Consider the following 55160-nt stretch of genomic DNA (forward strand, 5'->3'; position numbering starts at 1 on the left):
ATCATCTATCATCTGTCTATCTATCTATCTATCTATCTATCTATCTATCTATCTATCTGTCCATCTATCTGTCCATCTATCTATCTATCTATCGGCTGCGTTTACACTTGGCATTAACATGTGATCACCATGATATGATCAAGCAGATCGGATCATCAGTCAATCAGAACTGTTTACACTTGGCAACATCAACTGATTTTCTATCTGGATAACCGATCGGATCTGTCTTTCCCGCGCAATATTTAAATATGTCTGCAGAGAATGGCCCGGTGCAAAGTCAACCTGAAGTGGTGGGTTTTCTTTTGAAAAGCATTTTCAGTCGCGGGACATTTTACAAATCAAAGATAAGTGTAGGAGTCTCACTAGCGCTCCACACAGGTGTTCTCCGCCTTTCTTCTGACCGTTCGGGAGAGAGGGGGCGGGGTTTTACGTGAATATTATAACAATGACTATATTATAAAAATATAATAGTTACATATAATTACAAAAATTATATACACTATAAACACTTTAAAGGAGACAGACATGTAGATGTTTGTGAAAGATGTTTTCTCTGTTTTGGAGGGATGATTATTTTTAAACCATACCCTATGTATTGCATCAGAATTTGCTAAAGGGCTCATATGATGCTGCTAAAAATAACATTATTTTGTGTATTTGGTGTAATGAAATGTGTTTATGCGGTTTAAAAGTCCTCCATAAAATGTACTGCACACAAATGAATATTTTGGTTGAACTGTTATGGAACAGTGCTGTAAATACAACCTAACCACTGATTTCTAGTCGAGTCCTCGTTTGGAAGACCAAACAAAGTAGTTTCGCTTTCACAACGAAGCACACATCGTGAGCTGAGGCCGGGCTAGAGTGAGCAGAGGCGGCAGGCTTTAGAACGGCACTGCCGGCAGATTCGACGAAGGAGCGGCAACCACATGTGACGACCCTGGACTGGACCCTTTAATACTTTACTATATTTAGTGGATAATTTTATCAGTTGTTTATTGCAACAATACATAACTACAATAACTTTGTCTAGTGCTCTTATGAAAGTTTATAGCATGATTTGTGAAAATTTAACTATACTGAATGACAGAAAATAGACTTCTTCATGGCTAGTTTTTGCATATTTCATTTCATTCTGTAACCTACTTGTTCTACAGATCTGTGTGTACTGGTGTTAAATGCTACTGTTTTTGACAGCGTTGATAACGTTTATGATAGATAATATTATGATAATTTTTGCGTTTCCCTTACCGAATGTCGTATCCTGTCAGCAAAAACCTGTCCATAGGCTTTTTTGATTGCTTTCAGTTTAAGTGCCGGCTATGAAGTGTTGCCATATATTGATACTAAAACAAACAAAAAACTAAAAATAAATAAAATTAAACCGAAATTATTTCCAATCTTTTGCAAAGAAGATAAGATAAAGATATTGCTGACTCTAAACTGCAACTTCCTACTTTATTAACTTTCTAAAGTGTTAAATTAAGTGATAAAAGGCAAGTCCAAAAACGTTTATAATAGCTGGATCTGGCCACATGAGGCTGCGCCTGCGCCCGCGCCCTCATTCACAACTCTCTCAAGCCTCGTTCACTCCGCCAGCATCTCGCAGCGATCATTTTCATACCAGGGACGCTAAACATTCTTGCAAACTGTCTAAACTGAATTATACATGTCATGCAGGCATTCATATGAGGAGTTTAACAGCAAATTAGTCATTCAAAGAACAAATTTTATTTTTGAACATGAAAAATTTACCGAGGTCCGGACATCGTTGACCTCATAGCTGGTTACAAGCCTGCCTGCAAGTGCTGCCCTCAGAGGAGGCAGACCTAGCCCTAGCTCTGCTCTGTCCCGTTCGCGCTTTACGCATATATGTGGACCGTACGCAGAGCTTTAGGACCTCTGAGCAGCTCTTCATCTGTTACGGAGGCCTGCAGAAGGGAAAGGTTGTCTTCAAGCAGAGGTTGGCCCACTGGATAGTGGATGCCATCGTCTTAGCGTATCAAACCTAAGGCGTGCCTTGCCTCCTCGGGTTGAGAGCACACTCAACAGGGAGTGTTGCTTCTTCCTGTGCGTTGGCGAAAGGCGCCTCACTGACAGATATATGTAAAGCTGCGGGCTGGGTACACCAAACACGTTTGCTAGGTTTTATAGCCTTCGTGTAGAGCCAGTGTCCTCTCATGTTCTCTCCTCGAGTAGCCAGTAAAACCAGAGGAACTGCTCGGTGTCTCGCTTGCTGTGCCATTCCCCTCTACGGACCGGATACGTGCGCTTATTCTGCTCTTCAGTTCAGTTCAGTTCCCCACATGGCGAACCCTGTGGAGTTCCTCCATCACCCTCGGCAACAGGACGTGGCGGAGCGTGCGGCGCAAGGCCTAACACTTGTAAGTACGTCTGTTGGTTGACCCCTGTGCTAGGGTAGGTGTCCATATGTTGTGATCCCCACGGTGATCCCATGTGTGTATTCTTCCACGGTACGGTTCCCCTCTTGGTGAGCCCATGTCTTTCCCTTGGCAGACTCCGCTCTGCCGTCCCTGCCAGTGTTGCCTCCCTCCTAACTGGGCCGGAGCCACCTCAGTGACATTCCATATGTTGTACTGCCCTTAATGCCCAGTCCATATGTGTTATCTCCACATGATACCTCCCTGCGGGCAGGATGTGGATTCCGCAGCGTCACTGGAAAGGGTATGCTTTCCCAGTGTTATCCAATAAGTCTTACTGTATTGGTCTAGTGGAACAACAGTAATAGACTCTCTCCACGTAAGCCCTGTCCTATCTTCCGCCCCAGTTGCCACGGGGGGACCAGGTGGCTTACTAGGGGCACTGGAAGGGGCAGCAATAGTAACGCTTTCTTAGGGATCCCAATTCGTTGGTCACCGACGTGACTCGGAGTGACCGACTGAAAGGGAACGTCTCGGTTGTGTATGTAACCCTCGTTCCCTGAAGGAGGGAACAGAGACGTCACGTCCCGTTGCCACAGTTGCTGTACCACCGCGGGCCGCCAGGTCACTGGCTCAGCTCCTCAGCGAAAACCTGAATATGCGTTGCACCTGCTGCCTACTTATGCTCGTGTCGTGACGAGCAGCAGCTGGATGCAATTATCGCATGCATAACAAACATGCATTGGCTCGTTTAGTCTACACTCGAAAATGATAGGGCTCTCAGGCGAGATCCCAATTCATCAGTCACCGATGTGACGTCTCCATTCCCTCCTTCAGGGAACGAGCGTTACATACGTAACCGAGACGTTTCCCATTTTTTTTTTTTATATTTACTGTGTTTAATCCCATTTAAATGCCTACATTTGCACTTCAGAGATGTCTGTTTGGAATAAGTATGTTAGATTCTATATCTCATAAAAAGCATTTTTTCCTTAAATATTAGAGGAACTAATGATAAAAGTAAAAAAGGAAGGTCCACCAATCCTTGAGCTGTTACTGACTTACCAAAAAAAAAAAAATCCCAGAGGATTTCAACATTTAAACATTCAACATGTTTTATGTTGTATGAATTGCACATGATGGAAGACATAAGCACACAAAAATCTTTCATGGCATTATACTGTAAAACTAAAATGATTGAAAAAATTTACTAGGACCCCTTTAAAGAATGCTGTATGTGTAATAGCAAATTGAAGATGTAATAAAATAAAGGGGACATTTAGAGCACTGAGCACAATGCAGTGAAGAGCTCTTTGATGTGAACACACACACCCACTCTTGGAATGGAAAAGATCTCTTTCTCTCTGCACTAATGTCTCTGTCAACAGTCAGAGAAGAGAGCAGTTAAAAGCAAATGAATTATATGGATTCACATCGACCAGTTGCATAATGAACAAACAAGAAGAACAAGGGATTTTGTTCATATGTTCCGTACTGGCAATGACTAGCAGCATTCAAAGGCCGAAACTGAACGTGGGAGGGTTCATGAGCGGGGGAGAGACTTAGTGTGTGCACTGGGATGAGAGACAGCAGAACAATAATACAAACTGTGTTCATCTGCTCTATCCACCCTAACCAGAAACTAAACGTCTGACAGAACATCCGTGCAAAAATGTACAGCAGTTACACAACAATTAGGCATATATACTGATATATTATTACTATATTTTACAGTTTAGATAAGTCATCAAAATTATGAAGTGCTACAAATGGAAGTACAGGAATTATGCATAACTAAAAAATGTTCAGAACATCAATATCAGATCATACACTCTAGATTAAAAGTAGCCCTTTTTCTAAATTATAACTTCCCGTATTCTCTAAACCAACTTCCGTTTTTAATAATTATTTATTTGTTTATTCAAAAATATTATTATGTTTCTGTAGAGTTGCACTACATGACATTTGAAATTTTACAACCTGAACTAACCTTATCTGATATTTTAAGAGACTTATTGACCATGACTTTAATTTGGCAGAGAAACGTTTTTCACATATTAATAAATAGTGAAGCAGTCATATTTTCCCACACTATTAAATACCTTTTTTTTTTTCTTTTTTTCTTTAATCTGATAATTGTTAATTCAAACTAGTTTTAAAACTAAAATACTGCATCACTTACAGGTGCATCTCAATAAATTAGAATGTCGTGGAAAAGTTCATTTATTTCAGTAATTCAACTCAAATTGTGAAACTCGTGTATTAAATAAATTCAATGCACACAGACTGAAGTAGTTTAAGTCTTTGGTTCTTTTAATTGTGATGATTTAGGCTCACATTTAACAAAAACCCACCAATTCACTATCTCAACAAATTAGAATACTTCATAAGTGAATTGTTGGCCTTCTGGAAAGTATGTTCATTTACTGTACATGTACTCAATACTTGGTAGGGGCTCCTTTTGCTTTAATTACTGCCTCAATTCGGCATGGCATGGAGAATTTATTTTCACAATTTGAGTTGAATTACTGAAATAAATGAACTTTTCCACGACATTCTATTTTATTGAGATGCACCTGTAAATAAAGTGATTATAAAATAAATGTCAACTGAAATGTATGATTATAAAATAAATATAAACTGAGATAACTGAGATAAAATATAACAATCTTAAACTTATTTTATTTCAGCTAGTTGCCAATGCATTATTTCATATTTTACTTTAGCTTAACTTGAAGTACTAAAATAATTGGAATTTAATAGCAAAAGACTAAAAAACTTACAGTAAAACCATTTTTATGCATTACTGTGAAAAACTGTTGATCAATCTAATGTATAGTTTTTGGAAGTAAAAGTTGTTGGATTTACTCTTTTATTTTTGTTTTTTCCTTTGTACACTTTGTAAACTGTAAGATTTACAGGTTTTTCTGTAAATGTGTAAATTTTTACTGTATTTTGTACAGTATTCTGGCCTTCACAGCTGTCCATTTTAGTTTGTATTTTTTTTTTTTACCAGTGTACATATAGAATTTGTTATTAATAGTTGTAGATCTTTTCGACCTCACACATCTTTTATTCATTCTAGCAGGTTTATTAACCACCTCTCTAAACATAAACACCTTCTCCAAACCGTCACTTTTCCCTAACGAAGTCTTTATGTTTAAAGCAGACATGCTGTCTGGACAGTGTCTCTGTCCAAGGGCCTCCAACCATGCTACCGGTGAGGGCACATCCTGTCCCGGAGCAGGGGGAGCTCTGGTTGTGGGAGGTGAGGCAGGCAGGTTAAAGGTTAGCGCCCCTCTCTCTTAAGTTTTAAAAGGCTAGGACACTGGTTATAGACCTGGGTCACTAGCCACTGGCTTCTAGTGAGACTGCTGAGCCTCAAGCAGACAGCACTAATGGCTTCCGCAGCTATAAAAGGCTGAAAGTGGAAATGATTAGCGGGCTCATTTGAGGGGCGATGCATGCTACCGCAACAACATGTTGGGCAGCATCATGGCGGAGACATTATATACACACAGAAGCACAATTGGACTTAACAGCCATGGATTGATTTCCTCATCAATCACCACCACAGTTCACTTAGCATTTGACCTATATGAGCAAACAAGGACTCTGTGTGAGCTCACTACATACCTGAGCGGCTGGCTATGGCCAGTACAGAGGGACAAGCCCATCAGCATCAAAAGAGGGATGTACAAGGAAGAAGCTTTGTGTTTCATTTGTAGCCTCATGCATTAGATCATCATATTGTGAAATAGGAAGCTGCAATATTAAAGCTATTTTCAAATTCAAACAAAATCTGTGAATGGAAAACATCAGATCTTTGCAAGCAGATTGTGCTTTTTCCTAATTATTGAGACAAACACATTCTGAAGCAGAAAAGATAATGTGCAACATGGTGAAGTGCTTGTGCTAGTATTGTATAAAATTAGTATGTGAATACATGAATTAATGAACAAACAAATAATTGAATTAATAATTGAACAAATGAACGACTGAATTAATGAAGGAATGAACTAATGAGGGAAGAACTGAATGAATGAATAGACATATACAGTAGATGTGTGCATTAACCAACAGCTTTTTTTTTTTTTTTTTACATTTTTTAATTTATTTTTAAATGCAATTTTCATCAGAATATCAACCAATGTTCCTGTCCCTATTCATTAAAAATGACATTTTAATAGGTTTTTATTAATTATACTATATGTATGACTATATTTATATACCTCTTTGTTATATTTATACCTCTGTTTTGCTTTTATTTTAATTTAAATATAATGTTTTCACTGTATACATATACATATACATGTACATATATATATATTTAAATGCTAAGTTTTGTGAAAAGCATTTAAATTTTTTTTCTTTCAGTCTCATTATTTTATGGGCTCTGTATACCTTAGGGAATGATCTCAATCAAGTTTTTTTTTTTTTGCAGTATTTGTCAGTTTTTAAATTATGTTTGTAATTATATGGACCTCAAACTATAACTCTGTTATAGGAAAACACGTTACAGTGATCAGTGATACAAAATTTTCCCCTACATATAGTGTAGCTTATACTCTAAATATAGCGTAGCTTGGTGCAATAATATTTTCTAGTTTTTGTCGCTGTTACCCATTTTGGCACAAAAAAAGCCTTGACACATTAGGCCTTAAATCAGATAATATGATTTCTTGAAAATAATTAATTTTTATAATTAATAATTTTTTTTATGAAATATAGAATATTAGGCACCAGTGTTGGGTAAATTACTCAAAAAAAGTAATCCACTACAAATTACTAATTACTTCTTTCAAATTGTAATTTGATTACATTACTGCATTTAAAAAGTAATCAGATTACTAATTACTTTACTTTCAGGTTATTTTCAAGTTTACTTTACTTTCCAAGTTATCAAACCTATATCTTATATCTTCCTGAAACGAGTCACTAAAATGAACGAAGATGACATGAGAAAAATATCTAAAGAAAGCTTGAAGTGTCTATTTTCAAATGAAGTAAGGCATGTCAAAAACAAATATTCTCTGATAAAATAATCCGTATGAAACCAACGCGAGGTACAGTCTTTCCAGTCTGAGCTCATCTATAATGTGATCATGTCCACACTCATTGCGCTCTATAAGGTAATCGTCCACGTGAAACCAAGCTTGAGATGAGCTACTCGGCCAATTTTCGTTTTTGGAAGAAGACGCGCTGTGAGGAATAAGCCTTGAATTTACCTCAGAAGAAGAATGCGATGCGACGCGGCTTAATCCAGTGGAGGATCTCGTTCTGATGAGTCATTTATTTTTACTTATGTGTTACTGTGACATAAACTTGTACACATTCACTTGTTGAACTTTTCCCAATCTATAATGCCAGACTAAAATATGTTAAATCGAGTGCAACATTTAAGTATGATAGGCAACCTGTCATTGCATCTAAATGTTGTAGGACTCATCTGCATTTTAGCTCGCAATCTCCGGTGATTTATGAAAGGGCATACTGACGTGCAAAACATGATTTTTACTTCATATTTTTAACACTGCATTTGCAACTTAAGTAACGCAATTTGATTGACATTAGTAACTGTAATCAAGTTACATAAATTTATAATGTAACGCATTACATTACTGCGTTACCAGGAAAAGTAATTCGATTACAGTTTACTGTGTAACGCATTATACCCAACTCTGTTCAGAATATTTTATTCATAAATAATAAGGACTTCACTAAGGAACTCCTTAGGTTGCAAGTTTGTACTTGTTGCCGGTACCAACCGTTTGTTTTATCTGCGTCTTGTTGCGATGTGAAGAGTGAAGTCAAGCAGTTCTACATGTGTTATCTCACAAACAGATAAATCCCAGTTACTGAGAACGGCATGAAGAGCTGCACATAGGGAGATGTCCACGCTTACGTAACAAAAAGCCCACTCCGGTCTGAACATGTCATAAACCATCCTGCTGGGTTCTGATCCAGAACAGCTAATCCTGCGTTTAAGTGGGTTATTCAGCGCCAAGGACACAGAGTTCCTCCCCCACTCGCAATGATGGTATTTGTCTCACAGTACCCAAAACATCTAGCATGGGACCTCTTACTTTAATTTCTGGAAGAACCCCATTAAGAAATAAGAAAGTGTAGTTTTAATGGTTATAATTACGACCAGGCCATTTTTTCAATGAAGTGTAGAGCTTTACCCATTCAAACCTGGCAGATCCCCAGTGATTCACTGAAACCGCAAGATCCCGAGTAACTCTTTCATCAGCATGGCCTATATCTTTTGTGAATGAACCAGCACATGACAGCACACTTCGGGTGAAAGGGGTGATGATAAGGAATTGACTTGCGGCTGGTCAATGTTTAGCTTGCGTGTTTCAGAATACACCAACACATGATCAATGGTTTGGTTTGTGCAACAAAGGCAGTCCTTTAGCTTGATTCACAAACAGAGGAGAATGTCTCGAGGGCATCGGGAACTTTGCAGGAGCTGAGGTGCTATCAGTCATCATGTGTGAGATCAAAGAGCAGCCTAGAGACCGTCAACAATGGACGAAAACCAACAAACTGAATGAGGGAGGAATGGAGAGAGGGAGAGAGAGAACAGAATGACGCAAGGAGAAATAAAATCAGTAGGTCATTGAATATTAACTAAACCATGTTTCCATTGAGCCAGTCAGAAGAATAAGGCTTTGATGAATGTTATCTAAAAGGGGGGGAAATTAAATCACTTTAATATCGATATCTAGTATCTTTAATATTTGCTTTTTCCAAACACAAATTAGATGTTTCTACCAAGAAAAATAAGGCTGAAAATTTCACATGCATCTTCTCTGGAGTTTCAGAAGAAAGAAACTGTACTCAGAGTCTCAGTCAAAAGTTGGACTTCTCAAGATGAACTCAAACATTTCTCAATTAACTGTTCCAAAAGCAAGTTATGTGAGCTATGCTATCCACATCCATTTTACAGCTTTGTGCTCTTATTGTATGCCAGCAATTGTCTCATTTGTGTCTGTTTTTACTTCTCACAATTTTTATTGTGAGATATAAATAAATAAAATTATTATATTATATTATATTATATTATATTATATTATATATATTATATTATATATTATCTTTGGACTTGGGCCAGTATAGCAACTGCCTAAAACACTGAAGTAACAACACAGCAATGCTCTGGAAACCACCCAAGCACTGTGGTGACAAGTTTTGTACCAGCAAACTACACTCATATTTTCTTCTGAAACAAAAAGGTCATTTATATACAGTATATAGTATATCTGTATAGTACAGAATGATTTTTTAAAAAAGAAATAAATTCTTGCAGAGAAACATCATTGAGGTTTCCTCGCAGTGGCATTGACCATTTGACTATATGCAAGTTAAACGTGTCACTCCCTCCAGCCATGTTGACAAAAGACAGGGAAACACAGCCTGATGTGAGACCCAAACACATTGTGCCTGCATGTGTGAGTCTGTGTGCCAAAGACTGATGGGTTTTTATGGCCTCTTGTATATGGCAGGAATTCAAAACTCCTGCCAATGAAACTATGAAGCAATTTATCAGGGGTTATCAAACAATCATATCAACATTAAGTCACTACAAAAACTGTCACTACAAAAAAAGTCTGTCTCCGTTTCAAAAACCATCTCAAACATGATGATAGATTTAAATAACTAGATTTGTGAAGAAAATGTGAGCGAATGTGTTTTTTTAATTTTTAATTTTTTTTTGAAAACATTGTGAAAATTAATGGGGTCCAAAATAGTTTGGACTGTAAGACCTTCTCTTGTGCTCTGTAAAAGAAAAAATCAGGTTTGGAATAAAATGGAATAACATTGTGTGTAAACAATGACAGAATTTTCTTTTTTGGGTGAACTATCCCTTTACTGACTGTAAGTACTTATTTATTCTTCACTATTTAAGATGCTATTTTTCATTTGTGTGATTTGAGCATATATATTTAAATGTTGCACATTTCACACACAAAAAAACGAATGACATTTGATGTCATAAAGCACATTTTTTGCATTCCACATTTCAAATTTTGCTGCACTTGTGTCTTTTGCAGTGTCTCACACATGCCATTGCATTGTAAAAATGCAGCTCTCGAGTTAAAAGAAGTTGGACTTAAAAAAAAAAAAACATTCCAGTGCCCCGCGTCTTACATTTTTGCATTTCACTGCACTATATTTCCATTGTTTTTCTATGTAACATGCAATGGACAGAAGCATTTGACCATTGTATGTACATCTAGTGTCTTCTACAGTGTCTTGTGTTGCTGAAAGTAGTTGACCTTATTAAAAAGTACATATCCAGATGGGTTTTCATGCCACTGCCCTGTGTATCATGGTTTTAAATGCAAAAATGACCACCTGCTGATGATTTTTGCATTGCCCTGCTCGCTAGATGGACATATTTCACCATTGTTGATCGTTGACACTGCGCTCTAAAAATGCTGTGCTTAAGAGAAGTCAAGCAATTCAACTTTAAAAACCATTTAAACCCTTTGAAGGTTGAAAGTCTTGGTCACCATTTATTTTCATTTAATGAAAATAGCAGTTATAAAACTCTAATTTCACCCTCCACTGCAGAAAATTACACAGGTTTGGAGCGACATCAAAGTCAAGTAAATAATGACAGAAATGTATTAAATTTTATTCCATTTTGTTCTAAATATGAGTGATTCTAATAATGATGCTTGCCTTGTAAACACCACTAATTATGACAGGAAATGGGTTGGCCTTTAGAAAACCATCACTATGTGTGTAATGAGATTTAATTTATCTTAAGCAATGTTCCCTCAAGCTTCCAGACATACATTAAAAGCAGTTTTGTGTCAGTACCAGTGCTTCAAATGAGACCACACTGCCGCTAAAGGGGCCCTACATATTGCGTCACACACACATTACAAGAGACTTTAGGCTGTGCACAATTACACACACATTCCAGAACAAATCACATCAACAGGCAGAAAGGATTTGCGCCAATTTGCTGTTAAACTCCTGCACATCTCTGGAACCGTATATTATTGCCATTGTGACCACAGTGACAGATTCTAACCATGACGTCAAGTCGTCATAACTCACCACCAAAGTCCATTTCAGGATATGTCAAAGTTCAAGCATTTCAGTTACCTAAATGTTCCCAGAAATTACATAAGATGTGTGAAAGACGATTGACCAAGCATTGGTCACACCAAGGTCACATGATCTGCGTTCGGGTCTGCTATTGTTCATTTTAAGACCCTTGCGAAAGTTGTCGTTTAAAATCTCCGTGTTCGGATGATTTCAACCACAACATGACCTTTTTTTCAGTCAGAAATGATTATGAAATGTGTTGTTTCTTTCTGACCAAACTCCATTTAGACATCTTAGACAGTCCTTAAGGGACGTTTATTGAAAATCCTCTTTTTTCTTTTAGGATGTGTGGAATGTGCTAACTGTGATATCTTCTTTCAACCACAAGACCGTCTGAGCACTACCATATCAAACTGTCTATCTTGCGTTGTAAAAGTACACATTATGGTTTGAGAGGAACTGTTGTTTATTCCTGAGTGGAATGCTAGTTATGCTAAATTAGGTACAGACTGCATTCACTGAAACTGTTGTCTGTGCAGTTGGCTTTTCTGTGTGACAAAACAAAGCCTCTTAATGATGGGTTACAGTGAGAGTGTTTCAGACATAATCAGAATTGTATCCGTGCAAGTACTCTTATTCTCATGTGGCCCAGTGACCTGCGCTAGTAAAGTCTTCCAGCTCAAATAATCCTGTTATGCATAACATTTTAAATCAAACCAACGCCAAAAACCAAAGATACTAACTCTAAAATAATCAATATTCAACCAGCTAATTTTAATAATAAAATAATAGTATAAACACTGGAATTAGCATAAGCTGCAACCATTAAAACTTTTTACAATCCAATAATTCATTTTAAATTTTCTCTGAATAGTGCAATTTACCCAAATACTTGACAGTGTTAATGCACTTTTTAGAAACTGTCTATTAACTTTACCTACCTATACTGCTTAGCTAGCTAAGATTTCTTACAAATTTATTACAAAACAAAACCTACATTTATTTTTGCATAGAACATTTAACGTTCCACACAGAACATTCCAATAGCACAAAAACTTATATTCTTCATGTGTTTTTTTTCCCATGTTCTCTGGCTGTCAACAGCTAGCTAGTCACTTTGTGAAAAATGTGAACAAATGTAGGCTTCAGGGTTTAGACTGGTCCAGTCAAGAATGTGCTATAAGCAGGTTTAGCGAGTTACTTTGTGTTGTTTAGTTATTTGGCGTGTAATTTGGTTGGATAGCATGAGAGTTACTAATCTGATAACATCTTGCAAGTGCAATCAGTGTTTTTGATTTTCACTGGGAATAGCTAATGTGCTAATTATTAAAATGTTCCCTTTTAGTATAACATTTTTTCCTCAACACTTGTGAATCCATTCTTTTATGATGTTTGTGCACAAAGTTGATTTCAAATGATTTCTAATGGTCTCTTTGCAACAAACATGCGCTTGCCAGATATAGTTTATGATAACAAAGCTATCACTGAGGTATTGCATGTTAAAGTCAGCATGAAAGCAAAACTGACCCAGTATGTACTACAATATGCTCCCAGTCATAAATGGTGCTGTTGTAGGTGATTTAATTGAATGCTAACTGTAATGCAAGACACATTCAGGTTTTAATTGATGTCACATTTATTTTCCATGGAAAACATGGATAGCAGTCAGCAACCAAAACACTCATATACGCAGTACCATAAACAGGAGTGTTTATAGAGTAAGATAAAATTAAATGCAATCATAAAATGTACAAATCTAAAAGTAGATTACCCTGATAGTGTTATAGTGGCGGCAATAAAGTACATAAAAACAGAAGCCGCTTCCTGATGTATAGATGTACAGAGCACAACAGTGACCAACTGCTTAAGGCCTTGGTTCTGGAAGTCTCTTCCCTATTCATTTTCCCACTTAAAAAAATAAAATAAAAATACAAACATTGCAATAAAGAATAATGAAAAAGAATTGAACCAAATATTCCATCTTAAAGAAAAAGGTGAGCAAAAATGGAGCAATTCCAAGAGGGCCCTTGCACCATGGTATGGTGCGTATGGAATGAACTTATTGCTGATTTGACGATATAAAATGGATCAGCTTAAAAAAAAATAAAAAATACAAATTTGCTGTTTCACTGGCCATTCCATTTAGACATCTTAGACAGTCCTTAAGGGACGTTTATTGAAAATCCTCTTTTTTCTTTTAGGATGTGTGGAATGTGCTAACTGTGATATCTTCTTTCAACCACAAGACCGTCTGAGCACTACCATATCAAACTGTCTATCTTGCGTTGTAAAAGTACACATTATGGTTTGAGAGGAACTGTTGTTTATTCCTGAGTGGAATGCTAGTTATGCTAAATTAGGTACAGACTGCATTCACTGAAACTGTTGTCTGTGCAGTTGGCTTTTCTGTGTGACAAAACAAAGCCTCTTAATGATGGGTTACAGTGAGAGTGTTTCAGACATAATCAGAATTGTATCCGTGCAAGTACTCTTATTCTCATGTGGCCCAGTGACCTGCGCTAGTAAAGTCTTCCAGCTCAAATAATCCTGTTATGCATAACATTTTAAATCAAACCAACGCCAAAAACCAAAGATACTAACTCTAAAATAATCAATATTCAACCAGCTAATTTTAATAATAAAATAATAGTATAAACACTGGAATTAGCATAAGCTGCAACCATTAAAACTTTTTACAATCCAATAATTCATTTTAAATTTTCTCTGAATAGTGCAATTTACCCAAATACTTGACAGTGTTAATGCACTTTTTAGAAACTGTCTATTAACTTTACCTACCTATACTGCTTAGCTAGCTAAGATTTCTTACAAATTTATTACAAAACAAAACCTACATTTATTTTTGCATAGAACATTTAACGTTCCACACAGAACATTCCAATAGCACAAAAACTTATATTCTTCATGTGTTTTTTTTCCCATGTTCTCTGGCTGTCAACAGCTAGCTAGTCACTTTGTGAAAAATGTGAACAAATGTAGGCTTCAGGGTTTAGACTGGTCCAGTCAAGAATGTGCTATAAGCAGGTTTAGCGAGTTACTTTGTGTTGTTTAGTTATTTGGCGTGTAATTTGGTTGGATAGCATGAGAGTTACTAATCTGATAACATCTTGCAAGTGCAATCAGTGTTTTTGATTTTCACTGGGAATAGCTAATGTGCTAATTATTAAAATGTTCCCTTTTAGTATAACATTTTTTCCTCAACACTTGTGAATCCATTCTTTTATGATGTTTGTGCACAAAGTTGATTTCAAATGATTTCTAATGGTCTCTTTGCAACAAACATGCGCTTGCCAGATATAGTTTATGATAACAAAGCTATCACTGAGGTATTGCATGTTAAAGTCAGCATGAAAGCAAAACTGACCCAGTATGTACTACAATATGCTCCCAGTCATAAATGGTGCTGTTGTAGGTGATTTAATTGAATGCTAACTGTAATGCAAGACACATTCAGGTTTTAATTGATGTCACATTTATTTTCCATGGAAAACATGGATAGCAGTCAGCAACCAAAACACTCATATACGCAGTACCATAAACAGGAGTGTTTATAGAGTAAGATAAAATTAAATGCAATCATAAAATGTACAAATCTAAAAGTAGATTACCCTGATAGTGTTATAGTGGCGGCAATAAAGTACATAAAAACAGAAGCCGCTTCCTGATGTATAGATGTACAGAGCACAACAGTGACCAACTGCTTAAGGCCTTGGTTCTGGAAGTCTCTTCCCTATTCATTTTCCCACTTAAAAAAATAAAATAAAAATACAAACATTGCAATAAAGAATAATGAAAAATAATTGAACCAAATATTCCATCTTAAAGAAAAAGGTGAGCAAAAATGGAGCAATTCCAAGAGGGCCCTTGCACCATGGTATGGTGCGTATGGAATGAACTTATTGCTGATTTGACGATATAAAATGGATCAGCTTAAAAAAAAATAAAAAATACAAATTTGCTGTTTCACTGGCCATTTGATAGTTAATATTGAAATCTTCACTGTACAAAAGAATCTTAATTTTGATTTGAGACAAAGGGGAAAGTTGATTGGGATTTTTACTTCCTGAACCCTACTGTTGCGCTCTGTCGTTTGTGGCGGATCTCTGACTGAATGACTCTGATTGGGCTTCTGAATAATGAGAAGCAAATTCAACATCTCATTGGCTGATCATCTCCATCACTGCTGGTTAAACAGGAGGCCACATAGCCAAAGAACTTTGTACTAGAGTTTTTACAACATGGCACGTCAGTGTTAATCAGGTCAAATATAAGCACTGCAATAGGGGTTAACAAGAGATCACAAGTGCAATGCACTGTATGGCATACAAAGGTGATGTGTTATGGATAACAGGTCCACCTTTCTGTGACTAACAGTAAACAAGAGTTCACTGAACACCATCCATTTCACGGTTGTGTTAACCAGGAACTAAAGACTTGCAGTTACACTCCAAATGATCATAAGGTGGACTACAGTTACAAGTAGGTTCAGTTACAGACTGAACACTTCAGCATGATGGGATAGAAGAACCACTTAGAGTGGGCATAAACGGCCACAGGACTGCCTTTGTGACGTCAGCAAGGGGGCTTAGTCACCAGTGTTAGCATGCTAGCATCATTAACATGTGGCTGCATAACGTTCATACATGCATTTCTCAGGTAGAAGACATGGGTAAATAAATAGAAACTGCACCACTGTATTTGGTTAAAAAAATAAAAGCAGTAAATGATTTTTAAATTCATAATCATAATTCATAAAGGTTTTGGCTGTGGAAGAGGTCAACAGTGTTCTTCACTATCCAGTTGAGCCATTTAGAGCGCTCATACTGTACAGTCAGCATTGTTTATCGGAGCACAACTGGGAATGTCATCCCAGGCTTTGTGATGAAGAGTCTCAGTAGCTATGTTTGCATTCAAACTTGCGAATTAGACTGGAATATTGCATAAAACATTTGCGAATAAAGTACCATTTCCATTTCATGTGTTCCAGAGAACAAAATAGTCAATTCCTGGTAAAACTGGCGTAAAGAAAAACACTTTTTTTCCCCCTACATAATATATGATTTCAATGGTATGCAATGAAATCGGTCACCCAGTCACATGTTGAGGCACTTGAGTTTTGTTGCGCAACCAGGCATTAATTCGCAAATGTGTTTCCATTGTAGCTTATATGCATGTTTTCTTATTGAATAAAAAGACATATTAACCTAAATTGATCTAGTGTGCAACTTTTATGTAATTTCCATTTCGTGTTTATGCAATATCCCAAATTTGCATGAAAATACATGGATGGAAACATAGCAGATAAGGTCCTCTACATCTACTCAATGGCCCCAGAGAAGAAAATCTTTACCCTGAGCCCTGTGACTTTTAGCAACAGCCCTGCATAGGTTATTGGGAAGCTAGTTGCACCTTTTGCAACCATTCACATCATCCTTACAGTAGCAACACTGTCCTTTGTTGATTCGTTATCAACTGACCATCATCCGCTTGAGGAGCATGACGCTAAACAAGAGTCTATCACATTGTTCATGCCTCAGAAGATGGGTTTGATCTTCGCTACTGTATGCAGATATATTTCTTCCACCACGACTTTGAGAGCATTTTCATTTTATCAGCAGTACTGTGGACCTTCCGCTCTCGTCTGGATCTTCGATCGGATTGTCGGAGCCCGACGGAGATGGCGGCGTCAAACACCTCCTTAAGGTTTTTCTGTGTGAGAGAGGAGCATTCTATGTAGGCTACCGCTCCTATTTTGTCCGCCAGGGCTCGGGCGTCTTCTTCCGGGACGGGTCGCTCTCGGCGCCGTGCCAGTTCGATGAGGACCTTGACGTCCTGCCGTAGGTCGCACTGGGTGCCCACCAGCAGCACAGGTGTGAGCGGACAACGCCGTCGGATCTCCGGCACCCATTTTTCACCGATGTTCTGGAAGGAAGCGGGGCTGACGACGCTGAAGCACAGGAGGAGGACGTCAGTCCGCGTGTAGCAGAAGTGACGCAACTTATCGAATTCATCCTGAGGTAGAGAGAGAAAGAGGAAAGTGTATCATTACTGATGTTTAGAGGGTTTCGTAACACAAGGACTCTCTCAAAAATCATTTGCGGGATTCCAAATTGTTATTTTAAATAATAAAATCCTTTAACTAGCTCTTGGGGTGTTTTATAATTCCCTGAAACAATTAAGTGAAATTATAGGTTGGCGCTCGCAAAGAACATTGCATGTGGAACATGCAGTGCACGCTTTAATCTTTTAAACTCGGCCAAAGTTTTCAACTCTGGCACACCCTGTCCCATTTATGCTGTACAAATGAATTGAAAGTATAAATCTGCTGAGCTTTTGGAGAGCAGGGCCTCTCAAAACTTTGAAAACACCAATTAAGCTTGACAGATAAGAAGCCAAACCTTTTCAATGTCTACGCTCCATCTACTTCTCATTATGAAATGCTAAGATTTAGATAACATTTGAAACATGAAAACAAAGAAGGTAAACCTATACTGCTAATAAAAATATGCTGTAATAATGCTGTAAATAAATAAATAGCTACTGAAATGGTATTATTTCATATATTTTGGTAAATTTACTTTTACCTATTTAACTATTAAGTAACCACGCATCACACATTAAACTTACTGAATGCACATGAATTTGTGTTTTAATCTATTTTTAATTTATGTTCTTTAGTGTAACCAATATGATTTTAATGCACGTAAGAATGATAAAATGTATGTATGTAAAAGATTTTACCACAAATATTTTCATATGAAATTTTTTAATGAATGTGTAATGAATGGTATATGGTAATTACAGCAATTCATTTACTGTATAGAATAAGTAAAGCTAGATATACTGTATCATTTCAGTTTTTACAGTAATATGCTCTAGCCACCAATTAGAGTAATCTATAAATAACTGTTAAACAGCCACTGCAGTAGTTTTTACAGTAACTAGCTAGAAATGATTACTATTATTATTATTAATTAAATGTAATAATAATAATAATTATTATTGTTGTTGTTTCTGCTTGGTGTTGGATTTTTATATTTTGGATTCATATATTAACCCCTTAACGGTCACCCCCCATTTTTTTAAATAAGCATGCAGGTGCACTATCCCAGCTTAAATTATTGTAATATATGAACACTTTGGAATACAGACATAAGGTTGGTCTCTTTTTAAAGAAGGAGTGGAATTTTTTAAAAGAATTAAAGTATCAAAAAGTTATGCTAGTTTAAATTTACTGTAAAGAAAATGCACCATATTAATTTTATTTTATTTAATAGATAATAAATATTTTACATAACAGGTTTTACTCTAAAATTGGTATAAAATTAAAGCCTTATGTCTAAATAAGTTATGTTCCAAATTTGAAGTTGATATGAAAATAATTGAGGTTCCTGTGAGATTTTATTTAGGGCGTTATACCACAAACAGCCACCGGGTGCCATAAAATTTTTTAATGCATTTTTCTGTCACAAATGTCTAGATTTCTCTGTCAATATTAATTCTATCTCAAAATAACATATATGGAATCCTGAGACTCAGACCTTTCCAATGATATGTTTTTTGTCAAGATTATAAAAAGTTTTGATTGTAAAAGAGCGTAATGCATTTTGTAATATGACACTTGAGACCGCCCACTAAGGGGGAGGAGACCGCCAAAAGATTTTAAAGTACCATTTCCATGGTAAGGCGATGTCCGATTTCAAAATGGTTTTCACAGGATGAATCTTGGGCTTCTAAGCTTTCAAATGATATATGATATTATGTTGATTACTAAAGGATTTGATAGAGAAAAAGGACAACAACAAAAAAGAGTGCCAAGCGTCCCACAGGTGGGACGGTGACAGTTAAGGGTTAAGAAAGATGAACTGTGGTATACACAGGTGACTATGTCAGTTTTATACAGTCATATTACCCAGCCCTCCAATTATCACTCAAATAAAAAAAGCACTTAAAAGTACATAGACGTCAACTTACTGACGCACAGACATCGCCTGATTGACTTTACTATCAAACAACGACTGCTTTCTTTTGTTGACATGGACACCTGCACAACATAATGGAAGTACATCCAAACTGAAAGTAATAGACTTTTGTCATACTAGCCTTTGTTTCTCCGTATTGGGCAAAGTGCATTTGTTCTTTCCCTTTGAAATCTATATGAAAGCCTGTCGTACTATAACTGGGAAACTGAATTCTTATCTTCCCGTGTTTGCCTGAGCTTGCCTCTGCATTGAGTAAAGGGATTAATAGGTTATGTACTAAGAGGGCAGAGTCATTTATTTGTTAACTCATGTAATGCATGACAAAGGAGTGTCAGTTTCTGAGGTTCAAAGCCTTGCACAAAACCCTTCAACAAAACAATATAATATTCCAATGTGGAAAGCGGAATGAATGTACAGCCAGGGGCCTTTTCAAATGATTTTCAGTCATATGTGAAGGTAGTTACACAACTGCAGATTGAAAATAATCAGTGCTGAAAAAGATTTGGCATCACAAACATCAGTTGGAAGGCAAAACGGCTGGTTACATGATACCCTGTCCAAGCCTGCATGGCTCAGAAACGGAGAGGGAGATCCAATAACTGAAGTGCCAGTAGCTTGAGGATTGTTCTTTTTGCTCTCTTTACGATTTCCTCACAGTATAGCGTCCTCGACCGAGCTCTTATAATTGCTAAGATTTTGTCGTGCAATCACTTTGTCATCCAATTTCCAAATCGTGGTTCCAGAGAGTGACAGAAATGCCAGCCCCAAACAAAAAGATCTAGTTATTTGATGTTCCTCTTTGGGGTGCATGATGCATCGGATAGTTGAGGTACGAGACTAGGATGCAGGTGGTGCAGTGGAATTCTTACCTGTCCTGCAGTGTCACAAAGCTGCAGTCTCACTGGTTGTCCATCCACCTGTACGACCGCTGGAGAAAAAAAAAAAAAAAGAGGGAAAGGATGAGTCATTTTACTACCAAAACACGCACCTGTTTCCATTTAGTCACCTGACACTGTGAACAAACACACCTGCACCACTTTAAGACTTTACCATTTTAAGGTTTTTAAAGAAAAGAGTATATATAACTATATATATATATATATATATGTAAACACACACACACACATATATACATGCATCTATATATCTAATATCGATATATTATATATATATCTCTTTATATTACGTTCATAACTAAATTTTATATAGATTTTTATCAATAATAAATGTTTAAAATATCAGTTTGTTATAAAATAAACATCATTCCCTAATAATAATAATAATAATAATAATAAATAACAACAACAGCATTATTCTTAATTTTAAATATATTTTTGTAATAAAATCTTAATATAAGACTTAATAATAATAATAATAAAAATTATGTTGCTTATTATTTTGATTTTCAGGATCAATGTGTATTTTTTCATATTGGAGTGCAAAATAATCTCAACAAGGTCTCTAATAATAATAATATAACTATTATATAAATAAACATTATTAGTATTATTATTATTTTCAAATAACAGTCTGTAATGTAATAATCTTAATATAACATGCCCTTTAATAATAATAATAATAATAATAATAATAATATAAAAATTATTCTCAATATCCTTATTCTATAATAATAATACCAATAATTCCTATTCTTTATTATTATTATTATTATTATTATATTTTATACACCCTCATGTACATATTATAGATCAACAGCCCAGATATCATTTGGGTTTCTGCAGCTCATAAACAGCTCAGCATCTCACACTTTGCATGTTTTGAAGGACTGTACATGCTGTTAAATCCTATGAGAATGTTTTTTTTCCAACATGCAAAGTGATCTCATGAAACACAGTAACACTGAGGCCCTGCTGATGGTTTGTCACATCAAAGTGTTGTGCTCGTCAAGCGCCTATTGTGGAATTGTCTCCAAATCCCCGTCATATGATCTGCCTTTAATTCAGCCCTAGCTCTTCCCCCTCAAAGTGCCACCTGTTGAATTGCGTAACTGCTCTCAAATCAGTTCCAGGAGAGTGAGAGTGACATCATCACAGGCTCCAGCAAACAATATCTGCTCACACATTCAAACAAGCGGACCCAACTTTAGGGGCCAGCTTTTCAGGTCAGGCATTATTGTGCAAGGGCTTTCTAATTACAAAGACATGCTTGTGGGATCTGACCACTGAATGGCTCTTGTTTGAGGTCCATTCACAAATTATGAAACCCTTCTTTGATGGAAAATTATGTTATAGTACTACAAAAGTACTGCTTTGGGATCTGTTAAAATGTAAGGAACTATAACTGACTAATATCAGGAAACATACAAAAGATTGTGCAATTGGCACCAAAAATCAACTTTCAAGAAACCTCTCTCCTGTTTCACAACTGCTTTCACAACGTTTTGGCAACACAATCAGATATTTATGAAAACTAATAAAATCAGTAATCAAATTTTGCACTTGCACTTGGTTGTCAAATGTTTCTTGCTTCCATATTATATATGTTATGAGCTCAACATTATACATGTTACAGCTTATCGATTTTGGTTACTGTTCAACATACACCGCAAAAAGTGTGTGTATGTATGTATGTATGTATATATATATATATATATATATATGTATATATATGTATATATATATATATGTATGTATATGTACACTTGTGTTATCTTTTACTAATATTTAAATTTGTTTGATGATCTGAAACATTAAAGTGTGACAAACATGCAAAAAAATAAGATATCAGGAAGGGGGCCAACACTTTTTCACACCACTGTATGTATGTATATATATATATATATATATGTATGTATTTATGTATTTATGTATGTATATATACATACATAACACATACATAATAGTTACATAATAACAACAATAATATAACAACTTCATAAATCCATTGAAAAGAACTTAAAAATAAGCAAAAAGCGAAAACGTCTCCAGTTTTAGGTAAAGAACTAATGGTCACTGACAGAATTGCTGGAAGAGTGAAGCTATTTCTATGAAAAGCTCGTGCATTTGTTTGCAACTGATGCGCTACAACGCACAATTACGTGTCCAAAGACTCACCTGAGAAATCGTCAAACGCTGTCGGTACGTATTTTGTTGGATAACCGTTGGTCGTGTAGCTGACAATCAGGCTGGTTTTTCCCACAGCTCCGTCCCCGAGAAACACGCACTTCAACAGGCGCCCCTGGCAGTGCGCAGGCCGGGGGGATCTGGGTTTGTGTGGCGGCACCGGAGGCGCCATCAGGTTACTGTAATCCATGACGCGCTGCTCGACAGGTGGACCGCACACTCCTAAAGGAGTGACCCAGGAAAAAAACATCAATAAGAGCCCTCTCAAAACGACTGTGCACTATGAGCACTGCGTAAATGCGCTTGATCCGGTGCAGTGCAATTTCATACGTTCCAAATACTCAATAGCTCGACAGAAAACTACAGCCTTGCAGACTCTACAACAGCTGGGTGAGGAGTGAGAGAGGCAGCTTTTATAGTCAGCCTTCATTTGACTAGCTCCTCCCTTTTGCATATTCATGACGCTTGTCCCACTAGAAACAACGGCAAGTGTGTGCGTTAATAGATCTAAAAGGCTATTGTTTCTGTATCTTCAGAGAGCTTCTCCAACTTTAACACTGTTCAATATGACATATCCTTCATTTTGCTATAATGTCCTACATTTTAAGCCTATGTCTTATTTATTGCAAGCATAAACATTCATAACGGAAAGGCAGCTTTGTAGCTTTTTAAGTGTGGTGGAAGGTAATGTATATTTTTGTTTAATGCATCTTTTTATTTTCACAAAACTTATTTTGAGATAAAACATCGTCAGGTCCTCTTGAGGTCAGAGAACACCTGTTCTACTTTAAGGGGTTTGCAAACATAGATTCATCAAATAATATTTTAAACATTAATCTAAGAGGAAAGTGTGCAACTTAGGGGCTCGCACATTTATGTTTATGATTGTTAAATGTGACCAAAAAACATAAAAACGTTGACTAAAAATCACTAAAACGTTGCATTTATAAAATATAACAATGCCTTTAGGAAAACTGTATAATTCATATTTACAGCACAGTATAATGATAATTTGTATTAAACTTTAGTATCAGAATTGAATAATGTGCCGTTATTTACATCTGATTGATGCCTTTCACCTTCTCCTTTTGGCGACTAGGAATTAAATTGAGCTTTTCTGCCACCTAGTGGTCAATATTTACAACTGAGCTATTTAATATTTATTTTGAGAAATTAATCTATAATATGTATACATATTATGAAACAAAGGGATGCCGAGTAACTGACATACAGTATGATTTAAGTACTTTTCACTCTTAGTATGAGTCTATAGTTTTATGTTAGTATATATGTAAGATGATGGCTAATGTAGAATGTTTCAGGGAAACTGATTATTTGTCCAGTTAAGGCTTCATATCTACTGTAATTGGTCTCATCACTTTAAAGCATATAATCAGGTGATAAACTCTGAAAATGATTTTATGGTCAGATCTGAAAGGCAAGGGTCATAGGAAAGTTGCACTTAAAGACAGCACATTTCTGGCCAAAGTACAGCAGTCAGCTGTGACCTCATCTGAACAAACTCCATAAGCATAAGTGATTACAATATTCTAATCTCATTCTGACTGGTTCAGGTTAAGTGATGAAGGGAAACAGTGTCTGTATATAGGCTATGCGTTGAATTTGAATTAAACTGACTGTATGGGACCAGATCTACATTCATTAAAAGGACATAGTTTGTCATTAAATTGTATGAGAAAGAAAGTTAATGTCTGTGTAAATAAATGCTAAACTAATTATATGTTTCTGAAATTATATATTTGTCTCTTAATGTCTGATGAGGACATTATAATTATGAAAGCATGTTTTCCTGCAGCAAAGACAATATTGGTATCAGTTCAATGAAATGTCTATGGTGTTTTTTTTTTAAATAAATACATAAAAAAAGTTTGAAAAATTCTCTATATTACAAAACCAAGCAAAAAATTGAAAAGTGAAACTACAACATACAGTATGTGTTAAAGTGTTATTATCAGCATCCACTCAGGCCTGTGACTAAACCTTTTAAGGCTTAAAGGCTTCCTGATGTTATTAGGAAGAGTGCAGAGGGAGGAAGGGAATTATAGTCTTGCTGACCCTCCATTGCTTAATGGCCATGGAAACCTTTTTAAAAAGTGCCGTTTGTGATAATGTCAAATGAAAGGTTTTACTAGTACATTTTAAATCTTATGTTTTAATAATCTTTTGTTGTGCTTTACAGAAGTACATGTATTTTGACATATTGACTAACATATTAAAGCACATGTAAACGTTTGATTATAACTTTAACAGTAGTGTTATTTGATATTACATGTAAGGTTAATATATTTTACAAATGTGTAATTACAACCCTATTTTTAAAGAATGACATACAAGTTTGAATAGAAATCACATTCAAGTATATTTGAGTTTACCATAGCTAAATATTTGTCAGTACATTTGGCAATCAACTTTACAGCATACTTGAAGTATCTTTTTTTTTGTAATAAGTACTCTTTTTAAAAGTATGCTAGAGTGTACTACTTTTCACAAGGGTTCTGGTCCGTAAAATATGGCTTATATGGAAGCATATCACCTACTTAACCATCTGTACTGTTCTCTCTGGAGCACCATAAAAGTGGTCCATACATCTCATCCATATATTCCATGTCTTCTGAAGTCATACATTATTTTTGTGTGCCAAAAGAACTACTGTTGATTTAAGCCATTATAGCCCCCTACATTTGAAATGCCATCTAGTAGGGATGTTGTGATTCAAAAGACATTTGACTGATTCATTCTGCCACGTGAGGTCAAACGTTCACCTGACCTCAGTGATAAGCCACGTGGTGATTCTTCTGAAGTGTTTTTGTACAAAGGTCAGCTGTCAAGTATGTGGTGCAGCCAATGAATAGAAATCACATTCAAGTATATCTGAGTTTACCATAGCTAAATATTTGTCAGTACATTTGGCAATCAACTTTACAGCATACTTGAAGTATCTTTTTTTTGTAATAAGTACTCTTTTTAAAAGTATGCTAGAGTGTACTACTTTTCACAAGGGTTCTGGTCCCTAAAATATGGCTTATATGGAAGCATATCACCTACTTAACCATCTGTACTGTTCTCTCTGGAGCACCATAAAAGTGGTCCATACATCTCATCCATATATTCCATGTCTTCTGAAGTCATACATTATTTTTGTGTGCCAAAAGAACTACTGTTGATTTAAGCCATTATAGCCCCCTACATTTGAAATGCCATCTAGTAGGGATGTTGTGATTCAAAAGACATTCATCTAGTAGGGATGTTGTGATTCAAAAGACATTTGACTGATTCATTCTGCCACGTGAGGTCAAACGTTCACCTGACCTCAGTGATAAGCCACGTGGTGATTCTTCTGAAGTGTTTTTGTACAAAGGTCAGCTGTCAAGTATGTGGTGCAGCCAAGTTTTGGTATTACTGTAGGGTGGCGAGAGTGATTCACTTTGATTGGAAATCAAACGTACATTGAAATAATACCAAGGAAACAAAACATTGGAAAAGAAAATAACATTGTGGTTTTAATAGCTCTTAGGTACTTTAACAGGCTTAAGCTGGCCACGCATACACACACACACACACACACACACACCGACACAACGAGATATTTCGAGACTGTCATAAGTAAAAACCCCATTTGGAAACTGGTCCTGCATTATTTTTCTGGTAGGTGAACTGCAGTCAGTCTGGATTCAGAAAGCCGTCACTGCTTTTACTTCACTGAAGTCATCCATGTTTATTCAGATAACTCTCAAGGGGCTGTTATTGTACAGGTGGTTCAAGTATCCTAGTGGTCTGTGTTTCATTCATACACTCATACTGATACTGAAATGTGGAAATGAAAACGTGTCTTTAACTTCACAGAATTCCAAAGCCTTTGATTTTCATCCAAGATTGTTCTTTGCATGGTCCTCCCTTAAATCCGTATCTCCTCCTATATAAGGCCCTGTGTCATTAGCCCCTCCCCCACTGCTGCAGAGGCTGGACTCTGAGCACAAACTGCTAATTAAGACATTTTTGAGTGACAGCTTGTAGCTCCTCCTCCTCTGTGAGGTGTCTCAATTGGCTTTGGGTTTAGCTCCACCTGGAGTGGGGTCCGGGGGTGGTCCGCCACCCTGGGTCAGCCGATGAAGGCTGTTCAACAGACAAAAAAAACAATTACATGTTTATTATCAGAACTGTCAGATAAACTTTTTTGATCAAAAACATCATGAGTCATCTTGACTTGAAGCACTGATATGATAGGAAGATCACTTCTTGCAGAAGATGGCGCTATACTCACAAGTCCTTTATGTTGTCAATGTGGGCTTGCACTGCTATAAAGCAGCTGTCCACTTTGTCCTGTAAAAGAAGAGAGCATGAGCAGCAATATGTGTTAACCTTAGTATTAAAAGTAATTTTCAAAGTTAATATTATTTTTAGTATGTTTCTTTATACTTCAGAATTTCATGTTTAATTCTTTGTGTTACTTGCTTTTTTTTTTTTTTGCTTTATTGATTAAAAAAAATATTTTTCATTATTTGCTGAGTAAATCCAATTAAAATTAATTTTCAAAGTTAATATTTCTTTATACTTCAGAATTTCATGTTTAATTCTTTGTTACTTGCTTTTTTTTTTTGTTGCTTTATTGATTAAAAAAATTATTTTTCATTATTTGCTGAGTAAATCCACTATATTAATAAAAAATTATAAATAGTGTCTTTAGAAATCTAATATTATTCCATACCACTGCACATAAACCATAATTCCTTCATGTATAAAGTAATCATTGGATTGTTGGACAATTAATTATAAAAATAACAATGACAAATGTATACAATTAATCAGCAAGACTTTCTCCTCTGTCAATCAAAAACTAACATTAAAATTACAAATTAAATTAAATTAAAAAGCATTTTCAGTTATGCTGTGAGAAGATATGATACACCAGATTTAGCATCAGCAATGCCAAAACACATTGTAACTAATCACACAGAGCCGATTTGAATATCAGAAAGTGCAGAATAAATATGATATATGAAGATATGGGAAGATACAGTAATCTGTGAAAAACAACTACTTGTATTGTACTGCATTATTATTATTATAAGCATTATACAATATATTTTTCAAGAAACAGAGATTCAAACTACCTGGTCTCATGGCAAAAACGTACCTGGGGCACTTTTTCGCGAGACGCTAAATACGTACCAATAAGTACATATCACTGCAGTTTACAAAAGAAATTAACACTAGAGGCAGTAAAATTCAGACACCTTTATTCCTTTTCACACAAATTTACAGAGTTTCGATTAATAAAGCGTAATTTTAGCACAATTACTTGAAGAATATTATGACTTCAAAACAATTTTAATATGCTGGGAGATTTGAAAACTGATGCTTTTGAATGTTAGAATCGCTCATATCCAGCTTCATATATCTATGGGTTTTCATAGACGGTCGGTGTGTTCGGTAGCTCACGGAGTACGGAGACGTAGCCTACTTGAGAGACGAGGAGCTCCGGTTCGAATCCCGTGTAACTACGGGTCGACAAAACAGTTCAAATCTGCATAGAAGGAAGTTCAAATGGCACGGTTGCATCAACAAATGCGTTTTTATATCAGTTTTGCATTTGTTAACACTATCGGGTAGGTTTAGGGTTGGTTTCCAACACGATAGAGCATTACATTTTAGCGACAGTCCCCGGATATTTGAATTCTGAACCGCCGCAATACGTACCTGACGCAATGAAATAAAAACAGAGCAATAAGTACCTAGCCTATGTCAACGTAATAAAAACGTGCCAGGGTCACGTATTGAACCCGTTTTAGCGCCACTCAGTGGACATTTCTCTTTGAAACTGTGGCGAAACGTGCAGTAGCTAAGGTAGGCTTACGTAAAAACGGTGTTGCAGAAAAGTACCCAGCGGTAGGCTACAGTATTTGTATGAGACCAGGTTGGATTCAAAATAACATAATAATAAAAGTATGAGGTGGTAGAATTACAAATGATCCAGATACAAATGAATCCCTAGTTAATCACATGTCTGATGTCACCAACAACATGTGGGTATTAGCATATGTAAACAGTGTTTCTTATTATATCCAGTACTTAGGCTTATTTGAATATAAAATATGTCTGGCTAAAATACACAGAGAAATACATAGGGAATATGGATGAGATGAGATGCCACTGTCGTTAAAGCCCACAGAGACTGTGTTACCTGGTGCCTTGTGTAAAACAGAGGGACAGAGAAGACAGCAATCACACCTGAAGAGCACATGATGACAAGAAGGACTAGTTAAAAAAAGCGTTTGGCATTAACTGATCATAAAGCATCATAATATATGTCAATCCTTCATAGAAAATGTAATGTAATTGAAAAAAAATGGCCAACATATCTCTGAGGCCTTTGTATATGTGTAGATTTGCAAGTTATAGATTAACCACCGAATGCAAGTTACAAAGCATAACTAAAGGAACAACAAAAAAAAGTTGTTGGACATCATACCGATGATGAGCAAGGTAAGGGCATTGCAGAGGTTTCCCAGGAACGTGACCAGATACATCAGCAACAAGAACTGGGAATAACAAACAAACTTTTAATTACTCGATTCCTAAATGTTTGTGTGTGCAAACCAGTGTACAGAAAACACAAATCTGATTCCTCAAGCCACTTCAGCATTCTGTCAAACCCAACATCCACAGCATGATGTGATTTTCTGGGATTATTATCTAAAACAGTGTGTCTGGCCCAGAGAAAACGCTTCCTCTTATATCTCCTCAGTGTGAAGTTTCTAGTCACCAAGTCTGAAACTAGAAACCGCACTCAGGACAAGACCCTCTTGTATCCTCCCGTCTCATAAGACCACATGTGTCCCATGTCACATTCCACACAGGTCACCGTGTGACTCTGTCACACCCCGAAACATGAGGACTATTAAGAGTTTCAGCTGAAGACTTTGCAGTGCTTGGCTGGATTTAGATGTGTTTGAAAGACAAAGTTAGGTCACTTTTAAATAACTGCTCCTCAAGTATACTAAATCATCACTGTATTTATGAATATTTCGTAATCAAAGACATAAAAACATGTTGAGAGCTAGACTTATCAGGATTTTATTCATAGTGAGAATAAAAATGCATTCACAAAGTCAGAAAACTTTGACAATACAAAAGAAATCACTAAAGAGATCTCTTTAATATCTCGGATGTTTCTCCTAGACATCATTTCTGGACAACTCTCAGATAGCTTACACATTTTTTAAATTTTTTTATTTGATAAAAATGCTATTTTACAAAGCATATTAAGTAGATATAGACAAGTGGAGCTAGGGAGGAGGAGGGTGATTGCTGTATCACCAGTGCCAATGGGCTGTAATTGAAGATGAAGTGGTGAATGCCAGTATTTATTTAAATGTTAAAAAGAGAAAGAAAAAAAAGTAGTGGCTTAATTGGATAGGAGGGGTGAGAAAGGAACCTCAGAGATCTAAATATGAAACATTTCTCATCAAGTTCTTCTCACACTAAAATACAATAATTATGTCATCTTTATTTATTTATTTATTTATTTATTATTATTATTATTATTATTTTACTTTAGTGTATTGTATTTATTTATTTATTTTTGCTGTAGAAAATTTATGGCATTTTAAAATGCTGTCATAAAATTTTGCCTAAAAACACAATAGGAATTTAGAAACCTTACTTTTCTCTCAAAATGCAGAATATTATCATAGATTCTGTAATTCTGTGCCATAATGTGTGGGAGATAATCTATGTCAAGTCTCATATAGACCACACGTGCCTGAAAATACACCCCAAAACACTGTCAGAAGTATTTCGTGTGGTAAGCCTTGAGTGTAATTAGAGTGACAGCTGTGAGCGACATTATTTTAAGTGCACAGCTGAGAGGCCTGAAATAACGAAAATAATTTTTGTCCTTTGTAGAGGACCTTTTTAATTACCACAGTGGTTATGCAAACATCCTTGGATTTATTAACGTCATGGAAAGAGAAACAGTTAGGTATATTATTTTGCAATTATCTTTAGCATTTGATGTATAATTAGTCTTTTTTCATTGCTTTTTTCAAAAGCAAGAATAAATTAGTTGGTTTCTTTCTGTTGGGGAGACACTACACATCAATTGAATAAAATATTCTTATGAAATATGAGAACTTGCTATGAAACATTATAAGGGTGTTTCTCATTACAATGTGTTTCTAAGGTTTTTCTCAAGATGTTATATATATATATATAAAAAACTTTTTGCTGGGTCTCAAGAGGATGATGAACAAACGCAAAAGCCACAAATGCCACATTCAAGTACTGAAAATGAAAAGAGACCAAAAAAGATAAGATGAGAATTTAATAAATAGAAGCGGACAGAAAAAAAGAGAAATGAAAAGAATATCTTTGACAGGCACTACAGAGCACAAAACTAGAAACATGAATGTGTGCTAGCAATGTGATACATTCAGAAAGAGAGATGTTTTTTTCACAGAGAGAGAAATAAAAATATTAAATTAAACATTCTATGAGAGTGATCCTTTTTCATCAATGTGGAATATATTTCATTGATCTAGCAGACAGATTCAGATGAATGAATTTTATACAGCATCGTCAGTTCTCAGGCCTCACCTTGAGTGAGTTGAACAGGTTGCCCACAAAGATGAGGTTCCTTATTGTGTCTACGGCAGAACAGGACAGCACAATGGCCTTCTGCATGTAGTGCTGCGCCTCTTCCCCACTTAAACTGATGTCCAACTCTAGATTTGACCTGCAGCACATCAATACATACAGACACAGCCTTACACACTGACATTAAACGTAAATTTGTTTTTCAAGATGACACATTTATCCAAAGCAGAGCCCATAATTGTTTATTTAACAGTTGCACAGTTGCTTTTTTGGCCCTATGAAAAAAAAAAAAAACTTTCACACTCTCACTAGTTTATTTAATATGGAAGTCCGTTTCCGCCACTGAATAAAAAAATAAAAAAGGTAATTGCGACTTTTTATCTCACAATTCTGACTTTTTTTCTCATAATTGCGTGATATAAACTCGCAATTGCGAGTTAAAAAGTCATAATTGTGAGATATAAACTCTTTTAATTGTGAGATATAAATTCTGAGAAATAAAGTCAGAATTGCGTGATATAAACTTGCAATTCTGAGAACATATCAGTCTTTAAAAAAAGTCTGAATTGTGAGTTTATATCTTGAAATTGTGACTTCATATCTCGCAATTCTGACTTTATAACTCGCAACTGTGAGTTTATATCTCACAATTCTGTGAAAAAAAGTCCAAATTGTGAGATACAAAGTCGCAATAACCATTTTTTATTTTTTATTCAGTGGCGGAAACGGGCTTCCATCATTTAATCCATCTTCTAATAATGGCCAAAAATACATTTTCTACACTTTTTGCAAAATCTGACAAAATTACATCTTGGGCACAAGTGACATGCAATACACTAGACTTTTGAAGAACTTCATAAGCGGCAAAAATGTTGGCCATGTTGAAAATGGGCTATTTGTTATTGTAAGCATGTAAAATTATTAAAAATCCCTTGAACACTGCAGTAAATGTAAATTGGTATACCTTATGAAGTAGAGAAGAATCTAACAGTTACCATAATTTTGTATAGCCAAAATATTAGTATTAACCTATTTCTAATAAGCACCTTGTAGTCTCTTGATGTTTAAACACAAGGCTTGTGATGTCAAATGAATGTAAAAAACTGTCAACCCTGTTAATTTTCTGAAAGAATAGTTTAAATATAGTTTAATCGTAATGTTAATATATTTATTGTTTTAGCTTATTTGCACATTACAATTAATTTCACTTATATACAGTCTTTCTTTGATATTATTTAAAATTATTAAGAAATTTGCTTTAAAAATCTTGAAAAAATAGATTGTTGTATAGAAGACCCCCACATAATGTTGCTCTGCTCAATGAGTATTTTGGTCTATTTGTACTAAGGTGAGGATATGTTGAGAAAATATCTGGAATCAGATAAAAACTGAAGAAGACTGGAGAAGAGGTCAGAGACTCACTGGAAAGGGTGAACTCCATCTCCCAGCTGGAGCACATGCAGCAGTTTGTAGTAGATTCTGACAGAGATGGTGAAGCACATGATGGCCAGGGAGAGCGTGGACACCACAGAGATGATGCTCAGCTGGAACAGGGACAGCAGCCCCACCACCAGCCCTGTGAGCACCATCCCCGTCCGCTCCATGTCCTTCCAGTAGATCAGGTCCATCACTGCATGGATCGAGAAAAAGAAAATGGCTTGGGTTTAAAACCACAGATGGTTTCTTAAGAACTGTGGTGGACAACTGTGGGTGATTTCCAGGGTGTTGCTTTGTGGTTGCTTAAATATTTAAAGTCTCTGACATCATTTTACTCCTTCAGTGTTCTCAAAATACTCCAATGTACTCCTACAATGTCACTTAGATTCACAGTGGCATGTTTCTCCTCAACAAGCCACTTGATTTAAGATATTATTCATGTCTATATTACAAACGTGTGGGATTCATGTCAAAGTTTAATACTTCGGATTGGGGTTTTGAGAGCACCTCTAATAGAATGGATGGGAAGCTTAATGGGATTTGCTCAAGTAGGACATGTTCTTGGACCAACAACCTTGTTGGACCTGAAACAACATTCAGATCAACCAATCAGATCTTAAGGTTAGGCTTAACTCTGGGGTTGTATCTCGAACAACATCCTTATCAACTTGTGCCATTAAGGTGAAGGATAATGAAGAGCAATGAGTGGTTGATACAAACCAGAAACATGTCTTAGTTTAACAAATTATGTGGCACTATATTTAATCTTTGTCCACTGTTTCAGCGGCATTGGTTCCAGAAGTATTTCCCCCATTCCTTTTTTAAAAAGTCCCTTTTTGCTAAACAGTTATAAGCCATGAACCAAATAAAATTTGATTTGAAGCAAAAACATATTGGAAATCTGACAAAAAGGTGTGTAACACTGGAAATGGAAACAATTTAACAATGAACTACAAGATCTACAATACAATGAAGCACTGCAAATAACACAATCAAAATAAAAATAGGGAGACTCACTCTATTATGTCATTCACAGTGCTTCATGGAAGTGGGCGGCCACTGAAGTGTTGTTTTGGCATGATTTGTTTAATTCAATTCTCTGATTGGTGGAGATTTGTCTGCAGAATTATGGGTAATGTAGTTTTTGACCAGTAACTCCACTGTTATACACGATTTAAAAAAAAAAAGTTGAAATTATGCAGGGTAATGACTTTAACGGATGCATATACCATCACTTAATAACCTTGTAGCTTACCGTCGGTCTGTCTTTAAGGGTTTAGAAGTTATCGTTAAAAATCAATTCCCATATGGGGAAAATGAATTAAATGTTTACTTTTTGAACCAGACTGTTATAGAGATTATCTATAAGAGATTTTAGACAAACCTTTGAACAGAATCTTAAACCTTAAAGGGTTAGTTCACCCAAAAATGAAAATTAGGCTGCGTTTTACTCACCCCCGAGGCATCCTAGGTAAGGAAGCAAAGTTTCCTTACTTTAGCAAAGGAAAACCAGTCTCCTCTTGGCTTATATCGAAATCCTCTGACATTCTTCTTTACAAATCCTCGTTTTGTACTTCTAATTCTTGACGGTTGTTTTGTTTTGATCTCTCCCCTGCATTTCCGCATGCGCAAAGCCGACCTCATACGTCATTCCCCCGGAACTGCTTCTGTTTACAACAGTGAGCGCAAGCTAGATTCAAGTGATTATTACGTTTTGAATATGGATATGTTTCTTACAAAAACGCATCGATTCGCTACAGAAAGCCTTTGTTCACCCACCGGAGCCGTGTGAGACACTTTTTTTTATGGATGGGCGATTTTTATTTAAGTTCCGCTGAGTGGCATTAAACCGCTTGAAAGATCAAAGACAATTTTTAATATAACTCTGACTGGATTCGTCTGAAAGAAGAAAGTCATATACACCTAGGATGCCTAACGCAGTGAGTAAAATGCAGCCTAATTTTCATTTTTGGGTGAACGAACCCTTTAAAGTATAAAGGTCACAGAAAAATAAAAAGCATTTGATAATCATGTAAAAAATAATGAATGAACAGATATAAGGCAGCAGATGAGGTGACAAGTGAGATAATCAGCTGTTTATTCTTGCATAACGATTGGCAAGATTAGATTAACTAGCTCCTCCCAAACCTTTGATTAGAACTCTATTTTTTTAACAAACACTGAAACAGAATGTTACAATGAGGAATACTAATGCAGTGATGCTTTGAAAGCATCAATGTAGATAAATGTAAAACAAAACTTCTAAGGAACGACAGAAACATTGAGGCTACAGTAAATGAGTCGGTGGATATAGGCTTAAGTTATCGATGACAGGGAGACAAACTGCAAGCAGTCTTTTGGGCTGACCTCAGCTATTCTTAGGCCGTGTAAGAAGGAAGAGAAACTAAGAATTTAAAGTGGTCCCTTAAAGCACCTGCTGACAGCACTCAACCTGTATCCCATTGCCTAGCAATAGTCTCAGGGCTTCTGCACATAACTTAGACTCTCAGTAATGAGAACAGCTTTACTTCTCAAACACAAGCACTTCTTTTTATTTGTATTCACTAGGAAAACATTCTGTAGCCTGTCTAAAGGGACTCGTATAAGCAAAGCAATAGCTTACAGGCTAATACTGTGGCTAATCCATTCAGAATTACCTCAGCGCTAATGTCATTCATGTCTGTTGTGCGACTCTGAATGGTGGACCTAGCAGCAGGTGGATGGACTATTTATAACCTAAACGTAATGTATAGCAAGCCTCTAGCTTTAGACAAATCTGTCTATTGTTACGCCAGGTGGTTCAGCAGACGTATTTGACGCAGTTAGCTTTAACAAGCTTGCTCAGCTCAGGCAATATAAACAAACGCAAAGCTAATGACATTCTAAACTAGTTTCTAAAAGAAACAAATTGTGTACTTTCAGATTGAATGAGAGTTACAGAATTTTCAGTAGTTTTTCAGTAATGCTAGCAACAAAAGCATGATTATTTGTTGAATAATATAGTCAGTCGGTCATTATCACTAAATAGCAACCTAGACAAAGAGATCAGAATCATCCTGAAGGGTTTTATTTTGCGGTAATGACTGACTACAGACTTATTCACCAAATAAATAAACTTGAAGAAAGATACCAGAGATACATGAAGATATAAGAGATCTATGAAAGTACCACAGTTATGTAGGGTCTATAATTTAATATTTGACGAGCAAATGCTGCAATTAACCAATAAAGTAAATACAAACTGAGAATAACATCTACTTTAGATGTGTATTATGAAGTTAAACTTCTACATGAACATAAAAATGTTCAGTTTTCATTCATTCTCCATCTCCCGCACAAAAACACATTGCCTCATTTTATGAGATGCCACACACATCTCTCGCTTACGTAATCAAAAATAGTAAAAACAATAGACTGAACTCAAATGACAGCATAGGATTAAACTCTCAACTCTTTGCTATGTGGTTCAGACAGAAATAAAAGTTCACCTAACCCATGTCTCTTAGTGCTCTCAGCTCAGATAATTATATTCTCAAAGTCCCAGTTTGTGTATTTCCTGCTCCCTCACCTTTACTGGTCATTTTGGAGTCTTCATGGGCCGATCCCTCTCTCGGCTGTGTCTATGTCCCTGATCTTCTCTGAAAACCCCTCAAGCTGTTTTTGGCTGGGTCTGCTCTGTCAGCAGCCCCCCAGCCCAACAACCCAAAAATAAATCTGCACAATTGTGCCCGCCCCATTAAAGAAGACAGAGGCAGTTATACTGACAAATACACTCACTCACAAATACACTGTACAAACTGTACATCTACATGTGATCAGTTCAGACAAATTAATGATGTAATACCACTTTAAATCTAATATCTACACTTGATTTTAGTATAATATATATATACTAGATTTGACTCATCCTACAACTACTGTTATAAAGAAGACAAATCATACTAAAGCATACTAAAAATGTTCAAACACTGTTTAATCATTAAAATAATCATACTCATGCACCACCCTATACTCTGTTCAATATAATTCTTTACAGAATATTGCAGTTCTATTCTCACTTTCCTTTCTTCTTTTCAAATTGCACATTTTCATTGGCTTACTGGTTAAGTAACATCTACAACAGGAAGCTTCTCGGGTTATGGATTTCACAAGGCGTGTCTGTTTAAGGTGGTTCTAAAGTTTATTCTAAATTTGGAAAAAAAATGTTATGCACAAAACAGTTGGACACAGGTTTTACATGCAAATATGTTTACACTGCAAAAAGTCAAATTAAAAATCTAATGTAAAGGGATAGTTCATCCAAAAACGAGAACTCCAAAGCAGTATGAAGCCCATTTGAAACACCATTGACTTTCATTGTATGGAAAAAGAGGTCACACTTTATTTTAAGGTTCAATTCTCGCTATTAACAAACCATTAACTATGACTTTTGCCTCAATAAACTCCTAATTTGCTGCTTATTAATAGTTAGTAAGGTAGTTGTTAAAGCTGCAGTCAGTACGTTTTGCCTCTTTGTCACCATCTCTGTTTGAAAACCTGCAATTGCAGCTGTGAGCGGAATTATCTTCCTTGCGTGGGTTGTGCTCGGCTCCAGCGTGGATGAATCTAATGTCCTGAGGAGTATGTGTGGCAGTCAGTCACCGCACAGGTGTGGATATTTACTGTACTTCGTAATCACTGATTCTAGCCTACGTCTTGGAATATGACCCAAATAAGAATTTTCACCGTATATTGCCATCTGAGCAAGTAAGTAACAAGTCTGCCACTTTTGTTCTGACCAACTGAGGAAAAATGCATTACCATAAATCTCGCTACCAATGGTGATTCAATCTAAAGATCGGTTAGCTCATATCACATCAAACCGTTCAAATTATTATTATTGTTATACTTTATTCTCAGATGATTAATGTTGACAACATCAGCACTGGTGACTATGAGTATAGTGTGTATTAGCGTGTAGATTTCACATTAACTATGACTTTTGCCTCAATAAACTCCTAATTTGCTGCTTATTAATAGTTAGTAAGGTAGTTGTTAAAGCTGCAGTCAGTACGTTTTGCCTCTTTGTCACCATCTCTGTTTGAAAACCTGCAATTGCAGCTGCGAGCGGAATTATCTTCCTTGCGTGGGTTGTGCTCGGCTCCAGCGTGGAAGAATCTAATGTCCTGAGGAGTATGTGTGGCAGTCAGTCACCGCACAGGTGTGGATATTTACTGTACTTCGTAATCACTGATTCTAGCCTACGTCTTGGAATATGACCCAAATAAGAATTTTCACCGTATATTGCCATCTGAGCAAGTAAGTAACAAGTCTGCCACTTCGGGTCATTTTTAACCAAAAAAAGTTGCGGACTGCAGCTTTAAATTAAAAAGTATTAACTTGGAAGGTTTTGGAAGAAGATTTGGAATGTGGAAAGATAACAGCATTTTCACTTTTGGGTGAAATATCCTTTTAAGAAATGTTTTTTGATATGCTTTCCAGTAAAGATACCTAAAAATCCTTGATACATTTAACTGAAAAGTATAATTTTTGTTTTCACGTACTGTATCTTGAATACAAGTATTTTTTGTGTCTTAAAGTTTTTTGTATTATCTATTTACTAATAAATTAATTATATTTTATTATTATTATTATTGTTATTATTATTTTCCCTTCCACCCATCGCTCCATGGTGTGTGCTTTCTGTGGAGAACAATGTATTTTAGATTTTTTTTAGCAAAAAATAAATAAATCAATAAACAATATTTTTGTCAGTGTACATGTAAGTGGTTTGTGAATGTACTTTGAGAATCACTGAATAAATAGATCTATTGTGCAGTGTTAGTGTGTTATATGTTCTTAAAGTGCATCTGTTTCTGCTACAGATTACTATGATGCGTAATTGACTGTGAACATCTGTTGTTCTGGATGATGACAATTTCTGTATTGTGTTTACGTTACGTTTTGGACACAGAAGGCTCTTTACAGTCAATATTCTTCAGTGCACATGAGAATGCATTTTGCCACCGCCCTTCTAACCTCCACGCTGGAAGCACATGCCAACCATAATGACTCTGAGCCGTATGGCACATACAGGGAGCATGACTCTACTTTTAGAAGAAGACAGACCGGCCAGGAATCCACTCAGTGGCATCAGCCCATTACAGTTCAGCCCCTGGAGTGTGTTACCATGGCGATGGAAACTGTATTCTCCAATAAAACACCAGCATTTATCTTCACATGTGGGAAGCCTGTGCTTCTCATGAACAAGAGAAACCATATCCCTGGGATCTGTTTTACATATTGACATATTGACTGATTAAGTGCTGTCAGAAACGACCAGGCTTTAAAGAATATGGCATTTATAGCGGTCTTGGCGAAACAGGGAGCAGATAATTGACTATAAAGATGGGAAGCGATGTCTAACCTGCTATCTGGATGCAAACTGTTGGCCCCTCTGTTAAGTTGACAGTGGAGTAGCACTGCTTACAGAGCTGTTCTTCCTGAGTGTTTCGTCCATTGGCAGGAGGCGTTGTGTGTGACTGCTCCACCATCTGCAGGGTGGCGGTGGTTTCCGTGGCAACAGAAGGGTTTGACCCATGAAGCTGTGGTACTGCAGACATAATTCACAATTAATCACCATGATACTATCTGGATGACACTGATTCTATGGTGAATGAACATTTTTTTCAGTATATATATTTGCTTATACTATTGTAAATAATTTATGAATGATTTTATTTATAATTATTTTCATTATTTAACGTGATTATATTAATCATTATTTTTAACAAATTATCCATAATGGTATCAAATTTTTTTTTTTATAAAAAATGAAATACATATCTTCACACACACATGTAATTTTTTTAAATTATGTAAAAATATTTTAATGAATAAATAATATTTGATTTTTATTATAAAAATATATAATTCTAAATTTGATTCAATTAAATTTTAAAAAGTATTGAAAAGTAAAATACTTATATACACATTCTTTTGTAATTTGTAATTTTTATTTTAAAATAAAATACCATTTTATTAGTAATTATTTATTAATTAAAACAAAAAAATGTACATTTACAGTTTGTGATTTATTTATATTTAAAATTGGAATTTACCAATTACAATGAAATTTATGTGTGCATATTGACACATAAACACACATAATTTAAAGATGCAATTTTATTAATTATGTAAAAATTTTATTAATAAATAATTAACAATAGCATTTTATTTTTATTTTATAAAATAAAATACTAATGTATTTTATATAACCTTTCTGTATATACAATCAATAGATTAATAATCAATATTTAAAAAAAAATATGTATACTTGCCAGAACAGAAAGCCTGCTTTAGATTCCATCATTCAGGTTGCTGTTAGTAGTTACTACAGACTTCCTATGTGGCTGTTCAGGTATTTTAGTGCATTGCTATGCTTTTCATTTGGGTTTTCTGGGTGGTTTCTTACTGGCCTAAAGACTAAAGACCCCACCTTCAAAGTCTCTATGATTTTCTGGCCAGATCCGGTCCCTTTAATTCAAGTCAGTGTCTGCTTTGAACCTAGCTATTTTAAAATGCATCATGCACACATGCGAACACACACATTTGTTTACATTTTGTATGCATAAGCACCTGTTATTTGCTCATCTTGATGACTGCATGTTAAGTTGTATGTTTGGATGCCTGAGATCTCCTCCGTTGCTTCCCATGTCCTTGTGTCTTTATCCTGAAACTCCTCCACCCTGTGAGTCTGTGGCTCTAGAGTCCACTGCAGGCTCTCCTCCTCGGCGTCTCCCTCCCCTTCTACAGTCAAGAAGGCATGAGGGTCCCAATCCACAGCAGGGGAGTCCGGAGGTCCCTGGGTCTCCAGAGTGTCCATGCGGAGCAGTGAACCGCGGCCGCCCCTCCCGCCAGTCCTGCGGCGCCCCGAGTCTCTCCGCGATGAGCCGTCGCTCTCGGAGAAGGCAATGTAGGAGAAGGTGAGCTCAAAGGAGTTCTGACGTGGTGTGCCCCACACGGAAGAGCTGCTGAGACATGCGTCATCATCCTCCAGGCCTTCATCGTCGTCAGACCATTCCCTGGCCGTCTGCAGTTCTGGGAAGTCGGACTCCTCATTTCCACCTAAGGAAAAATCTTTCATGATTAGGGCTATGCAGATGATGGCTTTTAAAGGGACGGTTCACCCATAAATGAAAATTACCCCATGATTTACTCACCCTCAAGCCATCATCCTAGGCAGGGCCGTTTCTAGGCATAGGCGAGCTAGGCGGTCGCCTAGGGCGCCACCAGCTGAAGGGAATATATACATATACTGTATATACACACATATATATATTGGGGGGGGCAATAGGGATTTCGCCTAGGGCGTCAAATTGGCTAGAAACGGCCCTGATCCTAGGTGTACATGACTTTAATCTTTCAGATGAATACAATCTGAGTTATTTTTAAAAATGTCCTGGCTCTTCCAAGCTTTATAATGGCAGTGAATGGGTGTTGAGATTTTGAAATCCAAAGAAGTGCATCCATCCATCATAAAAAGTGCAATTTGTAAAGAAAAATGTCAGAGGATTTTGATATAAGCCAAGAGGAGACTGGTTTTCCTTTGCTTGTAAACAAAACTTAGTTCTCACGTGACTAGCATATTCTCACCGGAGCTTACGCTACGCCTACGTCATCCGCTGGAACGCCACTCTCTCGTGAACACTTGTACGGCAGTTAGCGGAAGCTAGAGATTGCGGTTTATAAGGCTGGAAATATGGTTATTTTCCTTGCACAAATGCATCGATTCGCTTCAGGTGGCCTTTATTTACCCCCCAGAGCCATGTGGAGCACTTTTTATGATGTATGGACGCACTTTATTGGACTTCAAATTATCAACACCCATTCACTGCCATTATAAAGCTTGGAAGAGCATGGGCATTTTTTTAAATAACTATGATTATATTCATCTGAAAAAATAAAGTCATATACACATAGGTTGGCTTGAGGGTGAGTAAATCATGGGGTAATTTTCATTTTGGGTGAACTATCCCTTTAAGGGGCTATAATAGATGTGGATATCAGGAACACATGCAAATATAACTGAAGCACTCATATATTTGAATGTGTGTAAATATACTGTATATGAAAATATTACCATCTGAGCAGGGAGGCGTGGAGTCAGGTGTTGAGCTCACTGTTCCGAATTCCTCTGAAATGAGAGAGCAATATATGATCCTCAATTTAAGGGAATCACTTTAAATTTTATTGTCCTAGTGTTTATTATTATTATTATTCCTAATATATTTCCATTAACTGGTCAGCAAAGAACACAGCAAGAATTCTGCAGCAATTTTAAGTAAAATGTGGAAATTGTCCAGCGATGTGACTATTTTCATCATGAACTGTTCAATGCAGATGTGTATAAAAATTCAGCTTGTAAAGTTTATATGAAACTAATTCTACACAGCATAAAATAAGTTAAAGGAATAGTTCACAAAAATAATACAAAATTGCTGAAAATTGACTAACTCTCAGGTCATCCAAGATGTAGATGATTTGTTGTTTCTTCATCAGAACAGATTTGGAGAAATGTAGCATTACATCACTTGCTCATCAACAGATCCACTGCAGTGAATGGGTGCCGTCAGAATGAGAGGCCAAACAGCTGATAAAAACATCACAATAATCCACAAGTTATCGACATAACTTTAATCCATCCATTAACATCTTGTGAAGTGAAAAGATGCATGTTTGTAAGAAATTATGACGGCACCCATTCACTGCCATTCACTGTGTATATTATACTAGTTGCACTGGTGAGCAAGTGATGTAATGTTACATTTCTCCAAATCTGTTCTGATGAAGAAACAAACTCATCTCTATCTTCGATATCCTGAGGGTGAGTAAATTTTCATCTTAGTATAGTTTTAATAGCAGGACAGAAATTATTACCATGTCCTCCACTGTGATATTTGTGAAAGCTGCCCTTAACACTACATGTTTGTTTTTTCAAATAGTTGCTGTTGGTCATACAGACCTTTCCTTTAAGTGGGCAGTTCCTGCCAAGAATCAACTGCAAAGTGAAGCAGGCTTAGCCAGCTCATGTCTATTTGAATGTTATGGGCATCCATAAAAGAGACCTGTGATAAAAGCCTCTGAGCCTCCATTTCATGTTTTGCTCAATGGGATGAGTGAAACAAACTGAGGAACAAAGCTTTGTTCAGATCTTTAAGTCAGAGGTTTCCTTTTCAGCTCTCTGTCACTGTACAAAAACGAGCATTGCATTTCATGTCTGGTCTACAAAACATGCATTTAGTGCCTTAATATATTAAATTTACATACTTGCATACAATCTTAAAAATAAAGGTTCCAAAAGGGGGTTTCATAGTAATGTAATAGAACATGAAATAGCTGTAATAGAAGTACTTTTAGAACTCGACTGAGGGCTGTTAGACAAAAGAAAATGTTGCATTATATCCAACTTTATTATTAAAATGTATACGTTTTTTTTTTATAATGGAACAACATATATTTTTTTTTCTTCAGATTTTTAAATCAAATTCAGTTATAATATTTTTTACATGTCAATGCAAAAATAAGCAAATTTATCAAATAATTATTGTGATTTGATTTTAATATGCTAAGCTTCAATGGCATGTTTTTCCCCCTTTTCCCCTTCTCCTGTCATATGGCATGGCGGGCCAAATCAAAGGTCATCATGGGCCCTTCAGACATTTTGGGTTCTCAAAAGATTTTTCTTTCAGTGAGCTTTTTAAAAGAACCATTTTTTCCCATCTCAAATATATTTTAATAATCTGAAGAACTTTTTTCGATTATGAAGGGCCTTTTGTTATGTCAAAGGTTCTTCATGGAACCATCAAATAACTTTTATTTTAAAGAGTGTATTGCAAAGCCATTAAAATAATCATTATTGAGTCATGTAGTACACTGTAAATGTACTTAAAACTAGTGCTGTCAAACGATTAATCGCATCCAAAATAAAAGTTTTTGTTTGCATAATATATGTGTGTACTGTGTATATTTATTATGTATATATAATACACACACATGCATGTATATATTTCAGAAAAATATGTTAAGTTTATATATGAAATATATTTATTTATAATATAAATTATATGAATATAAATATAGACGTAAATACATGTAAATATTTCAAAATATATACTGTATGCATGTGTATTTATATATATACATAATAAATATACACAGAACACACACATATATTATGCAAACAAAAACTTTTATTTTGGATGCGATTAATCGCGATTAATCGTTTGACAGCACTGCTTAAAACATTTTTAATTTGTGTTTAGTTTACCTTCTTGGCTTGGAAGTTCACCATAATATTGTATTTTTGTTTTACAAATACTTTGTTTCCCTCTCGGAAACTAATTCAAACAATACAGCACAGCCACAGACCCTTGATTTAAAGGATAGAACCAATTCAATTCACCTTCAAACATCCCCATCACAAAGAATAGATACTAGAATCAATTAATAACAATAAAAATGCATTGTTTTTCTGTGTAAACTAGAATATAATTTGTATTATATTCAGTATTCAATGTTTACACTCACAATCTATAGGACAAATTATACAAAAACAAATCAATTGTAGCAATTGTTACACCAAATCATGCCAGATTATTACTAATGACAACAATTTTCCATTTTTTTCCACATTGCCCTTCCCTCAAATACATTTGTAAACAGCACAAGTCTTATATCGATGCTGCATTCATAGGTACAGAGCTAGTACGCACTGCAACATCAGCAGAATCCAGCAAAACAGATGGGTGAATGAGCGCTGGAGCCAACAAGCAGCCGAGATGATGCATCAGACACAAAGCAAGAGAATAAAAACACATCAGCGGCATACAGAGACAAATACAGAGACAAAGGAGAGACTCACTGCAGTGGGAAAACCCTAAAACCTGACCCATGCTCCATCAAGGCACCGCTGGGCCCATCCAGTCTGGAGTCCCCCTGTCCTCCGCGCTGTGGCACTCCTCAGCTGGATCGCTCCCTCTCTTTTCAGCTCTTCATGCACCCCTCCCTCGCTCTCTCCTTTAGTGTACTGCTGTTTCTCTTTCTCTCACCCTCCCCTCTCTTCATCAGACGGCCCCTCCCAGGTTCACTCGCTCTCTCATTCTCTGCTGCAGCCAATGGACTCAGAATGCCACTGTGTGTGTGTGTGTGTGTGTGTCAGTATGAGTGTGTGTGTATATAAAATGTCTGTCTCTCTATAAGGCTTAATTTAAAAGTCTAATGAGGCTTTTGTTTGTGTTCTGCCTTCAGCAGAGCCAAAGCCTCATGGGTTGTGAGGTACTCTAGCAAATGAGAAATGCTCACATGGTCTATCAGCTACTCTACATCACGATGTAGAACGAGTACAGCAGCCCACACAGGTTCACATACAGACAAATTAATACAAATCAAATTACAATTAAAGAAATATATATTTTGATATAATGTGTATCGCTATAGTTTTTTTTTATATATATTTTTTTCAATAATTTCAATGTTATTTAGTATTACGTAATAACGATATTATTTAAAAAAAAATGTTATTTAAATACTTATTTAAAAAGAATTATTTATTTTAAAACAGCAATAATTCATTTTTATAGCTGTGGAGACTAGGGCTAGTTGTCACATGGTCCAGTTACACAACTGTGCACTGTAAAAAATGACCGTGAATTTAACGGTAAAAGACTGTAAAAATGCTACAGTAAAAACCTGTTAAATGGTTAACGGTAAATTCCCCTACTATATACGGTGAAAAACTGTATTGGACATAAATTTTACAGTAGTATACCATTTTTGGAAGTGAAAAATACCGTATAATTTACAGTGAATAACCGTAAATTGACATTCCCAGAATTCCCTGCGTTACATTTCAAATTTGATGTTTATATCAGTTAATGAAATTACGGTATTTAACTGTAAATTTAAGTTAAAACTGTAAAACCTAAAACGTTGCTACCGTATTTTTTACGGTAAAATTCCGGCAACCACAGCTGCCGGTTTTTTACCGTAAATTTTACGGAATTTGTTTTACAGTGTGTCTTTTCTTTAGTAGTGGCTTTGTATGTTGATTTCAAGCCCCAAAACTTAAATAGTTTTTGAATTTTATCAAAAAGTGAACACAATAAAAAAAATCATAAAACACACTGACATAGGTTACATCAGGCAAACTTTTTTGTTGTTTCATGAATTGTTTTGTATGTCTTAATTGTTTTACGGTTTAAATTTAGCTGAAAATGTAATTGAAGTTACCCTGTATAGTGCAACAATTTGCCTTTCTCATACAATGTGTGCTCGGTGTGTCTTTTTCTGGGCAATAATGATTTAATAGCTTTCAATGTAGTCAAGCCTTTCAAATATGTCTTGACAATAAAGCAAAAATAGCTGAGTAATTCATTGTAAATGTGAATTCATTGCTTAGCCAGAGTCAAAAAATCATTTGACATTATTTTAAATGTAAAAAAATAGAGTATGTGATTAGGCTCTTTATCTCTTCGGTAAGCATTAGTCCAGCAATAGCGGTGTATACTCTCAGAAAAAAAAAAAAAAAGATTAAAAAAAGCTTTTTTCAAAAGGTACACTTTTGCACATTTACACTTTAGATAAGGTACCAATATAGAGTCTTTACAGGTACAAAGGTTTACCTTTTGAAAAGGTACTGCCCCAGTGACAGATTTTGTAACTTTTTTTTAATACTTTATTCATGTAATTGTGAAATCGTAGCTTACAGTCAAGTAAACATTATTATATAAAAAGTGTAAGGGTAACAGCCTACAAACACAAAAAAAGGGAATCTCTGAACAAGTCAGTGTGTCTGTTATGTAATCGTAGTTACACTGGTTTGAATGTCAGGGTCGTGAAATGCCCTCGCTAACTTTAATCACCCATTGTGTATAAATGGCTCAAATCCAAACGTCACACACCTACGCTGCTTAAATACAGGTAATCTGCAAGCCTTCCAAGAACTGGGCCTTCCTAAGGAGGACAATTCCTACTATTCATAAAGACAGTTACCTTAAGAGACATTCTAACTGGCTATTTAACCATTCACACTACCATTTTACTCTTTCAAAAAAATTATAGTAGTGAAACACAATGTTTACTTAGCAGTGAATTAGGAGTTTGTGTGACAACATTTGGTTCTTATTGGCGATTAGGCAGTTAGAAGAACAAAATAATGTCTAAAAACTAGTGCTGGGCAACGATTAATCGCGATTAATCGCATCCAAAATAAAGGTTTGTGTGTACATATATGTGTGTGTACTGTGTATATTTGAAGACACACATACAGTATATATTTAGAAAATATTTACATGCATGAATATATTTATATTCATATAATTTATATTATATATTTAATATATAAACATAACATATTTTTCTAAATATATGCATGCATGCGTGTGTATTTATTAAAGCAATAAGCCCCAAGAAGCCATGGTTTACAGTGATTTTATAACAGCTGGGGAGTTGTTACCCCCTTACAGGGGCGTGTCTACGTGATGGCCAGGGGTGGCACCGGCCCCCCCTGAAATTTGGCTGGCCACCCCAGGTGCCCCCCCCTACCAAATGTCTTGCCATAGGCTTGTTTTTAGTAAATTTCTAATTTTAGGCGGTTTCTATAGTGTGATCTTAATGACAATGTCGAGAGCACATAATGTTACGCGATCCATGTGTGCGAGGACGAATCTCTCCACTCCCAAGCGGATTTCCTTCACTCACACAAAACTGGACGTGTGCTTTTAATATACATCGTTCCGCAAACACACACACATCCCCCCCCGGCCACCCCCTTTTGAGCCAGTGCCCCCGACTGGCCCTCCCATTTAAAATGCTGTAGACACGCCCCTGCCCCCTTAGCTGTTATAAATTCACTGTAAACCATGGCTTCATGGGGCTTATTGCTTTTATAAAACGGTTATTCCATATACGTAAACAAAGTGGTTGCCGAGCAACACGCAGAAGTAAACAAAGGTGTATGTTTGTAGCGTAATTTACAACAGCCAATCAGAATCAAGGACCGGAACTGTCCGTTTTATAAATATACATAATAAATATAGACAGTACACACATATATTATGCAAACAAAAACTTTTATTCTGGATGCGATTAATCGTTGCCCAGCACTACTAAAAACACCATGGCAAGTACAAAAAGTGGGCTTTGAATTATTAATATCAAGTTGTATTAAACAATAATTGGACTATATTGCATAAGACAACATATTTCATGAATACACTGGTAAAAACCAAACGCAAAACAAATCCCAGCAAGGCTCACTGTCAGTATTGTACATGATTATTAAATCCGTCCTGTTTGGATGCTCATTATGAAACACTGTGTAGGTCATCAAGTGCATGTGTGGCCGCTAACTAATGCAGACACATTACGAAATAGGGATTACACGCAAGTAGGGAAAGACAGAACACTGTCTGAGGATGAGTGAACATAAATAGATTAGCCAATCAGAACTTGGCGAAGGCTTGGCGAATGTAATAAACACGCCCAGAATTCATAAGACTTCACATCAGTAGAACAGTCCAATGGATTTCATTGGGAACAACAGAGGCTTGCTCGAACGACAACATATTTAGGACACTAAATACTGTTAACACTGTTTGTCCAGCAACCGTCCCTCCTTTTTTGGCTCAAACTCAACCGGAGGCACTGGATCGGCTTCGGAGGACCAGAAAGAGGAGTTTGAGGAACAGTAGGAGACTGAAGCGGAGGATCTGGGTGGCCATGAGAACCACCAGGCGGGCCAGCACCATGGAGGTGCCCTCGTTCCTGCGGCAGCTGGTGAAGGAAACCGAGAAGATGGTGACCTTCTTCTTCAAGGGTGGCAGACGCGAGCCGGGAGCTGATGATGAGTACTTTGAAAACGAAGAGGATGTGGGCAGACCCTACTTAGAAAGGCCCGTTTTGGAGAAAGATACGGCAGAAGGCGGGTCGAAATGGGGCGTTAACTACGGCATGGCCAGTATGCAGGGCTGGCGAGCCCAGATGGAGGATTCCCACACCTGCATGCCAGAGATGACCGATGCCTTGCCAAACTGGAACTATTTTGCCGTGTACGATGGACATGCGGGGAGAACGGTGGCTCAGTACTGCTCCAGACACCTGCTGGATTTCATTCTCGACACAGGTACTCACCGATTAAACGCAGATTGCCAGTCTTGAAGGTAAAAAGATAGAATTTGTAAACAGTTAGTGATGTTGTGCTTTTATGTTTAAGCAACTTAAAAATGTAAACTAGATCTTTTTTTTATTTAAAAATGAAAATGTCACTGCGACCACGATATTTGCTAAGCATAATAATGTGCTGGTGATCTAGGCGGTGGTTTGGTGTTATACCTACCTATACTTATTAACAGTAAATTTAGCATAATTACTGTACAGACAAATCCTAACCCTAGTATATGTTAATAACTGATATTCTGTACGTATTTGTGTATTCACCTGGTAACAAGGACACCTTAAAATAAAGTAACCAATATTTTTTATAACTTTACATTTAAAATGTGAAAAATCTACAGTGCAGTAAGACAAAATATATATATTTTTTATTAAAGATGTCTAACAACAGTGATGCTTTCCATACCACTACACTAGCTAAATAAAAATAAAAATAATAATAATAATAGTAAAACAAATAAATAAATAAAAACTTTATATACACATATGAAAAAAAAAAAATATTAAGAGGCCACTTGGACATTCTCAGTTTCTCTAGATTTAGTAGGGTTTAGTTTGAGTAAAATGTTAATATTTGTTTTATTCTATAAAGGTCTGATAACATTTCTTCCAAATTCCAAATAAAAATATTATCATTTAGAGTTTGCTTGTGTTTTCATTTGTTGTGATTGAAAAGCAGGGTTATTCCACAAAATATTGATTTCTTAACTCTTCTGAAGTAAAAAAAAAGTGGTATTGTGTTGTCTAAAAATGAAAATAAACATGTCTAAAAACATGCCATCTTTTTTGTCATTTTGACCAACTGTAAATTTATGTTCTAAATGACAACATTTTTATTTAAAATCTGGAGGAAATTTGGAAGAAAATCGGAGAAAAGTGAAACATACCACTTCTTCTGAAGGGACTAGTGATCTACTAAGATGGATTTTTTTCAATGATAATCGTATCAATAATTTAATAATAATGTAATTCCATTACAACTTGATCTTTGTTCTTAAGTATTAAAACATTTACATTTAAGCTTTTAACTCAATTTTTAAAAAGTGTTACAACAGTGGTTATCATCTCAAAATGCAGAATTTGTCCAAGACAAGTCCAGTATTTTGAATCACAAACTGGGGTCCATGGAAAAATGGGCAAAAAAGTGTAAAAACTATAAAAATAAATAAATAATGATAATAATAAATACATTATTTATTACAGATTCATTCAGCTTTTTAAGCCCTTCATTTTTAAATACTTTTGTTCTATTGAACAATAAGATTTAATATAATATGTTACACACATTTAGAACTATTTTTCACAGTGTAAATAAATGTATACTGCGTCTTTCACAGTATAAATGAACCTTTCTATATACAACATACAAAAATAGTAGCTGTTTTTATATTTTTAGAGAGGGGTCCAAAAAAATAAAAAAACCTCTGATGTAATGTATTAATCGGAAGTAATGGAAATAACAAGCGTTCCTCAAGTAGGTTGGTTACTGGGCAGGCCTCATGTCACTGTGCTTGACCCTGTTATATGATTGTCTGATCAGGCTGTGTGACTGTGGATGAGGATGTAGACCAGGTCAAAGACGGCATCAGAGATGGCTTCCTCAACATAGACCGCCACATGCACACTCTGGCCCACAACGAAACCTGGGACCACAGCGGGTTGACAGCAACCGCTGTCATGATGTCTCCACGAAACATCTACTTCATCAACTGCGGCGATTCACGGACCTTCCTTTGCCGCGACGGCCAGATGGTCTTCTACACGGAGGACCACAAACCTATCAACCCACGTGAGAAAGAACGCATCCAGAACGCTGGCGGCTCCGTCACTCTGCAGCGCATCAATGGCTCGCTGGCCGTGTCCCGCGCCCTTGGCGACTTCGACTTTAAGGAGGTGGAATGGAGGACTCAGACCGAACAGCTGGTGTCTCCTGAACCAGAGGTGTACGAGCTGGAGCGAAGCCCAGAAGATGAGTTCCTGGTGGTGGCGTGTGATGGCGTCTGGGACGCCATCGGGAATGAGGAGCTGTGTGAGTTTGTGCGCAACCGTCTGCAGGTCTGTGATGATCTGAGGGAGATCTGCTCACAGGTCATTGACCTCTGCCTCTATAAGGTTGGTAACAGCAGTGAGAGGATCCCATTGGTTTGGCCACTGGCCATATGAATAAAGGGATAGTCCACACAAAAATGAAAATTCTGTTATTAATTACTCACCCTCATTTTGTTCCAAACCCGTAAGACCTTCTTTCATCTTCGGAACACAATTTATGATATGTTTGATGAAAAAACATGACAGTACCATGACGCAAGTATGTGGCGGCGCCGGTGCTGACCCAGATCTGGCTTGATGACATTTCTGAAATGGCACAACATAAATTAGTATGCATTTATTTAGTATATGTTAAGTTGTTCAGTCATTTAAACTGAACTATTGGGAACCATTGGTTTGGCCACTGGCCATATGAATAAAGGGATAGTTCACACAAAAAATTCTGTCATTAATTACTCACCCTCATTTTGTTCCAAACCCGTAAGACCTTCTTTCATCTTCGGAACACAATTTATGATATGTTTGATGAAAAAACATGACAGTACCATGACGCAAGTATGTGGCGGCGCCGGTGCTGACCCAGATCTGGCTTGATGACATTTCTGAAATGGCACAACATAAATTAGTATGCATTTATTTAGTATATGTTAAGTTGTTCAGTCATTTAAACTGAACTATTGGGAAAAGAGATGTAGAAGTATTTCTTATTCTGTGGCTCCTAAGATTAGTATCATTAACTAAAACTATTAAGATTGTTTTCAGTAACTGAAATAAAAATGAAATGAAATATAAAGATTAGATGAAAAAGTAGAAAAATAAAACAAATGTTCAGTACAGTCATCTAAACTTAAAACTAAAACTATTATAATTATTACTATGATACTATTATACTTTGTTTTCTTTAATATAAATATAGCTGAAATTATATAAAATATAAATATTAATTGAAAAACTGTTGCCTTGGAATCTTACTGAAATACATAAGCTGGAGTACTAAAATTACCAACTGAAATAAAAATGAAATTTAAATTAATTAAATGTGCTAAATAAAATTATGAATACAAATAAACTAAATAGAATTTAAAAAAACTAATAAAAATGGCAAAAAATGGTCTATTCTGTTTCGTTTGATGCAAAATATTTAGTACTTATTTCTACATATTATAAAGTCTAGACACATTTTCCACTATTTTTTTTTTTTTCGATTATTACCCCTAAATATCTCTTAAAAGCAAACAATCTGTGGTTAATTGCTTTAAATGTCTCTTCTTGTCTAAGTGTGTGATTCTTGGTAAGAATAAACTTAATTTGACGTAATGCTGATTAAAAAAATAGTTAAGTTAAGCTCAATAGTTAAGTGTCAGACTCTGTTCCATGTTTTGTGTGTGTGTATAAATGGTGTTCCCAGTCCCAAGTTCTCTGTCCGCTGTTGTACGTCTTCCTGTAAACGTCTTCCTGAGTTCGTCTCCCTTGGTTCCTGTAAATAAAGTCTTGTCAACATATTCTCCAGCGTCTCCTCGTCCCTCGTGTGTGTGCAACGTGACATTAAGCTTCTAAAACTGTGTCAATTTTTTTTCTCACTGTATGAGAATCATTGCATCAATAAGCTTTTATTTATTGCTAGTCATTAGCCCATGACCGGCAAGACAATAACTCAAGTCTGATGCAAAGTCGATATTGAATTGCCAGTAACTCCATCACCTTCTAAAATATTAAACAAGTTTAGGAATGCCTTGTTACATAAAATGATTAGGCATCTTGGTTATGTAATATTATATAATGATATTTCCCTGCCGCATGTTGAGGCGAGGAAGATTACAGAGCACATAATAGAATCAGCTTGACCCGTTCTATGTAGATACTGCTATATAAATAGGAGGGAGCGAGAGGAGATTACGAGATAGATTCTGACTGCAGGTTAAGAGATATCCAGAGTTACAACCAGCTACTCGACCAGGCCAAGAGCTCCTTTGGTTTATAACTGGCATTAGCTGTGTATGAGCATATTTAATCTTAATTCATGAACTCAATATATTTATGTATTAGCATTTTCTAGTATTATTTAAGTACACTGACCTACTCTAATTTGTTTAGTTGATTTTTGTGAGCAGGATTTTAAATTCTTACCTTGCAGGGAAGTTTAGACAACATCAGCATTATCATTATCTGCTTCGACGGCGCCCCCAAGGTGACCCCAGAGGCACTGCAACAGGAGGCAGAGTTAGAGCACGTCATTGAGCAAAAAGTGGCAGGTAATTTCTGATTTTGTATATAAAAGTGTATTTTTTTTTCTTTTACGTTACTCAGAGATCATTAACGTGATCAGATCTAGAGACCAGGAACCTGACCTGCTCTATGTGATGAAATTCCTGGCATCTGAAGATATTCCCGGCCTCCCACCAAGTGGAGGAATCTCATGCAAGTAAGTGATACTGTGGACACTATGTATATAAGTGACTAACATTCAGATATTTTCTCTCAATATCTGGTTTGTTTGTCTGCAGGAAAGATTGCATAATTGGCGCATATCAGAAATATGCAGCAGCCTTTAGATCTCTTGAGCCGATGGTATGTATGAACACATGTTAAAAAGCCATACTTTATGAATTAATCAACATTTTATTTGATTTTAATATGATTTTTAATTTGTCTTTAAATATAAAGTGCTAAAGTTCATTTTACAAATAACAATTCTCCATTATTTTGTCATTATTTAAGGATATTGGCGGCTCTGATGACTCCACCTAGTGGCCATTATGTTGGAGATGGAATCAAGCCTTGAATCTCTGTAGACGTAATAATCAATGTGAGGAGGACATTTGTGCCACCTGCTTTACAGAGGTCAAATTGTTTAGCCAAACTATTTCTTTTTTAAATCAATGTTGTGTATTGTAAACATACAAACAGAAATAGGAGGAAGAGGATGATTTATCATATGCTTTCATGAAGGTAAGGCATTTAACACTGACGCTATGTAAAGCGTTTTATGGAAGACAGAAAGTTTTTACTTTACTTAAAGGTGAAGTGTGGAACTGATGTGTCACCAAATGGAATTGTAAGTGTTTTTGATTAAGGATTTCAAGGACACATGAAAATTTCTCATTTACAATAAACACTCCATTTAAAAAAATGTGCCACAGAGCTGAAGTTTTTAGCAAAAATTAAATTAAATTAATACTTGATTATCTATCCACTTGCATGGGATAAAAGAAAGCAAGCCCACTGAATTACACCAAATTGCACAAATCACCTTTAAATAAATGTGCATTGTTAGCTTTTTAAGTAACACTTTTCTAAATGTATTTAAATAAATAATTTTATGTAATATTACAGTTATAGGTTGTTTCATGACTGACTTCACGAATGACCCAAGATTTACTTATTTAAGACTCAATCAATGTATAATTTGTATAAGTGTATTATAAATGTTTCTTTTATTTGATTATAGATGTTAAGCTCTCTTTACCTACAGAGAGTTTAGATTTATATAACCAAACTTGCACAATATATTAAAATTAACATCTGTAAAACTCGAAGGGTACTTGAACTATAAATTCACTTCTCTCTCTCTCTCTCTCTCTCTCTCTCTCTTTACTAGAGTAAACATATCAGTTTATCTCATTATGAATAACATGATAAACCCGTTTTGTATAAAAGCACTCAATGTCTCTGTCATTTTTATGAGTCTAAATTGTTATGAAATCATACATGAAGAGCTCAGAAGTTGTGTTTTACAGTATATGTTAATTAGTGATGAGTACGGTGGCCGAGAGAGCTCAACGCGCTGCAAATAGAAAAAACACCTGCAAATTAAGAAAACAACTTCATCAATTTGACAACACACGTGGTGCAAATGCTCGGGCGGATCTAGCAAATCATTTTTAGGGTGGCAAAGGGGTGGCATGGGGTCTATGAGGGGTGGCAACACCAAAGCAAGCCCCCATGCATAGTTTTTGGGGATTTATGGTCTGACATACACAGTTGTGTTCACAAATATTGTATTACCATTAAGTAATCATCTATACTGCTTAAAATGAAAAATAAATAACATTTCAAGTCAATGCACAATATAAAAAACTTCAACAGGTTATAAATGTTTCTGAGCTTGTATCACTAAAGAAGACATGCAGTACTATTAAAATTGCATAGGCTACTTAGATGGTATAAATCACGTTTTAGTGCAAGTTTAAGAGCAACAGAAACTTTAGAATATCCTAACATTAGAAAGAAATACAATAATATCAAAGCACTGAAACATCAGTTTTGAAAACAGTGTTTGATGTTCTGTTATTAACAGAGGTGGGAATGTC

The 55160-nt window shown here is 36.0% G+C and overlaps 3 protein-coding genes across 4 annotated transcripts; 1 reads left to right on the forward strand and 2 right to left on the reverse strand.

Moving 5' to 3' along the window:
* Window positions 1-14926: 14926 nt before the first annotated feature.
* Window positions 14927-22914, reverse strand: LOC107670325 (rho-related GTP-binding protein RhoU-like). The gene is made up of 3 exons (XM_016462899.1): window positions 22528-22914; window positions 20323-20381; window positions 14927-17483 (listed from the first exon to the last, which is right to left on the reverse strand). Exons 1-3 carry the CDS (start codon window positions 22784-22786, stop codon window positions 17028-17030), a joined length of 774 nt encoding a protein of 257 aa, XP_016318385.1. The 5' UTR covers window positions 22787-22914; the 3' UTR covers window positions 14927-17027.
* Window positions 22915-26056: 3142 nt separating this feature from the next.
* On the reverse strand, window positions 26057-44657 carry rtn2a (reticulon 2a). Of its 2 annotated transcripts, none has more exons than XM_016463299.1 (10): window positions 44492-44657; window positions 41711-41764; window positions 40207-40695; window positions 38996-39181; window positions 32575-32782; window positions 31153-31291; window positions 29027-29096; window positions 28739-28785; window positions 26819-26877; window positions 26057-26670 (listed from the first exon to the last, which is right to left on the reverse strand). In XM_016463299.1, the coding sequence occupies exons 1-10, from the start codon at window positions 44520-44522 to the stop codon at window positions 26595-26597; spliced, it is 1359 nt and encodes a 452-aa protein (XP_016318785.1). In that variant the 5' UTR covers window positions 44523-44657; the 3' UTR covers window positions 26057-26594. The 2 variants fall into 2 exon arrangements, with proteins under 2 accessions (XP_016318785.1, XP_016318794.1); XM_016463308.1 differs by having other exon boundaries at window positions 39059-39181; window positions 44492-44654.
* Window positions 44658-48120: 3463 nt separating this feature from the next.
* Window positions 48121-54378, forward strand: ppm1na (protein phosphatase, Mg2+/Mn2+ dependent, 1Na (putative)). The gene is made up of 6 exons (XM_016462911.1): window positions 48121-48751; window positions 50342-50913; window positions 52985-53102; window positions 53158-53272; window positions 53355-53418; window positions 53569-54378. Exons 1-6 carry the CDS (start codon window positions 48349-48351, stop codon window positions 53596-53598), a joined length of 1302 nt encoding a protein of 433 aa, XP_016318397.1. The 5' UTR covers window positions 48121-48348; the 3' UTR covers window positions 53599-54378.
* Window positions 54379-55160: the final 782 nt, after the last annotated feature.

This window comes from Sinocyclocheilus anshuiensis, unplaced genomic scaffold (assembly GCF_001515605.1).
Source record: "Sinocyclocheilus anshuiensis isolate Anshui unplaced genomic scaffold, SAMN03320099.WGS_v1.1 scaffold513, whole genome shotgun sequence".
Classification (NCBI taxonomy): Eukaryota; Metazoa; Chordata; class Actinopteri; order Cypriniformes; family Cyprinidae; genus Sinocyclocheilus; species Sinocyclocheilus anshuiensis.

What these genes read in the sequence shown, in the direction of transcription:
- LOC107670325 (XM_016462899.1), bottom strand. Translation starts at nt 22,786, where the DNA reads ATGTTTTTTTCCTGGGTCACTCCTTTAGGAGTGTGCGGTCCACCTGTC. An exon ending in AGCGTTTGACGATTTCTCAG is followed by an intron (nt 20,382 to 22,527) that starts GTGAGTCTTTGG and finishes TTTTTTCTCCAG; the next exon opens with CGGTCGTACAGGTGGATGGA. An exon ending in TTTGTGACACTGCAGGACAG is followed by an intron (nt 17,484 to 20,322) that starts GTAAGAATTCCA and finishes TCTCTACCTCAG; the next exon opens with GATGAATTCGATAAGTTGCG.
- rtn2a (XM_016463299.1), bottom strand. Translation starts at nt 44,522, where the DNA reads ATGGGTCAGGTTTTAGGGTTTTCCCACTGCA. An exon ending in ACCTGTTCAACTCACTCAAG is followed by an intron (nt 29,097 to 31,152) that starts GTGAGGCCTGAG and finishes TGTTATTCCCAG; the next exon opens with TTCTTGTTGCTGATGTATCT. An exon ending in TGTTTTACACAAGGCACCAG is followed by an intron (nt 26,878 to 28,738) that starts GTAACACAGTCT and finishes CTTCTTTTACAG; the next exon opens with GACAAAGTGGACAGCTGCTT.
- ppm1na (XM_016462911.1), top strand. Translation starts at nt 48,349, where the DNA reads ATGAGAACCACCAGGCGGGCCAGCACCATGGAGGTGCCCTCGTTCCTG. An exon ending in TTGACCTCTGCCTCTATAAG is followed by an intron (nt 50,914 to 52,984) that starts GTTGGTAACAGC and finishes CTTACCTTGCAG; the next exon opens with GGAAGTTTAGACAACATCAG. An exon ending in AGTGGAGGAATCTCATGCAA is followed by an intron (nt 53,273 to 53,354) that starts GTAAGTGATACT and finishes GTTTGTCTGCAG; the next exon opens with GAAAGATTGCATAATTGGCG.